At 28.7% G+C, this 72089-nt stretch overlaps 4 protein-coding genes across 7 annotated transcripts; 3 read left to right on the top strand and 1 right to left on the bottom strand.

The window, feature by feature from the left end:
- The first annotated feature begins 25103 nt into the window (after window positions 1–25103).
- On the top strand, window positions 25104–31638 carry LOC107453810 (calphotin). 2 transcript variants are annotated; one of them, XM_043042707.2, is made up of 3 exons: window positions 25104–25236; window positions 26426–26524; window positions 30324–31638. In XM_043042707.2, exons 1-3 carry the CDS (start codon window positions 25231–25233, stop codon window positions 31491–31493), a joined length of 1275 nt encoding a protein of 424 aa, XP_042898641.1. In that variant the 5' UTR covers window positions 25104–25230; the 3' UTR covers window positions 31494–31638. The 2 variants fall into 2 exon arrangements, with proteins under 2 accessions (XP_042898641.1, XP_042898642.1); XM_043042708.2 differs by lacking the exons at window positions 25104–25236; window positions 26426–26524 and adding exons at window positions 27053–27180; window positions 28114–28212.
- Window positions 31639–42203: 10565 nt separating this feature from the next.
- On the bottom strand, window positions 42204–50582 carry LOC107453979 (cuticle protein 14-like). Its single transcript, XM_016071007.4, has 3 exons — window positions 50436–50582; window positions 49242–49361; window positions 42204–42772 (listed from the first exon to the last, which is right to left on the bottom strand). The coding sequence occupies exons 1-3, from the start codon at window positions 50439–50441 to the stop codon at window positions 42320–42322; spliced, it is 579 nt and encodes a 192-aa protein (XP_015926493.1). The 5' UTR covers window positions 50442–50582; the 3' UTR covers window positions 42204–42319.
- A 7237-nt stretch (window positions 50583–57819) lies between these two features.
- LOC122269459 (cuticle protein 14-like) lies at window positions 57820–62505 on the top strand. Of its 2 annotated transcripts, XM_043042712.2 has the most exons (4): window positions 57820–57915; window positions 59732–59851; window positions 61162–61266; window positions 61994–62505. In XM_043042712.2, the coding sequence occupies exons 2-4, from the start codon at window positions 59846–59848 to the stop codon at window positions 62411–62413; spliced, it is 531 nt and encodes a 176-aa protein (XP_042898646.1). In that variant the 5' UTR covers window positions 57820–57915; window positions 59732–59845; the 3' UTR covers window positions 62414–62505. The 2 variants fall into 2 exon arrangements, with proteins under 2 accessions (XP_042898646.1, XP_071036045.1); XM_071179944.1 differs by lacking the exon at window positions 57820–57915 and having other exon boundaries at window positions 59712–59851.
- A 2389-nt stretch (window positions 62506–64894) lies between these two features.
- On the top strand, window positions 64895–70777 carry LOC107453802 (uncharacterized). Of its 2 annotated transcripts, XM_043042710.2 has the most exons (4): window positions 64895–65028; window positions 66861–66965; window positions 68848–69566; window positions 70389–70777. In XM_043042710.2, exons 1-4 carry the CDS (start codon window positions 65023–65025, stop codon window positions 70405–70407), a joined length of 849 nt encoding a protein of 282 aa, XP_042898644.1. In that variant the 5' UTR covers window positions 64895–65022; the 3' UTR covers window positions 70408–70777. The 2 variants fall into 2 exon arrangements, with proteins under 2 accessions (XP_042898644.1, XP_042898643.1); XM_043042709.2 differs by lacking the exon at window positions 70389–70777 and having other exon boundaries at window positions 68848–69819.
- Window positions 70778–72089: the final 1312 nt, after the last annotated feature.

The following is a 72089-nucleotide window of genomic DNA, read 5'->3' as shown; positions in this document are numbered from 1 at the left end:
ACCCAGATGAGGTGTGATTCGCTGGCTTTTCTTATTATTATATTAATTGCAATTTCTTTCTTTTGCATACTCATCGCCCCCTGATCACCCACCTGAGGATTATCGCCCCACTGAGGAGCCATATCGCCCTCAGGTTGGGAACCACTGGCTTAGAAGACTCAATGAACACGGTGCAGGGCAATCAATTACTAATAGTAATATACATTAATTACTAGCAGTAATATACATCAATTACTAATAGTAATATTTATCCAAAAGGATTAGGGTATGCTATGTGCTATGTAGACTGAAGTGGAAGAAAAAACGCGAATAAAATACAAATCAAGTGCAGAAATACTAGTTTCGGTTCTCTAGACAAGAATCTTCCTCATTGTGCAAACAACAACACGGATCCTCATTTTGGTGTTTTGATGCTGAGGAAGGTTCTTGTGGAAAGAACTGAAACTATAGTATGTTCATTTCTGTACTCAATTTGTGCGTTATTCAAGTTGTTTTTCATTTCGCATTCAATATTTATTTTTTGCTTTTATCAATCGTTTAAATAGTTCTTTTCCCCTTCCGAGTACCATATTGGACTGATCGTTCTCATTTGATTACTGAAATGAAGCATCGCTGGCTGGGGCCAGTGAGCGGTTGGTTGATCACTTTGATCAGCGTTCGAAAGAACTGAGGGTACGAGGTATCAGTTCTCATTGGTTAAACTGTTCTACCGTAAAGTGCTCGACTTCCAAAGCGAGTGAACCATTTCCTTTTCAGGGAATCAAAATTGTGATGGCATGTCCTCGGATCATCATCAGTAATGTGTTCCAGACAGTCGCCAGTTGGCCATTGTACTACTCAAGTGAGAAATGAATTGAATACTATTGCTATTACCTAGCCGTGGAGGCTCAGGAGATAGAGCGCTAGCCTCCCAATGAAGTGAAACGGGTTCAAATCCCGACAATGGCTGGTTGGTTCGAATTCTGTATCCGGCTTGCACCGCTGACCCAAAATATCTTCAGTCGTAGACGGATCATGGATTTGAGTCCTCTTGTCCTCAGGCTAACCATGGGCGGTTTTTGTAGTTTTTCTCTCCATGTAACACAAATGCGGGTTAGTTCCATCAAAAAGTCCATCATTAAGGCAAATTTCATCCAATATTTGATCCAGGAGCTCCCTTTTCCTCTGGATTGGGTTCAAAATTACAAGGATACGGAGTTGAACATTGTTAGTCGTTAACTGAAAATTCGGTCGGCTGTTCAACGACTGTTATAAATATTGCTATTACTACCTCCATCCAAATTAAATTCATGTTCATAGAAATGTCAAAATATGAAAAACATTGGAAATACGTAAAGCAGGGGTCATATTAGTTTTCACGAGATCATTTTACAAAGAAAATAGACAGGATGGTGTCAAAAGTCGATTTTTTTCCCTCCCTTTGCAACAGTGATTATCTTTTCTTCTTTTTTTTATTCTTAATAGTTTTATCGTAACTCAATTTGTATCGCAAAAATTTATTCAATTTTAAATGCTACACCATTCAAGAGGTAATAAATATTTTCCGGAAATGAATAAAACAGTATTTTCTTATTGATAAAGACGATTATTTTTTTTTTCCGTGAGAACATATACTACAAGAAACAATTTTCTTTTTTGCTTCCTATAATAATGCAGAATTTAAAGAAAGTTAGAATTGTATAAGTGATAAATCGATTTTTTCTTTTGCAACAGTGTTCATCGCTTTTTTTCTATTATTCTTAATCGTTTTTCAGTAACTTAATTTCTATTGCAAAAATATATTCAATTTCAAATGCTACACCATTGAGGAGGTAATAAATATTTCCCGGAAATGAATAAAGCAGTACTTTCTTTTTGACAGAGACGATTATTTTTTCGTGAGAATATATACTACAATAAGCAGTTTTCAGTTTTGTTTCTTCATGATAATGTAGAATTCAAACAAATTTAGAATAGTATAAGAAAGTGAATGCAGATGATGAGCAGTTATAGAAAGCATAAATCAAGACAGCGTGACGAAGGGTGGAAAAATATCAACCTTTTGCATCGTCTAGGAAAGTGCAATAAAATATCAGTTATAAAATTCGAGTTTTTTATAGTTTGAAAAATATTTTTATGGGTCTCTCAGGTATGCCTTTGTTTAGCACGACTTTTGGTAATAATAGTTATAATACAGAATGTATTCACAGTTTTACAGCCTTTAATATTATTAAAAAATGTTCTACGTTATCATCATTTCGGATAGCATTTCCTCTAAATGATTAAAAAATTATACAATTATACAGTCTGGTAAAAAAAGAGGTGGTAATTGATGATTAAATAATCCACAGAAAATAATTTATAATAATACACTACAAAAAAAGAACCAAACAAAAAGAAAAACTCTTAACTGGCAAAGATTATTGGTAGTAATAAAGTCAGAAAAAAAAGAATTAATAATTAGAATGTAATACACTAACAATATATATTGCAAAATGCAAAAACAATGTATAGTAAATTAGTCTATCAGATTATAATTGATGATATTATAATCAGACAAAAATCAATTATAATACAATATGAACAAAATTAATTAATAATTATTATAAAAAAAGATCATAATACAGTCTGACGTAGTAGAGTTGATAATAAATGAGTTTAAGAGAAAATAATGGATAGTAATCGGGTTTGACCAAAAATAGTTGACCGTTACACAGTGTGGTCAAAAGTAATTGGTAATAATGCAGTTTTACAATAAATTAATGATAATAATACAATCTTTCATTAAAAAAATATTTTTTTGCAACTACTTTTCCAGAAAGCAGTCATGTTGAAATATAGTTTTGCAAAGGTTGAACTGTGATGGGTAAGGCCCGGATTCTGATGACATTTGCATTTTTTTGCATTTTTGCATTTTAAAGCATTTTTTAAATTTCTTGTTAATTTTTTCTAATTTTCATTATTTTTTATAATTTTTTTTATTACACTGGCTTCCAAACGATGAAGAAAATCTCTAGGATATTAACAGGTGAAGCAACATCTTTTCAAATTGAAGAAGAATTGTCAGTGAGACTGTCTTTTTCAAGTACGCACCTATAACATCAGTANCTCATAATAATTTTAAAGAGTAAAACATTGTTTTAGTTCAATATTTTTACTTCTATTTAAGTCATGTCATAAGGCATTTTTAGCGCGATTTTCGCATTTTAAGGGCATTTTTTGCACTTTTAAGGGCATTTTTTGCACTTTTTAAGGGCATTAATTGAGATTTGTTAGGTTATCAAAATCCGGGCTCTAGTGATGGGTCTCCTATTTATAAAAATTAACTATAATAGTTATTCACAGAATGATATAAGAATAAGTGACTCGTTATTTTGAACACAACTAAGAAGACAATAAACATCAGAGTCAAATCTAAGGGTAATATATCTCTTTTTGAGTTATTTTTCGTCTAAAACTAAATCTTATATGTCTTATGGAGAGAGTAAAAATTGTTTGATTCCTTTATCCAGGCTAAAGTGCAAGATTTCTGTGATTACTACCCTTAAAACCTTAATGCCATCACTGGGTATTTTTATAACTAATTGATAACTGAAGTGCACAGTGTTATTTTTTATATCATATTTTAATCATCGTTGAACTGCTGACCCAATTTTGAGTTTATGATTATGAATGTTCAACTCAGTAGCCTTGTAATTTTGAACCCAATCCAGAAGAAAATATATTTCCTGGATCAAGCATTGGGAGTAATTGGTCTTCGCGGAGGACTTTTAAACGCAACTAACTCCATTTGCGTTACACGGAGAAGAAAATCTCGAATACCTTAAGCGATTAGACTGGCGGCAAGAGGACTCTAACCCATGATCCGTCAGCCATTGAGGATATGTAATGTCAGCACTGTGGTCGGTGCGCGCTGGGTGCGGAAATTTTATCGACCAGCCATCGGTGTGATTTGAAAGATTTGAACCCGGGTTACCTCATGGGTGGCGAGCTCTCCATTTCCTAATCTACAAAGGTTCTCTCAGTGGGTTATTTGTGACTTTGGAATGCCTGGCCACACTTTTCTAATTTCAATTTATGTTATTGCTTTTTACTTTTTTTTTGTTGGAATGATTTCATATTAATGCCATTAATTTTTAATAATTTTTATAATAATGAGTGTAGCCAATAGTAAGAAAGTTGTGATTGGGAATTGCTTAACTAATAACATTGCATAACATAAATGTTCTTCTGAAAAATGTTAATTTGAGAAATTCCCTGTATATATATATATATTTGAAAAATACTCTAGTAGTTAAAAAATATTGCAACTTTTGCTTAAACGGGTTTACTTTTGACAAATTTAACTAAATTAGCTTATTCATTAAAACTAGTTTCTTCATTAAAAAAATTGCCATCGGGAATATCGCTTTTTATCATGATCATAATAGTACAATATACGATAAATAATAGTTTAATAATATTTATAATAGTATAATATAAGATTTATAAAAGTGAGCTATTTTCCGAAAAAGTTTAGTTTCGTTTGCTTTGTATATTACACATAAATATTCTGGAGAAAAAAAATTTACCTTTAGCGTGAACGAACGTTCTTCGTGTGAAAAGTCGATTAGGTTGGAATCTTAGGAATGTAAAGATGACTTCACTCGCAATTATTTCTTTCTAGAACCATGAAAATTTTTCATCGTTTTGCACGGCTGACGAAGGTGACAATGTTTTTAAAATAGTCAAAATTTTGCTTCCAGTAAACAGTATTTACATTTTTATCTTTTGTTTGGTCGCTTCGCAATATACATTTTTAGTAAATTTATGCATGTTCAATCAATTGAATAAGTTCAAATTAAATAGACTCATTTACAGAGCCTTTCGCAAAAGTATTCATTAAGTATTAATTAATTAATCATTAATTAATTATTAATTAATCATACTAGGTCTACTTAGTATTGCCTCATCATAATAGGACAGTTGACGCGTGCAGGATTTAAAAACTCTCTGCCAGGCATTTCAATCTACTAAATGCATGCCCCTTTGAAGCTTATTCAAATTTAAACTTCGTTTTTAAGTGGATATTAAAAACAATTACTGATGCACCTGTTATTAATCAGTCAAAAAAGACACCAAGAACTTTATATCAACATAGTTTAAGTCTGGTTGAGGAATATTATCGATTATTAACGAAGAAGTACTACAAATCAAATAAGCATTGATAGAATTGCTTAGCATGGTTCATTGGCTGTTACGCACGAATAAGCATTGATGCAGTAAAAGCAAAGTGTTATTATTGCACTGTTTTTAAATAGGTCACTCGAATGCTAAAAGTTACGCGATTTCTCAACCATCCACACTGATCCTCTCTCCGTAACTGCTGTTTCGGTAAATTTTACTTTTTCTCCACACAAGTATATTCCAACGTTTACTGAAATGTACTGCTGTTGGAAAAGAAGCAAGATTTTCAAAAGCCATGGTAACAGAGAGGAGAAATCGTGTAACCCTGAGATGCCTATTGTATTTACAAAGAGTAAAGAAGCGTTTCTCAAACAGAAGTATTAATAATTATTGTCAAGTGTACGCCCATATTTACGTGACAAAACGGGGATCTCAGAATAAAAAAGACTTGTCTAATTGGAATTTTTAAATGGCACAGTCATGACAGTCAATGGTGTCATGACTATGCCATTCATGCCATTCAGTCAATCTTTGAGCCCTGGTGTCTAGGTACAATGAAGTGGACAAGATATTGGAACCCTATACTGCTTAGTAGAGGGTTCCTCGAGGAAATTATTTGCAAATTCTCCAAGAGTATATATTTCAAACAAGTTTTTTACTTTCTAATGGCTCGAGATGAGAAATAAATGTCAAATTTAAAATGCTAAGTACAAAGCTGTCATTTGTGCTGATTAAAATTAAGATTAACATATGACTCAGAACATACGGCGGAATCGCGAGATCGCGCAAAGTTTAGTATAGGGTTCCCCTTACTTATGATGATGATAATGACGGTGCAGAATGCAACTATCTTGAATATATCTTCAAAAGCAATCTTGATTGCTTTTGAAGATGCCCTTCTGTTAGAAAAATGATTGCTTTATCCTCAATTTTCTAATTCTGATAACGAAAAAAGAATTTGTCTGAAGTAATTGCTAGACATGCCTTCCCCACCAGCAATATGCAGGGAATAATCTTCTACAATAGGGTAATGGAGGGTAGAACTAAACTACTAACTTCATACTTTTCTCACGAGTGACAATAACGCTTCTTGCATCAGGATGCAGTTATGAGCATACATGAATTCCTGCATGTTGCCAAAGAGAGCATATTAAGTTGTAATCTGCTCCTAAAGGAGAAAATCAAATATCTTAGATCCATTTGCCAGAACCACCTGTTACTACTTTTATCCTGTTTCTCATGTGATTCTGTCTACAGCAACTATTATAGATTCTTTTACCACCATCATTACTGATACTATGATCCTTTTTGCTCGCTTTTCAAGTTGTCAGCGATTATAACAGATACTTCTATCTACACCATTACTACAACTTTGTTCCCGCTTCTCATAAGATGCTGTCTCAAGCAATTATTATATATACTTCTATCTCCACCATTACTGCAACTTTGCTCCCGCTTCTCATGAGATGCTGTCTCAGGCAATTATTATTTATACTTCTATCTCCACCATTACTACAACATTGCTCCAGTTTCTCATGAGATGCTGTCTCAAGCAATTATTATATATACTTCTATCTCTACCATTACTACAACTTTGCTCCCGTTTCTCATGAGATGCTGTCTCAAGCAATTATTATATATATTTCTATCTCCACCACTACTACAACATTGCTCCCGTTTCTCATGAGATGATGTCTCAAGCAATTATTAAAAGGACTTCTATACCAACCATTACTACAACTTTGTCATGAGATGCTATCGTCATTATTATAGATACTCCTATCTCCTCTATTACTACTGCTTTGCTCTGTTTCTCGTGAGATGCTGTTATGTTTCTCATGAGATGGCATTAAATTTGTTTTCATCTTTGCCTTATAGTTTCCTTATGGAGTCTGAGAGACAATGTTCAATCTTCCTTAAAAATGGAAAGTTTTAGGTACAAAAATTTGTATAGCATTTTGCTCATGCGATAATAGTCTATGTCTGTGCTATGTCAATTACTCTTTGAGTACAACAAGCAGAGGTTGTGATTCTTTAGTAACGTGAAGGAACATGAAACTTTCCCTACTACTTAAAGAAAATGTTTTCGAAGCTTCCTTACTTGTATAATACTAGTATAAGAAAAACTTTCGTCATTCATTTGTTTTTCATAAACATTGAAGAATCACACTTATATCTTCTTATTTACTTTATGTAAAACCGTATGAATTTGTTGCATAATTTTATTTTATAACCTTAACACATGTCTATACGGTGGAGTAAGTGTTAAATTGTTCGTTACAATAGAGACAGAAAAGTAAAAATTATCGTAAAAACCCTTGACATCAAAATTGTTTTTGCAAGCATATACAAGAGAGGTCATGTGCGAAAAATTTATAGGTAAATTTTATTTGTTTAACTTGAAGAAGTTATTTAAAAAAAGACTTGTTGTTATAACCACGCATTACTTTCTTAAAAACAAATTACACGTAAATATATACTTAAATATATTGAACTCATTACTGTATTCATTATTGATAAGAATGGAAAATAATTTATGTTTAAATTATTACCCAATAATGGATGCAAAGCAATAGATTATTTTACTGGAAAAACATATTAAAATACAATATCGAAAATTTTAAAAGCATTTAAGCTTCCTTATTTAAAAATGCATTACGCCTGACTGAAGAATAAAAAATTTTTATTCAAATTCCTTAAATTAAAAAGTTTTTAATAGCAAAATATGTTTGGCAAACAGTTTCTTGATGTTTCTATTGATTCTCAATATTTAATTTTACTAAAATATAAATCTGCGAGTAGAGTGCATAAAAAAAGAAAGAAAACGTATTGACAAAAAAAGTTGTCTTTTTAAAATTTGTCTGATTTCGCTTAACTTTTGTATTTTGCCATGGGAAATTACTTTCTTTAAAAGGAAGTAAAAAAATTTATACCTTTAAATTCAAATTATTTTCCACTATTATTAAATAAAATAATAAAAAGGAATAAATACTTACTTGAAGTTATTTTTTTGCATGGGCTTAGCTTCAGACAAACTAATTTTGTAATTGTGATCAAAAAGTTTTCAACTATCTAAAGAAATCCTCGAGACATGGCGAAGTACGCAAAAAATAAAAAAATAAATTATTAAGGGCCCAAACTTTGAACCAAACTCCTGACCAAACTATGGGGACCATATTTCCTAGATTGCGGCTACCTCCTATATCTTAGGATCAAAAATCCGAATCCATCAAGGGAAAAAAACGGCATATTTATTCAGAGAAAGTGCATTAGAGTTTTTGTATCTTACTTTGCAGCGTAAAATATCGTCTATGCAAATTAATTAGCTGATTTGAAATCACCCCTTCAAACCATTAAGATTGAGTCCTCGAACATGAAGATCCTATCATTAGATCAAAAGTTACTCAGAGTGGTCCGTATTTTCTAATGTAATTTGATTTTCTGTAATGATGCAGCTTTAAATTACAATTCTCAGCTCTGTGTCAATCTCTCGTTCATGTAAAGTCGCGCAAACCCATGAGACCACAGTAAATACTATTAAATAAATCAACTTTCTTGGGACTCGGTACCTATTGATTTACGGCCCGGTCCATGCATCGGGGGTTTAAAATCATTGGATTCAGCCCTATCAAAGACATCAAAAGCTATAGTACTTTTTTACACTCAAGTCTTATTTTATTGTTATTATAACATTAAATATGTGAATTTGAGTTAAACGAATAAAACACTACAGCGGCCATTTGATCTGCTAATATGAATTGTCGTTATAACTGATTTTTACTGCAGTATAAAATTTGATGTGTTTCGCATTTCCTAATGTTGTTGTCGAAGGCCTTTAAGGCAAGGGGAGTGATTTTTCCTACCTCCAGTGGCGCCATCTATGGTCAAGAACTCTACTTCGGCCACATCCATACGTCACACCTGTTAATAGGATCAGTTACCATTTCCTACACAGGGAGCCTTCGGCCTGTTGGATGCGAAGTCCCGTTCTCACGAATGAAAGTTCAGCGCCCTGCCAACCAGGATATCCCGGCCAACAACTTTCTAATCGCAAAGCTAATACCAATTTTCAAAATTGAAAATATTCTGTTTAAAAAATAAAAATATAATTATAAACGGATTAGATTTCAAACGGAATAAAAAATTGAAATTAGTAAAAACATTAAATGAAACTATTAATTCTAGAAATGAAAACTGATGCATATTTAGATGTTTACATCTTCTTCACTCATTTGTTCCATAAGTGTCGAAAGTCTGCCATATTTTAAACTTTGAAAATAGTCAGTTTAAATGGTAAAAGTATAATTATAATTCGGATTAAATTTCTGACTGAATAAAAAATTTAAATTAGTTAAAACATTAAATTGAAACTATTAATGCTAGCAATGAAATCTGCATATTTAGATGTTTACATCTTCTTCCCTCATCTGTTCTACAAGTGTCGAAAGTCTACCTACATCAACTTTTTGAATATCTAATGAGGTATTGTTTCTGAAGGTCTCAAAATACTCGCCGAATATTTTGAAGAAATATCCAGCATCCATTCATTCTTAGGATTTCAACAAGCCTTCAGAAGGAGAGGCGTGAAAATTCTATTATTTTAATAAATAATAGAAACACGAAACAAGCGCGCGACTCGAAACCTTGCCCTAAGGTAGGGTGGATTAATAGAGAGAAAGTGCGAACACACGTTTTGGTTCAACAAAAGCGGATGAAAACAGGATGGTTCAGACAAAGTTTTTTTTTTTTCTCTCTACAAAAGAACATGCTGGCCTTTACTTGCTTTCATTTTCTTTCTTTTTTCTCCATGATACAGTTATGCGATGAAGAGTTTTTTTTAAATAAGGTAACGCAGTTCGTGTAAGCTGTTACTAAGAAGGGGGGGGGGGCAGATGTTACAGGTCTGATTGAGACAGTTGTTTAGAGCACTTGATCCTAGCAATGATTGATGTTTGTATTTAAATTAGTTATTAAGTTGTTAGAAGTTATTAGTTATTAAGTTGTCGCTTTTAAAACTTGTAACTATAATTTCGCATTATTATGTTCTTTTTTCTTTGACAGATTTAAATTATAGGTCAAGATTGAAAAGGAATCTAAAATTCAAACAGTTTTTGTGGATAGTTAATCTACTATAATATAAATACAATTTTTTTTTTTTTTGGACATACAATGACCAAGGTCTGACTATGAAAGAGACTTCTTGAACCCTTTGATTTAGAATTTTTATTAAAGCTATTTTTCATGTACTTTTTTATATTTTATATTAATTGAAATAAAAAAAATAAAGATATTATAATTTGCATTTTAATAATTTATGGTTAAAAAATACAGCAGGAAGCACTGAGGTTTTTTTTCTGCGTTTGAGGAAAAATCTTCTAAACACGTCTCACTTCTAAACGATAAATTTTCAAACTTGCACTTGCAGTTATTTAGATCTAAGAGAAAGAGTTATTCATCAATGAAATTTACTTGAGTTACAAAATCAACTATTGATAAATTTTTGAATATGATTGAAAAAATAATAATTCAAACTATTTTTATTATTATTTTAGTACAATAAAATTCCGATAATCTAACAGTTTGTTTTACTAACTACTAGGCGGTTTTCTTATAATTAAAAAAATACGTATTTTTGTTTGTAATTAGAGCGTTAAAAGAGAAATACATAAAAGGAACCCTAGTGTTTGTCTGCGTCAAAAGTATTTTTTCTTCTTTTTTTAATAACCGTTGTTGAACAGTCTACCCATTTTTTGGATTTACGACTACTAATGCTCAACTCTGTTGACTTGTAATTTTGAACCCAATCCAGAAGACAGGGGAACTCCTGGATTAAGTATTGGGTGAAATTTGCCTTCGTGGAAGACTTTTTGATGGAACTAACCCGCATTTGCGTTGCATGGAGAGGAAAACCATGAAAACCTTCCACGGTTAGCCAGATGTCAAAGGGACTCTAACCCATGATCCGTCTACCACTGAGGATATTTTCACATCAGCACTGTTATCGGTGCGAGCCTGGTACGAAATTCGTATCGATCAGCAATCGATGGTATTCGAATCCGGCTCACCTCATTGGAAGGCGCATGCTATATCCCTCGAGCCACCATGGCTCTTGTCAAATGGTTTATCATTTTTGGAGAATCCAGGACTGCTCAATGCTAAATTGGACCTGTTCAATACTAAAGCTTTTATAATTTATTTTAAATATATAAGGGACTGTGCCCACTACTCGCTGTAGCTCAACAATCCTTGTATCTGGTGCACAGTTCTTTTTTGATCAGTTCCTGATATCTGTTTATAGCAATCAAAAAATGAAATATTGAAGTGCAAAATATGTTGACTTTACTATGAAAATGTGTGAAATGAACTTTTATATGGTCCTTTATAACGAATCCCCCTAACATTTTTTTACGAAATCTCTAGATCTGACTGATTTTTTTCATGCAAAATTTACAATTTTTCTTCAAAATATTCCTGGTTCTTTTGTAAATGTGGTGTTTCCAAAATGGTTCTTGTAGTAAACAGTGAAGAAGTCATGGAAATCTCTATATTGCTATTCATATATGTTAAATTAATTTCTAATTTGTTTCCATCGCAACCTGAAAATCAATTAATTTTTTTTTCAGAAATGGGAAATTTCTAATGGCATTTTCAAACAAATTTACAGCTTAACTTAAATATTTATAACACTTTTTAACATTAGCGCACTATAAAACTACTTGAAGAAACACTCTAGTAGAAAACATTAGCGCCCATATAAATTTATGCCTCATTTTTCCTTTCAATAAAATCCATTGTTGCTTTGATAAAGAAATTGAGATTTTGACTGCGTATTTAAGACCAATTTTATAGTTCATTTCCAAAGTAATAAAATATAAAATATGTAAAATATTGCTGTGCGCAATTGTACTTTTATGTGATGCAAATTCGAAACATTTATTTCAAAAGTGACTTATGAATCTTGAAATTATGTAAAACCTTAACCTAAAAATTTGATTACGACTGCCATTTTTAGAAAAATTTGCTGCTATGTTCTGAAGTTTATTGGCATCATTTCAAATAACTTCTTTTGTAGAAAATATTGATGGAAAAGAAATGCAGAATTCATGATGCAAATTTGCGGAAATAAATTCTAAAGTGTCTCTCACAAAAATAAAACTCTACCCCTTTTTTTCTCCTCCAAATCCAGATTTCAACTATCTTGTCTAGAAAAACTAGACACTCGGTTATAAGAGTGGGATTGCAAAAATATATCATTTTGCGAGTAGGTGAAAATATTTTTTTAAGCGTCCCACGGAACCAAAATATTTCCTCGCGTCCGCTTTCACCTAAACCATAAAGTTTTATGGTTATTTTCAGATATACTCTCAGCTGATATACCTCTCAGCTGTATACTTAACGGCCTCATTTTTTTTTAAAATGGCTCTCGTAGAAAGTATTGATGTTAAGAAAATGCTATATTTGCGATAAAATTTTGTTTCTAAATATAACAAAATCGTGTCACATTTTAACCAAAAACATAAAACCTTGAATAAATAATTCAGACAATTTCAAAGCACAAATACAAACTCAAATGCTCAATATAAAAGAATTACTCCTGCTGCAGATTACTCAGATGACAAAAAAATTAAGCATTATTAAGCAAATTTGTAAAATTGCTTTTTAAAATGATCTTTTAATCTGTTACAGCCAATCAATCTAAAAGCTTGGTAAGGGATATTGAGGGCAATATTTTTTTTAAAACCAACATTTTAAGTTTTCTCAAAGCACTCGCACCTGCTGCCTCCACATTTGATAGAAATCTTATCCTCTTATAAGTTTCATCTGAAACAATTCTGTTAATGAAATAAAAAAAGGAATTTGAACAGATTTGTGAAAAATATGCATTATATCGTAAAAAAATATCCTTAGGAATTTTGAAGCAAGAATTATTATAAATATTTTGAAAAATGGTTTCAGCATTCCAGTGGAATTAAACTAAATTTTTGAAAGGGTCATTTACCATGCAATTAGTGAACTGCAAAATATGATTTTTTATAGCGATCTAAAATAAAAAGATGATTATGCAGTGTTTTTTGGCTGAAGCTATTTTTATCGTATACGACAAAGTTGGAAACATATGCATTCCTTAATCTAGGAATGAAGAAAAAAAACTTATTTCGATTACAGATGTTAATAGCTACACAAAGTATGCAGGATTTTTTTACATGCTAATTTGTGCAAGAATTGTATTTTTTAATTTAAAACCCCAGATTAAAATCACTGGTTACTTGTCCCCCTCTATAATAAAGAAAAATCGTAAGTAATTTCCTCCGTTTTTTTGCTTATTCAACTTAACGATAACTTCTTTTTTTTCTGCGCAAAATCTATAAGACCTGGAAACTCTAAATTGCGATGTTGTGTAGAAAAATGTACTGGAAATGCTATGGAATAAAAAAAAATATTTGATAATTATTTCTAGAGTTATTAACGGTAGTAATAACTTCCCTGTTGGCCACTTTGCAGTCGACAGCAGCAGCTAAAGAATTGAAATTTGACGTGTTATTTCTATTTATGTATTACACAAGGTTTTTTCTAGAAATTAATTTCAATTTTTAATATTTCAACTTTAATTTTTATTATTGATTTTTCCAATTTTAGCATTATTGCAATTTTTAAGTCCAATTTTTGATGATTTTTCTCAATTTCTTAATCCATTGTTTGTAGACAATTTTATTTGTCTTCCTTGAAACCTCTGTTTTATAGTGGTACATTATAATTGATATTGAAAGTAACAAAACAAAATTAGGAGAAATAGAGAGGTTAGATGTTACCAACTATAACATCTCAACTCTTACATTGAAGTTTCAGTTAAAATCAAGGTAATTATTTATTTCGTTACTATTTTTACAATATTGTCCATCTTATGATTGTAAAGTTTAAATTGTGACGAAGCTCAAAAAACGTGCTTCAGTAATTTGAGGGGATAAAATTCTAAACATTATGTATTTTGTCAATGCTTTTGATAGATGCTTTTTTGATAAGTATCGATTAAAATAAAGCATTGATGAATGAGAAGCAAACTCGGGATTTTTTGAAGGGAACCTCACTGTGTTACGAAAGAAGCTAGGTGTGAAAATGAAGTAATATTACGTACTTCCATAAATCAATGTAATTTTAAACATGCAGTTTTAATTTGATTGCAATTGGCGAAGATTTATTGGCATTATGAATATGGCGACTTGCTAACGGTAGCTCCGAGAAATATATAATTTTGAAGCTTTCTGAACGTGAGTAAAACAAAAATTTAAAATGAAACCACTTAGGAATTTTCGTTGCTCATAAACATCCGGGTATATTATATTAAGGCCAGGGCTCAAAAAACTCAAAGATTTTACCCGTCCCCGAGGACGGCTTGTCCAACAATGTACCCGTCCTCCTTTGAAACTAACCCGTCGCTTCTAAATAAATAAAAATATAATTTTCTCCTATTTATTACAAACATTTATATAAATTGCACAATGAATTAGTATTTACTAGGATTACAAATACTTGGATTTCATTATACAGTAATATGCATTACATTATATAGTATATACTAGGTTACTCATAGTAACCTAGTGTTTCTTTTATTAAATAATTTATTTCTATTATGAAATAATTTAAATGACAAAGGTCAAGTTATCTGGAATGTCAATTTATCCTAGGGTACTGTGCGTTTATTAAATGAATCAAATATGACGTTTGCCAGTTCCACAATCAAGCCAATAATTTACTGAGGTTTCTGCACAGAAATCAGAAAGGGGTTTTCCATTAGGTAAATGTTCATAATTGCGTTTATAACGCTACTTGTTTAAGACCAGTACGTGATGTGTTTTTTTGTAAGTTCATTGCTGAAAAGCCCCTTTCAACAGCTGCGGTACTCCCAGACAGAGAAAACATCAATTCCACCATAAGCAGTATGTTGCTGTATATCTAGATTAGAGGGTCATTTTAGAAGTGAGGCGCTAGACTCTTGTAAGATAACAAAAATTGAAAATGTATCATCAACATTAACGGGAAAATGGCCGTCCGCGCGGACGTCAGATTCGAGAAATTCGTTGCCCGCAGGGAATTTTTGACAGCCGAGGACGGGCGGACGGGTGGTTTTTCGTACGGGAGCAGTTTAGTGGGGGTATGCGTTCTAATACGAAATATCTTGCAACAAACGAAAATTTCAAAAACATTTATTTAAAAGCAAAGTTAGCCATGAAAATTTACGATTACTTATTTTTCTATTGGCTATTTTTTGCAGAGTTAACAGTTAATAATTAGTGTTGTCAACAGCCAGTTGTGGTTTTTAACTTTTGTGCAATTTTTTTATAGTGAAAAATACATTCATTTCTTTATTATTGGTACACATCGTTACGAAAAATTTAGAAAAGGTACACATAAGTCATAAGTTTGGGAAACACTGTATTAAGGTAACAAGGTGATTTTTGAATGTGAAAAAAAAAGAGTTTGCTAATTCCTAAACTAGCTTTATCTTTAAAATCAACATAGATTTTTTTCTTCACAGTTTGTGTGATTGCTTTACTAAGACAGAGTAAAACTGTGCAAACACTCAAAACTATAACGCGTAGTTATTTTTTCTGCTTAAAAAGTTTTTGGAGCATTATCTTAAAATATTAAGACACCTATAATGCAAAGAACGAAAAATATTTTTTAAAAATCCTGGACTGGATTAACCATTAGCTTTTTACCTTAAAAATTATGCAAAGCAGATAAATTTCTTATAAGCAATTCTCTTTTTTCCAAGTCAATCAGTGTAAAATTGGTATAAGTGTTTAGGTAATCAACATAAGCATTCTTGACTTATAGCTGAAAGAAGGAAAATTACTTAAAAGTTATCTCATAATCATTGAATGTTATTCATAAATGAGAGATCAATTAAGTGAAAGCCTTCGATTGATTCAAGGTGAACTATTTCTAAATCACATAGACGAGACGATTATTCTAAGTTAATGAAGGCTTCGGGCTATTTTATTCATAGTATTGATTCCATTTATATGACGCACTTGGTGGATTTACATTGTTAAGTCACTTCGAACTTCTAGATTAATTTAAACTTGAACAGATTCATAATTCTTCTCGTATAAAAACGCTCTATATGAATGGTATCAATATCTAGATATAAATATTTAGAATACTATTCATGTGAAATATTTTAATCATAATTTCAAGGTTCTATGCGTTGCTATTTGATGACAGTTTGTAAAGATATGTCATTTTATGAATGTTCGACCTTGGCTCTGGTTAGTTAAAGGTGTGAAGTTATGAAAAATATTGAAAAAATACATTTATAATAATGCAAGCAAAAATATTATTCAAATGAATAGTGTGACAAATATTTTAATGAATAGTGTGACAAATATTTTATAACTTATGAAAAACTCAATGAATCACATTTGAACGTTTTGAAGCCTATGTTTAATTTTACAATTAAAAGAAAATTTAAAAACGTTAAGTATATTAAAAATTGAGATTAATAAACGAATTAATAATTAATATGGTAAATAATGAAAATAATTATTAATTTAATGAGGGAATGTTTAATAAGTTATCTTTCCTAAACCGAATCCTGAAACCAAATTTATACAACTAAGTAACTGATTTAGTTAGAAAAAATTATTGTTAAGATTTCAATGCATCATTTGTAATATTTTCCAAGTTCATGAATACTTACAAAACAATAATTTTTTCGTAATACCTTTATGTATGTGCGAGTATGATTGTAAGATATTGATATGTATAGTTGTTTTTTTATAATGTTTTCATACCCTTTTTGTCATATTGCCCACATATTTCGTCATATTTTGTCTTTTGCCCACAAATACATATTTTTTAAATTTATTTCTTCAACTGCTAATTAACCCTGAAATTATTTTAAAAGTCTTATATGGTCCACATTTTAATTCACACCTGCTTTTTAATGCAAAATTATCAAATTTAGAATTAAATCAAAATTCAAAACATTAGGATCAAAAATCGAAATTAGGACTATTAAGGACAAAATCTCATCAAATTTAGGAATTTAATTAAAAATAACTCCAAACATTCAAAGGTTCCAGGTATTTTAATATTCTTTATTCAAATTATTGACAATCTTTCAAGAAAAAGAGCTTCTTTTTTGGTTTCATACATTTGTATTAAGGTTTCAAATTGTTTTTCTAAGAAGTAAAAATAATGCTTTGTACCTAAAACAAATATTCTGCGGTGATATTCTGTATTTTCGCACAAAAAATTATGTTACTTTTCTTAAATCTCGTATTGTAGATAGGTCAATAATAAAAAAAATCCTGTCGGATAGATAAAAAATTAAATATTTAACACAAAATTCACTGAAATCATATAGCAAAAAATTTAGTAATAATAAAAAATAATTTTGGTCACTCAAAAAATAAGAGTTTCCTTCAGAAAAAAATATATATGAACAAAACTTTAGAAGTGGGTTTCGAAAGAAGTCCTTTTCAAACTTGAAAATGCCTTTAATTATAATTATAAAGGCATTAATCAAAATTGATTAAAAAGTAATTTGTAGCACAGTGACCGAATAGCAATTATGGTTGCGTGCACACCAACCGAAAATATAACAATATTCGACAACCTCTCAAGGACTTACTGTGATATGTTTCAGTAACCATCATCATAAAAAAAAATTGTGAAAGTATACCATCAATCTTTAATTAAGGTATCATTTTTAACTCATACCTCGACAATGACCTTCTCTAAAAAAATGGAATTTGAAAAACATCTGTAATCTGCAACAAAATTGACCCACGGATTCATAAAAGAAACTATCTTCATTGTTTATAATCTTGAGTTCATGGGAATGAACTAAGATACATGATATGAAAGGATTGGGAAGGCGTGGATTGCTCGAATTTCCGTGCCATCTTGCAACTTTATTGAATTATAAAGCAAAATATTGCATTCTTGCCAAAGGGGCCAACTTCAAGGTCTCAGAAAGTTCTTAATATTTTAGCGGTGCTGAAGTCAAAGACCATCCTTGGAGTTAATCATATTTTATTTCCAGCTATCAAAAGAATGGGGCTGCTTAAAAGTGAGTTCACAACATATTTATGAGCTATAAAAACACCGCAAGGAAGAAGAAAGAATATTTTGAATTTTCTTTTCTGTTTCGAAAATATAAAAAAATATAAAAAAATACTCCAAGCTTTCATCCTTTTTTAAAAAAATATTAATATTTAATTTATAACTCCATAATTATTTTCGATGTTAATTTTTCTATATATATACGACTCAAAACAATTAAAGGATATTGTAAGTCTTGTATAAAGTAATGGTATAAGAAATTTTGTTTTTGGATAAAATCGATGAACAGAATGGAAATATCACAACTGCAAAATTTTCTTCTTTTCAAAGTTCGCACTATGCAAATTTTGTGTTTGACTTTAGCGGCAGCGAATTTGATTTGGGTTTTAACTTCATGTAAGACTAAATTTAAAAGAATGATCGACATTCAGTAAGCACTTTGTTTCGATGAGTGCGATCTCTCGACGAGGTCATTTAACAAAAATGAAAAGTTTTGGAGAGTTGTTGGCGGAAAAAGCCGAACACAAGCCGAAGTTGCAAAAGCCATTGAAGTTTCACAAAGTGTGATTTCCAGGATCTGGAACCGTTTTTTGGAGACTAGAAATGCAGGCAGAAGATCAGGGCAAGGGCGTAGATGTGCAACAATGTCCAATAAAGAACGTTATTTAACGGAAAAGGCTCGGAGACACCGAAATATGAATGCAACTCTTCTTCAACAACACCTTCGTTCGGCTACTGGCACCACAGTTTCAACACAAACTGTCCGAAACCCCCTTCGCGCTGCAGGTCTGAATGCTCGCCGACCAATATTGTGTGTCACGTTAACAGCAAGGCACCATGAGAGCCGCAGGGAGAGGGCAACAGAGCATGTGGGCTAGAGGATAAATGAATGGAGTAATATTCTTTTCTCTGACGAGCCCCGTTTTCTTTTTGTTCATCCTGATAATAGGCGCATTTTCATCTGGAGATTGCTTGGCACTAGAAACAATCCTGCTTTCGTGCACGGAAGTGTAAGATTTGGCTGTGGGGGAGGGATTGTCTATGCTGGCATCTCCATTGATGGGCTCCATATAATTTGAAATAAAGCTCTGACCGGTCGCTGATATAGCGGTGAGATCGTGAGACCTATTGTAGTCCCCTACGCTGCAGAAATGGAGATGACTTCATGCTAATGGACGACAATTTCAGGCCACATCATGCTAACTTGGTAAATGATTTCCTTTTGGAGGAAGAAATCATAAGAAATAGATTAACCAGCGTGTTCTCCGGACATGAAACCAATCGAGCATGTTTGGTACATTCTAAGCAGCCCAATTGCTGGACGCCTACCCCCCCTCCACAAGTGCTCCAGGAACTGGAAACAGCCCTTCTGAAGGAATGGGACAGAATACCTCGACCATCATTAATAACCTCATTGACTCGATGCCTCAAAGGAGTTCAACGCTGTTGGCAATCCGGGAAAACCAAAACCCCTACTATAAATGATTTTCTTTTAAGAAAACGCTTTTTTTAAATTTGCTTTTCTCATATGCACTAATTTTTCTCTTTTTTTTTTTTTCCTTTTGCACCTAATGCTCAATAAAACGTTTTTTTTTCTGCCAAAGAAATGTCATTTTTATCTCATTTATCTACGTCTGTTGATAATGTATCAATCATTCGAACAATTCTACAGGTGAAAGGTATATATATATATATATATATATATATGTGTGTGTGTGTGTGTGTGTGGATGGGCGGGGGGGTGGTGNTATATATATATATATATATATATACTCAAGTTATAGTTCGAGATATGCGTGAGAAAGTAATACAGAACGTAATGGAGTATTGCGATGAGTTTTCTGTCTTATCTCATAACAGAGATGGAAATAATTTTAATATCTCTACTCCCTAATATGCTGAACTCATACATGTGATTAATATTTATTTTCACACAGTTTTTAAATTATTACCTAGAACAAAATTAAGTAATAACATACAGAACTTCGACAAAATTGGGGACATCTCTTGAAAACAGTTAATATTAAAATAAAAGTACTTCCTCGCGATCTAAACTGCGAGCTATGTCTAGTTATTATTTTTTTAATAGATATGAAATTATAATGAATATTTCATGTTATTTTGAAAATTACTTTGTCCTAAGATTTTCTCTTAAAATTTCTGAACATTTTTAAAATGAGCCTTGTAAAGTTTACCGTATTCTGAGAAATGCTTCAAAGTATAATATAAACAATTCCTTTAGTCGTTTAAAATTTTTGAAAAAGTAGCTGCAGGTTTTAAAAAGTAGCCTCTATAAAAAATGCTACAACTAGCTATTGGCTAGCAGTAGTGAAAATATTAGCAGATGAGAAAGTTCAGACTGTCAAAATACCAAATCATCATTAAAGTAATTTTTTTTCTTTACAATTTCTTCACCCACGTTATCTTCAGGTGTTTCACCTACTTTTTAGTGTTGACTTAATCAGACGATGTGAGAAATATTTTCTTGAAAAGTGACGAAATGAGTACAAGTGGCAAGAATTTTTTTTACCATTTTCAAACTTTCCCCCCAAAACACTTGAAGATGAAAAGCTAAAAAAACGGCGATAAGTCATCAAATGAAGCAAGAATTCCTTGATTTTGATAGTTCTCATTGTAAGTAGCCATTGTTGATACACTTTTTATAGCCACACCCTAAATCTTCCAATCACAGAAAAGAATGATTTAAAAACACGTGGTTATATTTCACGAGATTCGAAAAATCTAATGTTGCGTGAAATAACATAATTATGAAATGTCGGATTTATGAACTAGAACTTCAAGTCTCTGAAGATACGTGTTTTCTTTTTTAATTTTTTTTTAAACGAACTTTAAAAGCTTTTTTTCATGTAATCCTCAAGCCGGAATTTTATCAAAGATGACCCACCTGTCTTCTTATTTATTTTATGAATTATGTTTCATTCAATTTAATGTCATTCAGTTTAGCAAAAAGTTTTGCTAGATTAATTCTATAAACTTATTTAAGAAGGGGAATCTTTTTCTGTCAGAAATGGGACTTTTAATAAAGATATTTTTCAACAGCATAAAATGCTTAGTGTTGGGAAATGTTAGTTATATTCCACTTTTAGCCACATCACAGAAGAATTCTAGAACTTCAAGAACTCATTACTTTAAAAACATACCCAGTCAAGAATTTTTCAAATTAAAAATCAAAATATTAAACTATTCGAACCAGAACATATCATTTACTGCAGCCAATTTGAAATTTTTTTATTAACATTTCAAATACGTCATGTAAGTCTTGATGTCATATAAAAGATAGAAGTTGTTTACGTTTCATCATTCGAATTTAAAAGTGATATTGTAAAGTATTAGAATGACATCTATCAAGAAAGAAAGCTACCCTTAATAGAGGTAGATGGCAACGGTTTAATATTGTATGATAATTAATTTTTCAATTTTTCTTTATTTAATGAAGATATTTATCTTAAATCTCAATAATGCAAGGTTACCTTCATAATATCTTCATTATTTTACTTTTTCTTTCAAACCATAAATTGAAAAATATACGACACAATGAAGAAATAACTTCATAACTTTGAAGTAACTTTGAGCAAAAAAACTTAACTCCATAAGGGAAAAAAATTCATATCTATAAAATACTTTTATCATTCAAAAGATTTTATACTTTTGATGCGGGGTAGTTTCTTAAATTTAAAACGAAGATAAGTCACGGAAAATTTGGAAGTAAAACATTCCAGAAAACGAAGAGTTAAAAGTGATTCTGAACGAATTCGGAATCTTTAAGTTTATTTTTGCATGCAGTATTTTAAATAGAAATGAGTGCATCAAATATAATTCTATATTTATGAAGTTATTATTGCATGACTTAACAACAAATTCTTTGTTCGGGATAATCAGTATTTAAAATAGAAATGAATAAATTTAAAATAATTTTATAATTACGAAGTTATTATTGCATGATTTAACAACAAATTCTTAGTACGTTGTAATAAAACACAAATAATGCATAAATCTGTGCTAATTAACTCTACACTATCATGCATAAAACTGAAAGCTTCATAAACCGAAACAATTAGTAAAATAAATATAGTTAAATAAAGTAAAATAATTTTTTATTATAATTTGCTGCTTTTCCCGTGAGTTTTATGTTATAAGATGAGGAAAAGAAGTCCAATACATTAATAATAATAATAATAATAATTATGCTCAAAATTATTAGGCAACAAAAATAATGCTATTGCTCGTAAGCAACAAAAAATATTGTTTGGAAAGAGATTTCGACTATGCCAGCTTTCTTTTATCAAAAGGTACCTCAAATTTGAATCGATTTAGCACGTCTTAGATACAAGTTAATTGATGTTTAATAATCATAGTGGTAGTTACAACACAATACTTCCCCACCAGAATTTTATCCGGGATAAAATTCGATGAGCGGTTCTCTCGCTGCAATATTTGCGAGAGACCGGGCTAGCAGTATTAAGTTCACCGGATTTTGAGCGTTTGTCGAGAGAGCTATATCAAGTTCATGGTTGTGTGTGTGGACTATCCTGTGTTGCTATTAACAGTCGAGTATGTGCAGGATCCCCGTTATTTGCAAATGAGACTGAGAAGCAACAGCGCGAGAAACACGATGACGCAGTCACATATAGCTAATTATCTGTTCAATGTGAATCATCCGTCTTAGTAGGCGTGATCATATCACGACCGCAGGTCACCAACGTGGGGAGCTGAGTTATCGACTTTGCCAACCTTCATCTATCAAAAGGTACCTCAAGATTGAATTGAGTTAGCATGTCTTATATACTAGTAAATTCATGTTTAATAATAGTAGTGGTATAATATTAGAGATTTACCGCAACCAAAAAAATTTTAAGGAGTAATTTGTGCTTTTGTACATGAATTCATTTATTTTTTCATATTCATTTCATACCCATTTTAGATTTTTAAAAAAAAACACGCTTTAAAAACTAACTATAAACAAAATAAATACGTAGTTTTTGACAGTTTTCCAACTACTGACTCAGTTGTGCCACCTAACCCTTCTTTTAATTATGCTAGCTGAGGAAAATCACTCAGAGATCGCCCAAAAAAACTTTAAGAGAAACTCATATTTGATTAAACAGAGCAGTACGTTGCCTAACGTTACTGATGTTAATCTTTAAATGTTTGAAAAGAAAATAGAATCGTCTGCAGTTTAAATTATCGCAAAACATAATGCAGAACCACGAAAAAAGGTTCATTAAAGAATTCTCCTTAGAATAAACTATTGATAACCATTTCAGAAAGTTTTAAACTGATTTCATAAAACTATTATAATGAAAATAATTTCATATTCAGAATTATTGCATTGAATATAAAATAAACTTATTTTGCATATTTTATAAATATGAAATTTCTAATCGGTAGTTTGAATGCAGTCTGTAGTAAAAATCTGCTTCAGTAATAACGGACAAAGGACCATCGCACCTACTTTTTATTATTCTGAAATTGGACATATAAGAAGTGTTTATAAATAATATCAAGCATACAGGGGAGGGAAGGGACAGTTTGTGACAAAGGTGAAGGGTCCCAAACATTTTGTCATCAAATATTTTTATTTGAAATAAAAATATTTAAAATCAGCAAATGAAATATTTTTATGCAATTAGTTTACATATTTTTCATATTATTCATCAAAATGGATACACACTTAACCATTATTGTTGTTATTCTCACAAATATCATTAAAGCGCATCGTTAAATTTTGAAAATAAAATCTGAAATATAATTTAAAACGCTTGTTTTGTTTCTGAAATGTTTGCATATGCTTACGTAACATCGAGTGAAATGTAAAAAAATGTGACAATTGGGGGAAATGTGTTACTTTGTAAGCAAAGGACGGAGTCAAAAATATTAAAAAGAGATTTATTCATGATCGGCCCTAAATGAAAATTTATTTAAAAAAAAAAAGAAACTTAATAGAATTATAATAATTTCCGGGTTATATGTAGAATGATTATAAGCAAATTATAGCTACTACAATTTAAGTCTAACTCTATTTTCTAAGTGAAAAAAAAATGTTTATTAAGTTATATATTCTTGAGAAAATAAAATTAAAAAATGATATCTGAGTTTTTTGTAGTCAAATGATTTTATGTATATTTGAGAAACATTTCTTTAACACTAGATTTCCCAAGGAAGTCATTTTGACTGCTTTCTAATTTCAATTAGAAAAACAATGGTGACACAATTTCTTAGAATTTTGTGACTTTTTGTACAGCATGTAATTTTTTTATTGCTAATATTTACTAATAACTTGTTATATAACTGAAAATAATATCAAAAATATTAAAAATTAATTTTAAACAAATTTCTTTATACATTAGTTATTCTTTCACAACGCAGCTATTTTGACTGCTTTTGTGCATTTTAGTTATTTCAGTCTTTCTAGTGCTAAGAATGAATTTTTTTAGCTCTTGATTACGTTGGAAATTATTCTCTTCCGCCTACTGTAAGATAACTTTTTCCATCCTTCGTTTTACAACAAAATGTAACTTGTATTACTAGACAGTTTTCGCAATTGAGAAGATTTTGCATATTCTTCTGCTAGAGGGAAAACGTTCGAAGTTGTGCGTCGAATTATTGCATTACTCCACTGCCCTACCCCTGCCATGCCCACACCTTTTACCGTTATAAACATCGGCCTTTCCCATCTTTTGAATCAAGGTCGATCGCTGATTGGAACTGAAATTTAGATCAAGGTTCTCGAAAGGGAACTGACTCTTATTGTTAGGAGGTGGTAGGGGGGGAGTCAAGAGAAAGGGAATGTAAACAAGTAAATTAATTGTATAATAAAGGGGGGAGGAATTAAAAGATGCTGCTAAAAGATGGTAAAAGAAAGTTTGTTGCACGTGATTGGTTCTTGACCAATGGTCGCCTAATACGTAACAAACGTGAGCGAGTTAGTATAAATTGAGTGATTCTCTGGTGACAATTATCAGTTCTCACTGAGTTTATTTGATCAATACTAACATGAAGGTAAGATAGCTCTGATATTAATTGAAATTAACTACGAGTTTTAACTCAAAGTCTATAATATAGACCTTTTAAAAATTGATATGAATTCAAACTTTAATTCGAAATGTATAATATTAATCTTTAAAAAATTAATATAATTGAAACTACTTATTTCAAAAAGTGAAAATTGTGTTTGAATTTTAATATGATATTAAGTATTATTGTTATTGATGCTTATTATTTAACAGTACTAAGAATTTTGTTTTTATTTTATAACATTAAGTATTTAATTTAATTCTAAAGAAAAGATGAGTACAATATTTTACGCTTTTGATAGTGGAAAGCAAGCAATTGATTTCAGAACAAAAATATTATATAAGAATGTAATTTTGATTTTGTTATTTAACATTAGCAAGAATAAATGCCTTTAATGCAATCTAGTGGCAATACATATATATTTTTTCGACTGAGAAGATTGTAACACAATTTTTCTAGAACTTTAGTTTAGAAGAATATTATTTTACAACAATCAGAATTTCGATTTTATTTTTTAAAATTAACCAGAATAAATATTTTATAAAATTTCTTTAATACCATTTTAAATGCAAAAAATCAAATTTTTTTTCTTCACAAAATGGACTCAATGGCAACTCCTGAACGTACTGTAATTTTTTTTCCCGATGCCCTTTGGTCATGATTTTTATAAAATTAAGAATAAATTATGCTTTTGATAAATCTTATGCTGTAAAATTTAGCAATTTTAACATGATACCCTAGAGCATGGCATAAAAACCATTCATTCGGTTAACTTTACTATTCAGTTAAGTATTTTTTACTAAATGTGTGGGAATAAGAACTACAATTTTGAAAGCTAGAATTTCCGGTAAACCTTCATCATATCAACGAAAAATTACCAAATGAAAAGTTTAAATAATGTATATTTTGATTTTTTTACCAGAAATGTCATCATCATATAGTACGGTAATTTTACCATAATGGTTTTCTCCGTGTGTGAAAATTTTAAAATATTACTTTGATTTAATATTCAAGTTAAAAACAATGCTTCCTTTTATTAATAATATTCGGACATCATTAGCAATACCAAATAGGTTTTATATACTGAAATTTTAAGAAATTGTTTGTCTTTGTGATTGCATATTTGTATTTTGTGTTTTCTTTATTTTAATGTAAAATATTAATTAAATTTCAGGTCCTTATTTTATTGGCTGTGGTTGCTGCTGTTAGATGTACAGTCATTCCTGTGGCTGTTGGGGAAACTGGAGCAAGTGCACAGTTTAGAAGTGAAGATGTAAGTACATATATAAAATACATATCTTTCTTCTATAAAAAATTAGAACCTACTATTCTTCACAAATATGAATTAATATTACACAATATAAACAGCATTGAGATTGTTTCAACATAGTCTTTAAATTTTACTTACAATTCGAAAAATTAATTGTAATACATCAGAGATGATTGTGCTCCGGAAAATTCCGGATTTCTGGATTTTTCGCGAATCGCGATTCGGAAGTTTCCTGAAATCCAAGGAGCAGAAATTTCAAGAAATCATCGATCACATTTATGTATAAAAACTCTTGTATATTTTATTTAAAAATATTACAATTAAAATGTATACTTGGCATCTCCTTCATTTGTAAATATTTTTCTGGTAGAGTAATAAATGCGATTAGAGATAAAAGTAAACTTATAAATAATTATTCATTTAAATTATGTTGCATGTAATTCATTTAGAATTTCATGTTTCGAAAATATCAACGATTTAANGAGGAATTAAAAGATGCTGCTAAAAGATGGTAAAAGAAAGTTTGTTGCACGTGATTGGTTCTTGACCAATGGTCGCCTAATACGTAACAAACGTGAGCGAGTTAGTATAAATTGAGTGATTCGCTGGTGACAATTATCAGTTCTCACTGAGTTTATTTGATCAATACTAACATGAAGGTAAGATAGCTCTGATATTAATTGAAATTAACTACGAGTTTTAACTGAAAGTATATAATATAGACCTTTTAAAAATTGATATGAATTGAAACTTTTAATTCGAAATGTATAATATGGTTATTTTAAAAATGAATATATTTGAAACTATTTATTTCAAAAAGTAAAGTGAAAATTGTGTTTAAATTTTAATATGGCATTAATGTTTATTGTTGTTGATGCTTATTATTTAACAGTAATATGAATTTTGTTGTTATTTTACAACATTAAGCATTTAATTTAATTCTAAAGAAAAGATGAGTAAAATATTTTACGCTTTTGAATATTAGAAAGCAAGCAATTGATTTCAGAACGATAATATTATATAAGAATGTAATTTTGATTTTGTTATTTAACATGACCAAGAATAAATTATTGATATGAGGTGCTTTGGTAATGATTTTGTTAAAATTAAGTATAAATTATGGTTTTGATAAATCATATGTGGTTAAATTTAGCAATTTTAACATGATACCCTAGAGCATGGCATAAAAACCATTCATTCAGTTAACTTTACTATTCAGTGGTAATAAGAACTACAATTTCGAAAACTAGAATTTCCGGTAAACCTTCACCATATGAACGAAAAATTACCAAATGAAAGGTTTAAGTAATGCATATTTGGATTTTTTTACCCGAAATGTCATCATCATATAGTAATATAGTGCGGTAATTTTACCATAATGCTTTTCTCCGTGTGTGAAAATTTTAAAATATTATTTTGATTTAATATTCAAGTTAAAAACAATGTTTGCTTTATTAATAATATTCGAACATCATTAGCAATCCCAAATAGGTTTTATATGCTGCAATATTAAGAAATTGTTTGTCTTTGCGATTGCATATTTGTATTTTGCGTTTTCTTTATTTTAATGTAAAATATTAATTAAATTTCAGGTCCTTATTTTATTGGCTGTGGTTGCTGTTGTTCGATGTACAGTCATTCCTGTGGCTGTTGGGGAAACTGGAGCAAGTGCACAATTTAGAAGTGAAGATGTAAGTACATATATAAAATTCGTATATTTCTTTTATAAAAAATTAGAACCTACTATTCCTCACAAATATGAATTAAGATTACACAATATAAACAGCATTTAGATAGTTTCAACAGATTGTTTAACTTAGACTTCCAATTCAAAAAATTTATTGTAATGCATCAGAGATGATTGTGCTCCGCAAAATTCCGGATTTTTCGCGAACCGCGATCCGGAAGTTTTCTGAAATCCAAGGTACAGAAGTTTCAAGAAATCATTGATCACTTTTATGTATAAAAACTCTTGTATATTTTATTTAACTAAATATTTTATTTAAATATTACAACTAAAATTTATACTTGGCATCTCTTTCATTTGTAAATATTTTTTCTGGTAGAATAATAAATGCGATTGGAGATAAAAGTAAACTTATACATAATTATTCATTTAAATTATGTTGCATTTAGAATTTCATGTTTCGAAAATATCAACGATTTAAATTTAAGAAAACTTTCAATTTTTGAAGTACGTCATAAATGATTTTACTCAAGAAATTTTCAGGATTTTTGAGTTGGGCTCACAATCCCTCTTGAATACATTAAACTAAATAATAAGTTGAAAATACATAAATATATACTAAACTTTGAATTTTTTTATATTCAACATAATAGTTTGTTTGACTTAATGCATTATTTGAGTTTTCAGATTAAATAAAATCATTTTCAATGCATATTTGATTTTTACTTATTTTTTTTTAAATTAGTGCCTTCATAAAGTTAAAAATTTAGATTTAAAACTGTTTACTCATACAAAAAGAAAGCTCTTTTCAAAATATTTTAAAATATTTTTCACGTTACTGCAATAGTCTTTGGTACACCATATTCTTAATGTGGGCACTTTTGCTTTTGTTCCTGCAATAACATACATTATTATTTTCAGAATATATTTTATGTTAATAAGAAATTGATATATACAAAATTTTATTCACAATTACTGTTTAGATTTTTTTCTAAATTCCTTTTTATACTTTTAATATGCATAATTTGAGAGCTCTAATCAGGTCATCTCTTTTTTTAACGGAAACTTGAACTTTATCAGAAGTAATATTATTATTCAAATTAATATAATGATTAGATTTTAAAGTTTTTCAACGAATGTTTCATCATAATATTAATATGTTTAGTTAAAAATGTATTTGTTAAATAAAATTTAAAATCACTAATTCTTAAAAATTTAATTGACCTTACAACGAGATTTTTATAGAAAATTTGAGGGGATAAGATTAAATTTTGTAATGTATAAAAATTAATTTTTTTAACAATGTTCTTCCCAATGTTTTAAAAAAGTAATGATAGTAATAGTTTTATACTTTTCAGAAATTTAGTTTCCAATTTATTATTTTGAAATCTATGAAGATAATTACTATATGATGCTTAATAGTTTGTGTTATTTTTCTGCTAATGAGATGAGTTCTGAGCTATAAAAAAACGTTTATTTTTATTTTCTGGAAATAAATTTAAGTTCATTTTATAATCATTTACATCTGAATTAAGAGGGTTGTTTAGTACAAGGGGTGATTTTTAACTGACTTGTTCCCTCTTCCTTCTAACAATATTTTAAAAGTGTTCTAGAGAATTATTATACTTTTATCAAATAAATTTGCCTTTAATAACTAACCTATTATTTAAAATGTAATTTCGATACAATTTCTCAAAGTATTTCTATGTAATCAGCTTTTTCGTTTAATTTTGTTACTTTTTTCTTCTTAATCTATGTATTGTCTTCCTCCATGTGTAATTTAATTGCTAAATAACAATCAAAACTTATTTCATGGTGCGAAATTCTTAATTAAAAAAATCCTTGTGAACCTTTTTTTCAGTAGAAAAAAAACTATAGAAAAACTATAGTAAAACAAATACCCCTATCCGATAAAGTTAAGTGCTTTATTTTCTAAATAAATATTAATACTCAAATTTGATAAAAACAATTTATTTTACAAAAAATTAAAGCAATTTTTGCATGGTTCTTCAAGAATATTAGGAACCATTTTATTTACATCAATTCCAATTGCATCAATCAATTTTAATCTTGTATTTAAGTTCTTATTTATAATTCATTTGCAATTATTTTTAGAATTTGGGGAATTACAACTTCGGCTACAATGAAGACCACACTTCTGGAGGAACTTTCAGACGAGAAGCTGGTGATGCTCACGGAAATGTAGCCGGCTCTTACGGCTTGAGAGACGCTGATGGTAGAATCCGCATCGTTAACTACATTGCTAATGATGATGGATTCAAAGCTGACATCAAGACTAATGAACCTGGTGTTGAACCAAAAGATACTGCTGATGCAACCTTTAACAAAGCTGAATCTGTTGTTGTCCACTCTGCAGTAGCAATTCCAGCACCAGCACCAGTTGTGGCTATTCCAGCAGCCGAGCCGATTGCATTCAGAACCGAACAAGTCGCCGTTGCTGCTCCAGTATTTCCACCTGTAGCCGCTGTCCCTGTTGCCAAAACCATTGCAGCTCCTCTCACAAAATCTAGTACCACCACAATCACCACTGAAGCTAGGCCACTTTTCAATACCTTTCCCGCAGCAGCTGCTGTCCCTGTTGCCAAAACCCACACAACCACTGTTACTGAAACTAAACCAGCTGCTTACGCCTTCCCCGCACCAGCAGCTGTACCAGTAGCTAAGACAATCGCTGCACCAGTTGCTTTCGCTGAGCCAGCACCTTTAGCATATGCTTTCCCAGCACCAGCCGCAGTTCCAGTCGCTAAATCTTCCACAACAACTTTTACAACTGCTGAAGCTAAGCCAGTTTTCACTGCCTTCCCAGCTCCAGCTGCAGTTCCAGTTGCTAAAACCCACACCACAATAACCGAAACAAGACCAGCTACATATGCATTCCCTGCTCCAGCAGCAGTTCCTGTTGCTAAAAGCATAGCTGCTCCAATAGCAGTTGCTGCAGCAGCTCCCTTGCCATACGCATTCCCTGCTCCGGCAGCCGTTCCTGTTGCTAAATCTTCTACCCTGACCTATGCTGCTGCTCCAATCGCTGCCGCTCCTTTAGCATACGCTGCCCCAACTTCTAAATTTTCTTATTCCTCTCATGTAATTAATGCTGCTCCAGCATTGGCACCAAGTGCTATTGCATATGCCCCCAAATATGCTTTAAGTCCATATATCAGCACCGTCCAGAGACCACTTTTTTCTCCAGCAATTGCATCTTTTGCCGGACCAGTACCCTACTTTAGCAACATTGAATACCATGGTTACCCAGTTGTTAAAAAGTGAGAAGTCTTTCTAACCAGTGCCAATTTGATCCAAATACTTCTAGTGACTGTTCATCAAGATCGTTCCTGTTTTCATCTTGTATTGCGTACTTTTGACGTCTAATAAACTATGTTAATTTAACCTTTTGATAAAAGTGAGCATTTTATCATTGACTCTTTATTTATAGTATGCGAGTAACAATTATCAAACAATTAGTTTGATTGCTGTTTAATTTCAGCAACACAATTTTTCGTTATGAACATAATAAACATTATTAAAATTATTAACATAATATTTTTTTGTTATTAACATAATATATCGAAGCTAATAAGCAAAACTGCACCTTTTTCAAATTAATGTAAAAATTAATGTAATATTTTTTCTATGACTCTTTATTCATCATATGCGAGCAAAAATTATCATACAATTAGTTTAATAGTATTTAATTTCAGAAACATAAGGTGTTTTATCATTACTAACATAATGACTCAAAGCTAATATGTAAAACTGCACTTTCTTTTGAAATTAATATTAAAAACTCCATAAACAATCAATGTAACTGAGAAAATAAAATGTATTAAAATCAATTTTTATAAATTGATAGAAATTAAAGCACAATAATACATTTTAGTAATCATACAAAAACTGACCATTATAAAACTTCAAAATTGTTCTCTTCATAAAGTATGTCAAAGATAATCATAAAACTAGAAACATTAAAAAAAATAATTTTCAAATCCCACTGTTATATGTTTAAAAAAATTAACATTATTTTAGAGAATGTAATTTTATATGTCAAAAATACAAAATGTTAATGAAATCAATCAAATAGTTCCCGAGAAATCAAATTTTTAAGAAATCAAACATTTAAAACTCATTTTTTCAGGAACTATTACTGAAATTTAGTTGAAATTTTGTATTTTGTCACATAAAGTTATATTCTTTAAAATGATTTAAAAACTTGTGTGCCTTATAACTCAAAGTTTTTCTGGTTATTAATAAAAAAAATTATGAAAAATAATAAGTGTTTACTAAAAATTATTTTTTGCATTGAATAACTTTTGGATAAACAAAATTTATAATAGCGATCAAAATGTTTCAATTCCATTGAGAAGTCTTAGAGATATATCAAAATATGTAAAAAATTTAAATTAATAATTAAATGTCCAACTGAGGCTTTTTTTCCAGATTGCGAGTATTCCATATTGTGGAGATTTGTAAACTAAATCCATTGAATAACAGATAAGTTTATTCACAGACAATACGTTTTTGTGTCCGATTTCGTAACTTAAAATATGATCTACTCTAATTACATACTGTAGGTCACCTCCTCAAACCACTAAGATTAAATTCTGCTACGTGAAGATCGGATCATTAGATCAAAAGTTATTCAGGGTAATTCTTTTCTCCTGTTCATCTCTTTTTTATCACATTTAAAAAAAATGGAAGAAATTTCATTTTTTTTTTATCTTTGCATTAAATTTATAACAATTGCTTATTATAACCTCTTGATTTATATGCATCTCATTATATCATTGTCTCATAAAATGAAGTAAAAACCTAAAGAAAAAGACCAAAACATGAAAATAAGCATGGTTATACTATTGGTAAAAATGGAAGTAATACAGAATTTTAAAGAAATAGTTTTAATGAATGAGCGACGTATTTCTGGTCGATGACTGAAGAATCATTTAAACTAAAATATAACTCGAAACCATTATGTTAAATGCGAAAAATAAATAAAAGTAATTTTAAAAAATATTAATGTTTTTCTTTTTTAGTTTTTTTTAAGCTAAATAAAACAAAGTCATAAATTTAAAAACAAAAATTCCTAAAAGTACGTTGAGAAAAAAAGTATAGTCAAAACTACCAGAATATGGAAAAATTTACCGTGTTTCTGACTCTATGGTAACATCAAAAAGCTCGTTAATTTGTACAGAAGCTTTATTGTACTGATTTTCGTAAAATTAGAGGTGAAACATGGTTTTATAAGTGATAAGATGCAGTAAAATTTGATAATTTTATCATGATACCTTAAAAAAGGACATAAAAACCATTTATTCGGTTGAATTTGCTCATAAGTTTTGTATTTTTGACTAAATGTGTGGTAATAAGAGCTAAAATTTTGAAAAACCATAATTTGCAGTGAACCTTTAACATTTTAGCGGAAAAATTACCAAATGAATGGTTTAAATATCAAAACTGATTTCATTAACCAGAATTATAATCTTTTATTTTATCAGAAATACTATTTCCCTAAAGTATGGTAATTATACCAGAATTTTTTCCCCGTGTGATTAAGCCTTGTTAATAAAAACAAAATTAATTTATTTTGAGTTATATAATTACTTTTCAATACAAAATTTAAACCAGCTCTAAAACAATCTTACACTTAATGTTTTACTTAAATCTTATACTTGATTAAGAGCTTCATTTGCTTTTAACATATGAAGATGGTAATAAAAATCGACCTGTTTCAAGTGCTCAAAAACAGGCGTCCATAATTGAAACTCGCCAGACGTGAAGGAGGAAAACAAAAGTCATTTAAATCATAAAGCGAAAAATGGGAAATATAAGTGAAAAATAGAGGTGAAAAACAAGACTAGAAAAACCGTTGTGGAAAAGAGACGCAAATCAGCGCAAAATGCATTTCTCGAAGCTATGGAGAGTTGGTGAGGAACGTATGTTATTGACAAGGAAATCAGTGTTCATACGAATGAAACAATAGATTTCTGGGCATCAAGATGAGTTGCTGTAACAGAGGTAGAAATAATTTTGGCTCTGTCGAAATTGAACTTACACTGGAGATTCCAACAATATGCAGCAATTAATGATTTATTGCGCTCTTAATAATGGATATTCCTATTTTGTTTCATTTATCTAAATTTTAAAGCTCATCTAGATAGTCCGATGTAACCAAAGTCACACTGTTAAGATACGTTGTAAAAATTTCAGCTAGTTTCAAAATTGATAAAATCTTTAAATAACTTAAATTTTGCTAACAGGCATGAAAATTACTTTAAAACGTCTTGCTGATTTTCAATACCTTCTTCATATTTTGTAAGCCAACTAATTTATAATTTTGCATATCTTTTCTGCTTCAGTTTCTTAGGTTTATTTAATTTGGGTTCTTCCTTTTTTTTAATATTTAGGTAAATAACGTTTATTGAAAATTTTGATTCATTGTCAAAATTACTTTAGTGTTATTAATAAACTGAGCTAAATTAATAAAACTAGCTATTTTTAAAAGTTTTAGAACTGAAATTTTACTACTGCATTTTCGCTTTTATTGGTATCTAAATATTTTCAGCTGTAATTGCAAAAGCTTTGAAGGAAAAAAAAAACTAAAAAATTATTTCATTATCACTCAACCTTACGTACGTACAAGTTACATGTATGATAAATAAATAAAAAGAAAATAAATTGCATCTAATGAAAGATTATTAGACCAAAAAAAAACATTAATAGAGTTTAATTGTTCTTAAAACATTTAAACACTTCTGACATGAAATAGATTAAACGCGAGCAATAATTAGTACCATTCTGTAATAAATAAATGTTTGTTACGGCAATGAAATCAAACGTAACAAACGAAATAGGCTATAAAAATAACATCGGCTTTGAGACAGCCAAAATATTTTGTTTTCAAAGACGTCTGCGTGAATAACTTTCGACCTTCCATTGAATCCAAAGAAATCAAAAATCAATTAATATCTATTTTGGTTGTAGGATGGAGGATGATTGTTGTTATCCTTGTTAGGAGTGAGTCGCTTGCTTTTGTAAAAATGTCACACCCAAAGTTAAGATACGGAATATACTCTGCATGTAACTTATCTTTTTACAAGCAGTAGGTTTGACAAGCTATCCATTTATTTAAACGATCGCTAATTAAAGTCATAATAACTTGAAATTCCTATTATTATGGAGATGAAAGCTTCATATTACAGGCACGAATAACTTGGTAATATATTTCAATAAAAAGTTGATAATAGAAAAACGTAAACAAATTATAGTACGAAGCAAGTTATTATGTAAGTAAATGAAAAAGCTAAGACAAAAGGTATGCACAAAACTACTAGAATGCCGTAAAATATACCGTGTTTTCACGCTCCATGGAACACCAAAAAATTCTGAGTAGATAAGTTTATTTTACTATGACAATTCTGTAATGTTCTCTTGTTTTTAAGTTATCCTTATTTATTGTTCATTACAGTTTAAAAAATTATTTTTATGCCAGCTTATTTTACACTTAGAAAGAGTCATACCCTAGCAAACAATAAGGATTTTGTTCGATAAGTCGCAATGTCTTTTTTTGTTTTGATAGCCTCTGCTTGTGGTTAGATATACCCAGTCTGAGAACCCTTCTCTTGATATATGTCTATGCTGGGCCAATGAAAGCTGCAGCGAAACAAAGGAAGAAGATAACTACATACAAAATTAAATAAAGGTTTTACGGTTTTTGCACAGAAAACCTTAACATCAGAATTTGTAAATTTAAAAATATNATATATATATAATTTATTTTTTTTCTTTTGTAAAACATCAATAAAGAAAGATTTTATTTATCACTTATCACTATCCAGTAGCCCAGAACAATTGTTCCTTTATTTCATCAATCCCTAGAGTAAGACGTTGATCACATTACATGGAAATTGCACACGTAATTTTCTTAAATTATCATATAAAACAGAATTATGTGATACTTTTTCACTGAAATTTTATTAATTCCCATTTCCCCAAAGTGCTAATATGAGAATATAGTTTTATCAATACCTCCTAGAAGAAAGAGGGCCTCAGCACGGGTTACCATTAACAAGAAATTTGATCCTTTAGTAGTCCAAGCGGAATGACATCTTTCGCATTTCCCCCTCTGCGCAGTGCAGTAGCATGCACGAAGTGACATCTTTCTTATTTGCCTCCACGGTGCAGTTCATGTTAGTCTCGTCGGACGACTAAATTGATCCAAGCTGAGGCCTTCTTTTTCTAGAAGGTGTTGGTTTTATGCCACTATTCGAATAAAACCGGGGGATTTACTTTTCCTAAATCATATATAAAAAAAGTAGTACTATTATTTCTCAAAAATAATGTATAATAACAACTAAACAATGAATATCTTGATTCAATCAAGCGGTATCTAGGTCAAACAGTTTAGCTCCCACATGCCTTCGAATCTTAGAACTCTTCGAATATTCTAATCTTATTATCATACTCGGCATTATCTTATTACCCCACCTTCCCCTGTATATTTATAACAATAATTTAATTTGGCAGAAAATTCCATTTTTAAGAAATGGAAGTTATTAATATGCAAACCTTTCAAGTTTTAGTATTGTATCATGTAAAGCGCCTTAACATTATATATATATAAAAGAAATTATGCTTTGTTCGTAAAGAAATTCGTGAAGAATATTTTCTCTTTATATTCCTCCAATTGTTGTAAACTGGAAAAAACAAAAGATAGAATACACACGTTCCCAATTATTTAAATTTAGATACTTTCTTTAGTATCTAAGTCAAGGTTCTTTGCTTTCTCCAAATATAAACCTAATAATATGAATAAAATATGAAGATAAATTTTTCGTTAAAATATTTTTTTTTTGCTTTTATTTATATGAACTATTTTAAAGAATTTATTTATTTGTTTAAAAAATACTTAAAAGAAAAATTTTATCATCTTAAAAAAGGATTGGAATAAAAATATTGCTTTTAATATCCACTATATATTCAATAAAATAAATTTAGATTCCTGGCTACAATATTTTCAGATACATACATTTTAAATGCATGAGCATTAAAAGTTGTATGAAAAATTAATTAAAAATTCTCCCATCTTTTTTTTTTAAATATCTGATTTAACATTTTTTTAAGTTTTTTGAATTTGTTATTTTAATTTTTTCATCAAATATTTAAACTACATGAATTTACAATCATAATTTTACTTAATATTATATTACCCGGATTTTAATAAAAATTTAAGAAGACTATCTTTTTTAAATAACAATATAACTATCTTTTTTAAATAACAATATAATCTTTTTTAAATAGCAATATAAATAACAATATTTTTCTTGAAAAAGGTAAAATTGTTTTTAATATTTGACAATTATTTTTTTTCAAATTTTACAAAAAAAATATAATAATAATAATTTTTGTTTAAACCTATTTATTGCCTTTATTCATTTATTTTATTATATTTATTTTTGGGTATGAGAATTTTTTAAATGACTCCGATATTTATTTTCATACATTTTCGATTACTTCTAAAAATATAATAAAGATTTAAATGAGGTATGGAAGTTTTTGATCGCTGTTTTGATTGTAAAAGGACATTTTTCAGATTGCAATTACCACATATGTTTCAAAAATAAGAAATCAAATGTTCATTTAAAGAAAAACAACTTTTTTTTAGTGATATACTGCTTAATAACTGGTTTTTTAAATATAGTGATATAATATTAGCAGTAAAATAGTAATATAATGTTTTATAACTAGTGTTTTAAAATTGACATGTAGAAATTGCTAGCATAGCCGAGCTCAGCACATTTTCTAAGTAATGACAATTTCATTTTGCTGCTTGAAAATCCTACAATGAAATTAAAATTTATTCAGAGTGTTGTGTTTCTTTGATTTTATTGCGCATGGTACATTTGTGTCTGGTGTTGCTAAACGTAATTGCTTGTTCGACCTTTAATTCTGTTACTCAAAATTTATGATTTTTCAGCCTAAATCTAATTTCATCAATTATTAAAGACATCCACTGGATGATTGCTATTTGATGGCCTAATAACTAAACATCATTAAATCAATTTTTTCGATGTCACTAAACATAAAAATCATATATAATAGATTCCATTCTTATTGTATTTTCGCATCAATTGTCTTGACAATTGCTAAAGATTTACCAACTGTCTTACTTATTTTAATCAAAAACATGTGTTTACCCTACTTATCATTTCTCTTTTAGATATGATTCTAAACACTCCTAAAATTCTTATGTTTATTTATGGGGAACTTTTATTTTGGACAAAGAGAAAAATTACAAAACGTTTTATAGATTATCATATGCATTAAGCCTTCTGAAGTAAACTTTCAGTGATTGTTGTTTTTTAGTGCACAGCCTTTTATTCAGGAGATCATTTAAACGCTTTTCTTCATTTATACTTTATCAATGGAATCATGCACTAAGCACTCAACAGGAAATGTTGCTTATTTAATAACTTCCTATCAAAAAATAAATAGTATTTAATTAGTAATTAAAAAATTATTTTGAATTCCGAAATTCTGTTTTGCAAACATAAACGGAAGTGTTAAGAACTAACATAATTTTTAGATTTTGTTTGTTGATTCAGTTTCTACAATTTATAGTGGGAAAAAAGAGTTACGAATTTCTATTACAAAAAAGTTTTTTGGACGGATTTTTTTTTGTGATTTTCCAGCGTGATTCAAGATATTTGTTATTAGTAAGTGAAAAGGGGACAATATTTTATTTTAGAACAATATTTTAAAAATTCCACAGTTTTCAAATTTAACAGTTTTTTATAGATATGTATTGATTTCTTTAACTTGTAAAATAAATATTGATAATTTTTTGAATAAATAAAAAACATTATAAATCTTTTAATATCATAGACATTTTTGTTTATAGGTAGATACCCTTAAACAATGCTTGGGTCCTATTAAACTAATAAAAAATAGTTTCTAAATGATAGTTTTTCTTTACATTTATACTCGAAGAAATATTTAGTATGTCTGAAGGAAAAAATAAACAGTTAAATCACAAAAATTTTGCATCTTTAAAATTTTTAAAATTGTTTAACGCAACAATTGAAGAAGTTAGTTTACTCAGAATTTAGATTAAATCCTTAGATCCTATTCTTAGACTAAATTCAAATTTCACTTTTTGACAAAAAAAATACTTTTTTTGGTACCAAATGAACCTAACATAAAATCATTAATAGTAATTTAAACCATAACATGGAAAATATTCATTCATCGTGTCATCATTTTGCTTCTTGCTAATAAAATTTGTTAAATAATTGATCCGTTTTTTGTATTGTGATGAGCTTGTATTTTCCTTCTTTTGCATTTATGCTACCGTTTCAGAAATTTGTCATTCTTTTCAATGCAATTGCATAGCTTTATTTGCTATTATAATTATTCTTCGGCACAAAGCTTTCCATTCTGGTTCCCTAATCATATTTCAATTGCCTAACTAGTGCATATGTCAGATTTAGAGGAATTCAAAATAAATCATTCAATGAAATTGTCTTGCTATGCGCTGAAAATTTGGCAAAAGTTGTACATTAAAATAATAATCAATTTATTTTGATAGTCGGTATTAATATTTTAACCGATATAAAAATGTTGTAAATCTAACTCCATCTGATTGCCTTGCGTCGTAATTGTATTTTAAAGCTTTTATTCTGTACTTCTCATATTTTGTTCCATTACTTCGAGTGTCTACCTCCTTTTTTACATTAGTTAAAACCACACTGTCTTTTAAACTGCTATAAAAACATTTTAATAAATTGGATCAAAAATTATGTTTTAAATGAAGTTGATGCTATAGTTTCTACTTCTTATTCAATATATCTGTTCATTATATCTATACTATCCTGCATAAAAAATAGTTCTTTAATTTTCAGAATAAACAATAAATATATAAAGTATTTTTAAAAAAATATTAGTTAAAGCAACTGCATTTATTACTTTCATTACCAATATGAAGTTTAATTTAAAAACTGAAGATTATTTACATTTAGACACATATTCTGTTGTATTTAATTTGTATTTCTGGATTTTTAAAAGTGTCTCAGCTATTTTGCTCAAATGTGCCTAGTGAAGTTTTATAAAAACAATACCATTTTGTGTAAGCATTTTAACGGAATGAGTATAATAATTAAAAAATATAGCTTAAATTTAAATAGTCTTCAAGGAATTAAAGCTAAAACGATAAATTGGTTTTAGTATTACGCTTATAATCTTACTTTTATAATTTTAGAATGCAGAGTTTAGAAACCTGCTTACCTTGCTCAAATTGAGAAAACGATTTAACTTGTTGTTTCAGATGAGCAATTAAGTATTTTCTCTTTACTTAAACAAAGTTATTAACTTGAAGCATAATATTTAAGACGTTCAAAGATGCCGCCCTCTCCTCTATGTAATGTAAAATGAAAAAATCATGATTTTGGGGAGGGGGGGGGGAATGCTATAATTATTTCCAATATTTATAGTTTTCCGACTCATACAAATAAATTTGAAATTTCTTAAAATTTATTTGACAAACTTCACAAATTTTGGATAACTAAAACCCCAATTAAAACTTTCTTTGCTTTTCTTCGCTTTTTCGGGTATATGAAAGTAATAAAATTTTCACTATTTTGCGAGTCATCTTTTTTATAAATTTGTTTTTTCTTTCCCGAAAATTTCCTTCTAAATTGATTTGGTGACTTAATTTCCTGATAAAAAATATGGCTCTAATGCATGTTTTATTTTTGTGAGGATTTAAATGAAAGGAAAAAAAATTGTTGTTGTTCTAATATGCATAGTATTAATCAGAAATTATTCGTTACTGCAATTTACTATTCCTTTAAAGTTTATTTAGCAGTTTCATTTGAGATTTATTAAACTGCCCATTTAAAAAATTTTAATTCCTACAGTTTCATTTCTTTTGCTTTTAACATTTATTTTTTTTTATTTGAAGAATGTTGTTGTTTCAGCCTTTACCACAGTCAATGAAATGTAATCTTAGTAGATTTCAAGAGGGATTGAATAATACTAGCTACAGATTATGATCCCCAAGAAAGTACGAGAATTTAGAATTGATATCCTACATCCATAACCACTAATTATCCAGTTTCTAAACAGCATATGATTCAGTGAATCAATAACTAATTATTGATTCCATGAAGAAAATTAAAATTTCTGAAAAACTAGTCAAATTTATTTTCAATAACTTATCTGAGACAAAACTTGGAGAGAAAATCCAGAATAACTTATCAGTGTCTATCACTGTAGTGAATGGCTTGAGACAAGGTGATGCAATTGCATGATTTCTGTTTAATTTAGTTCTAGAAAAAATAATCAGAAATTCCGAAGTGAGGATAAGAGGAAATGTATTCACAAAATCTTTAAAAAAAAAATCACTTTGCAGATGACATTGACATTATAACGAGAAGACCAACAGTTATTAAGCAAGCATTCATTTATTTGAAATATTAGGTAACCAAAATGTAGTTACGCTTCAACCAACCAAAATCAAATGTATGGCATGCACTAAATTAAAATTTAGTCAACTTTTTCTTGGAAATGGAGATAAATTTGAAGTAATTAAACATTTTGCATATTCAGCCTGTCTTTCTAAGCCATACCAACAGGCACTCGAAACAGAGGTTGTCCAAGACTCAGAAGGATAAAATGTCTGAAAAAAGACTTTGCGCATCCTCAAAGTACCCGGATGGAAAACCAAGGCTAAAGATAGGGCGGCTTGCGATAGAATTCTAAGTAAGTAAAAGGCACACACAGGACTCATACCATTGTGGAAATAAAGACTGTTGTACCAAAAATAAAAACGAGCATAGAAAATTCTTACAATGCAGAGTAATTACTAATTTCCTAAGTTTAATTTTTTTAAAAAAACGTAACTATTTCTGAAAAATAAGTAATTTGTACGTGATATTCTCAGTCTATAACTTTGGCAACTAGAAAAACGTGAAATAAAAATGATCAAACTACAGTTTTGCAAATTGTTTTATTATTAAAAATAACCACATAACCACAAAAATTTGGCAACTAATAAAAATCGTTGGGAGTTCCAGTAGTTTGACAGCAAGATTCAAGAGCTCAGTTTAGGGATAAATGAAATAACCGGGACGTCTGTAGGGAGATCCTTTGGGTGATGCAGGAATGTATGAAGGAGTGAATCTTGTGAATGGAGTGCCTTTGTAGTAAGGACTGCCTTTGTAATAAGAACTGACGGGAGCAACGTAAGGACTTTGGAACACTACTGGATATTGTGCCACTGGAGCGATGGGATTGTGATAAACTGTAGAAGCGTACACAGCTGGTTTATTGATAGTAGTTGAAGCAGGATCTTTCGGTGCAACACCTGGTTCATTACTTTTTATATCAGCTCGAAATCCAGCTGAATCAGCGACGTAGTTTACGACTCGATATCGACCATCAGCATCCCGTAGACCGTAAGAGCCATATTTGTTGCCATAGACGTCACCAGTCTCTTTTCTGAATGATCCGCCAGAAGTATGTTCTTCATCGTATCCAAATTGATAGCCACCAGCTCCCTAAAATATGTGATTGAAATTGCTGTAGTACAGGATTAAAACAGAAATCGACGTTGAACCGGTACTTTGAACCATAATACAGTTAATTTTGTTTCAATACCGGTTGAACCTGATAGTTCAGCTCTTTAACGTGCTTTCAGATTCATTATCGCTTATTAGAACCGTCTCTTGGTGACTACTTTTTCGAGTTGTCACCAACAAGAGCTTCGGTTCTTTAAAATGTTTTTTTGCTAACTTTTAATATCATAATTTATTGTCAAAAAGTATTGATATTTAACAATATATCACGATATGAAATTTATCCAATTTAACTGGTTGATCTTATTTTTACTTTAGCCAAGATTATCGTAACCCAAATAAATTGTATCAACACTCATAATAAAATTGTGCTCAACAGTTATCGTTATTTATAATATTTACGATATTATTTTTTTGATATTTTCATATTCTAACTATAGGTATTGTAATAAATAATAATTGCGATATTGTCGTATTTGACGGAGTTATATGTATAATCGTTATCTGGTGACGTGTGCAAACAGATTCCATACTATATTTCAGATTATATATACATCTATATATATATATATATAAAATTTCCGGTTTTTTTAAAAAAATCATCCTTTTTTTTTTAAACTGTTTGTTATTTTTTTACTTATTATTCCCCCCCCCCTCCTTTTTTTTCCATTTGTCTAAATTTTTTTTTTGTTTTATTCTTCATTTTGAACTTATCTAATGAGTTCTGTTTACTTGCAGCTTGGTTGGTTGGTTGGTGTCGTATCCTCTATTGAATCATATTTCATGGTGTGCTTGAATAGTTTTTGTTATTTCTATGGCATTAAAAGAATACAAATCCTCTTCTGTGGGGTAGTTTAAGAGGTGCAGCTTAAGCGCAATAAATGAAACTTATTGTTTTTCTTAACTTTCTTCGTGTTTTCTTGTATTTATATATATATACATATATATATATTTGCNTTTGACGCAGATGAGACACCGGTGTCCCTTTATATTTTTTTCTGCTTCAATTGCAATCAGAAATATATTTTTGTATTTTTTATTTGTAGAAAAAAACAGTATAATAGTTTCTAAAAAAATCTGTCAGATTATCGGATTTATATTTTTACTAAAACATAAAATCCTCCCTAAAAGTAGTTTGAAAATTTTTTCCATTCATGTTGAAAAATTTATCAATAATTTTGAAAATAAAGTAATATATATTTATTTAAAAAAGCTACTCATGGAATACATTGTAGTATGCATTTAATTTAAAATAATTCTTCGCAGGAAAAAAGAAACGCTATTCATTTCTTACGGTGACATCAAAAGTGTGATGATTGTTAAAATTATTAACTGCATTGTTTCACACATTATGTAAAATTTGGAAACTTTTATTAGATTAAGCAATTTGAAATTATCCTACGTGAAATTTATGACAAACAACAATTATGAATTGTAAGACCAATAGATATTTTAGTGTTTTAATAAAATATTACTATGTCTGTACAATGGTTTAAAAAAGATAACTTTTTTACACAAACTAATATTATTATAAACTAATGTAATTTACATAATAATAATTATTACATAAACAATATAAATAAAGCAGAATGCTTTATACGCATGCATGTATGAAAGGGAGAGGGAGCGAATGTAGATATTTTTTACAAATTTGTCAAAAACCATTTTAATTTCATTTTTTATTTATGAAGTATTTTTAGCAATAATTTGGTCGTTTTCCTGTATTCTAGGGTGTGTCTGGAAATAAAAAGTTGTTTTCATAATATATATTTCGCAAAAAATTTGTTTTTATTCTCACATTGATTATGATTGTTCTCATGAGAAAATCGAAATGAATACGAACAGGTAAAATATTTATTAAAGATTTTTGAAATTAATATATTTCGAAATTGAATAATTACCCTACTAAATCATCCCTTTAAAAAGAAAAGGAATTCTACTTCCACTTTATTTTGAAAAGAACATAAGGAACACAATTTTTAGCTAATAATTAATAAAGCAACTGACTTTTATTTTAGAATATTGTTCGTTTTGTTCATAATTGTTAGTAAATTTAGTTACAAAATTTAACTTTTTATTTCTTTAAAATATAAAATTTAGCTTTGTAATTATTCATTTAAAGAAGTTTTAAAAATACCGTCTGATATAAAATTTAAACTTTAGAATCAAAGATTAATAGAAAAACTTTTAATGAATGAAATGAAACAAAATATGTTTAAGAAATATTTTTAATTTCTTAAGAAGAATCTTACGCTATAAGAAATCTCCGTAAGTTAGTTTGGAAGAAGTAGAATTTCTCCCTTGAGGGAAATTTTTCTGTCGGAAAATGGATTTTTATTTCCTCTATTTTAACTTATGGAAAATTATAAGACAGGAATTTTCTTATTTTTTCTGTAACAAATGAATAATTTTAAATACTTTCTGTTTCTTTGTAGCCATTAAAGTGTGTTAATTTATACTTAAAATAGTTCACTTAATTTTAAATTTTAAGATTTTAATTCTTTGGATATTTTAAATTTTTGCAAAGTTTAAAATTTTCGAAATTTAAGTTTTAAAAAAATATTTATTAACTTCAAATAAAAAACTTGGTCTTCATAGTGCAGTAAAATACTTAAATGAATAAAATGAAATGATCCTTTTTTCACTTAAAAAGATCCTTAAGCAACGGATGTTTTGAAATTAAAACGACTTAATTATTTTATTTACGTTTCTCACAAATATGGAAATTAAACAAACGTTAATTTATGACAGATTAGTAAAACTTCTTCAATTGATGTATTTCAGTAATTTTTAATACAATATTCTAAGAGATTAATTGGTGTATTTTAGTAATTTTAGTGATTCGTTAAATTATTTATCCGATATTCCTTTGCATTGTTATCAAAAATAGATTGATATAATTTGAAATAGTAATTGAAAATTTACCCAATTTTAATGTAATATCCACTATTCCTCGGTAATTCTTCTAGATCTCTTTACCCTTTGACGCAGATGAGACACCGGTGTCCCTTTATATTTTTTTCTACTTCAATTACAAGCAGAATTATTAATTTTGTATTTTTTATTTGTAGAAAAAAACAGTATAATAGTTTCTAAAAAAATCTGTCAGATTATCGGATTTATATTTTTACTAAAACATAAAATCCTCCCTAAAAGTAGTTTGAAAATTTTTTCCATTCATGTTGAAAAGTTTATCAATAATTTTGAAAATAAAGTAATTTTAATGGTTTAATTACTATTTTATATGATTTATATGAACTTTCAATTTTTAAATAATTGATTCATACAAAAACAAAATTACACAAAAATAGTAAATACACACAAAATTTTTAAATAAAAAATAATTGTTATACAATTTTTCCGCGAATTATTTTTAGTTTTAGTAACAGTTTTTTTTTATATATTGATTTTTGTGTGCCAAGCATTGATTTCATAAAATAAGCTTTTTATCTTCAAGTGCATTCCATTTTACCACTTCCAATTTTGATGAATATATATATGTATATAGATATAAGTAAGTAAAAAACGATACATCTGTTGCCTTTAAATGGCTTCTAAATCCTTACTGTAAGGTAAGCAAAAAGTAGAAAGAGAAAAACACTATACTCTACTTTGAATTTAAAAATCGCTGTTTCTCGTACTAGGACTCTATCTAGCTCTACAATCAATCTTAGGAGCTCAGTCTTAATTGTTCGGGGGGGGATCCTAATATACGTTAATTGGTTAGTGCAGAAGGTATTTCAAGTTACGAAATCACACACAAAAATATACTTCCTCTGAATAAACATAAATTTTTCACCGAAGGATTTGACTTTTTTACTCTCAAAATTTGAGAAGTCTGAGAAGTAGAGTCCCAATGATTAAGTCAAAACAGCAGTCGAAAGTTTGGAACACTAATTATTAATTTTGCATTTTTGTGAATTTTGCCATATCTTAAGACTAATTAAAGCAATTTGAAAAATTTTTAACACTAATTATTAATTTTGCATTTTTGTGAATTTTGCCATATCTTAAGACTAATTAAAGCAATTTGAAAAATTTTTGCATGTTATTACAAAATTCGTTAGTCCAAATGCATTCCTAACCAAAAAAAATTTTTTAATAAGTATTTATTATCCCTTACTTTTTTATTTAATAATAGTTGAAAAAATTTTTAAATGTGAGGAGTGCAAATTTTTATATAATTTTAAAAATTTTAATTTTTTAATACAAAATACAAAATTTGAACAAAATCGGACGAATTGTTCCTAAGAAATTGAAAGTAGTAAAAGAGTCGTAAATTAAAATTTTGAATTATTTCTCTCTCTTGCACATATTGTACGTTTCCCAAAAATTTAGCAATTTTCACAGTAAAAAATATTAAATTTTAAACAATTTTTGAGAAAAGAAATTTACACACGTCATGTCTATTTAAAGTTAAAGTTTAATCAACTTACGTATTCTGAAAAAAAAAAACTATGGACAAAACTATCAGAATATGAAAAAATTTAAAGCATCTTTGGATCTATGGGAAAACCAAAACGATAAATAATTTTTACTTAAGTAATTTCGTAATGATTTTGGCAATTTTAACAACGAAATATGGTTTCATAATACTTGATAAAGTTTGGTAAATGTGATAAAATTTGGCAATTTCGTCATAATACCATAGTATGGCATGAAAACTGTTTTTTTTTTTTTTTGCTTAAATTTATTCTACGGTTTTGTATTTTTACTAAATGCACGATAATAAGAACTATGACTTCGAAAACTAGAATTTTCGGAAAAAGCGTTATCATAGGTACGGAAAAATTACCATATGAGATGTTTAATTAGCGTATATTTTGATTTTGGTAACCAGAACATGGTTTTCAATACAGAATTATGGTTCTTTTTGCCAAGAATGTCTTTACCATACAGTATGGTAATTTTACCAGAATTTTAGGCATGAAGGCATCGAATTAGTAACCCTGAAAGTAATTAGATTCCGGTTCAAATCAAAAAAAGTTTAATTAAAAAAACAATCATTCAATTGTATGATGCAATATATGTTGCAATATGATGCAACGTATGATGCAATATGTTTTTATATAAAAAAATTAGTAGCTAAACAATCTTTTTTTTTGCACTCTAGGATTATATAAAATTTCCTACTAACCGGCTATTTGAAAATTGAGTACATAAAAACCTTAAAAATTATTTAGTCACTTTTTTCAGACCAAGTTAATTTTTAAAAAAATCTGCCACTTTGTTTAATACCCGGAGAAAAAATTCCGGTATAATTACTATACTGTATGGCAATGGCATTCCTGGTAAAAAAAGCAATTCTGGTTATAAAAAAATGTATATATACTATATATACAGTATTTAAACCGTTCACTTGGTTCTACCTTTCATATGGTTACTGTTTACCGGAAATTCTGGATTTCCATTCTGGTTTAATTTATTTAAATAAATAGATTTCATTACAGACACTAAGTTAGCATGATGAAATTACGAAATTTTACCTCATTTACAAAACTGTATCGGATACTGCAATATCATATTTTATTGCCAAGATTACCAAAATCGTTACAACACCGCTTCAATAAAAATAACAACTAATGATCTTTTGGTGTTCTCATAGAACCAGAAACACGCTAATTTGTTTCCATATCCCTGTAATTTTACCCATACATTTTCTCATAACGTAGAAGCTATTTTGTAATACTTTTGAACTAACTGAAGCCTTTTCAAGAAATCTAAAAGTTGAAAAAAAAGATGTAAGGGTAATATTTAATTTTAATTTAGATATCATGTAAACATTTTGGCAGATTATCTGTGGGGATTTAATTATCGACTATGTCAACCTTCATCTATCAAAAAGAACCCCTAGATAAAATTGAGTTCCCAAATCTATACTACTGAATTGGTATTTAATATTATTAATGTTAGTTACGCCACATTACTCCCCTTCCTGAATTTTTATCTGAGATAGAATTCGATGAATGAATACCACGAGTTGAATAATGCTGTTTATTTATTTATTTAGAAATTTTTTATTTATATCATTTCGCTCATTAGTTTTGTTTATTGGTCGGGAGAATTGTATTTACTTCACTGGATTTTTGAGCGCTATTTTATGAGAAAATCAACTATTCAGTGTGGATCATCCATCTATGTTTGTGAGGATTTAATTATCAACTATGTTAACCTTCATCTATCAAGAGGTACCCCAAAAAAGAATCGAGTTAACAAGTCTTATATACTACTGAATTGGCATTTAATATTATTAATGTTAGTTACGCCACACATCCAAAAAAAGATTGTTTAAATATCCACTTGAAAGATAAGCGTAATTTATTAAATAAATTAATAATTATTTAATTAAATAATATAGCGAATAAATTAATTAAATTAGCTAAATAATTAATATTAATATTGTACTTACAAATTAAATAATTACAAATTAAATAATTAATATTGTACTTACATCTCGGTCATTATACTGTTGACTTGTACCAGTATTATACAATAAAGGATAGTTAGGATTTACGTAGTTGTATAATGGCGTTGAACTGCAGAGAGCTATCAACGTACAAAGAACTAGAACCTATAAATGAAAGAATAACAAATGGTTTATATATGATATTTTTTAAAACAGGAATATGTTGTTTTTATTAAACAGTTAATTTGATTTATAATTAATGCTGCGCAATTACAAACATATTGTTGATTAAATGCATCAATACTTCATTTTATACATTATTCTCATCTTACACATTATACTCAGTTTGAATAGCTTTATATCAACTTAAAAATTTAAGCACTAAAACTATTTATCAAATAGTTAACACTTTGCAAAACCATGAGAATATTTTGAAGTTTATGTGGATATTTTGTAAGTAAAGTTAATAGTTTGCAACATATGTGTTTACTTTGCAACACATGTGAATGTTTTTTTTAATCAATATTGGTATATAGCAATATTTTTTTTTATTTTCTCTAATTTTATATTTAATGAATAAAATATTAAGTTACAAATGCTAATAGGGAAATTGTACTCTATAATTACGAAATATAAAGGTTTTTAATTGCTAACGTAAATTCAGTAATATGCAAAATAAATCCTAAATATTTAACTATCCATCGTAATAGTGAGAAAAATTTATAAAAGGAAAAAAAATTACGATTGGTGGAAAAAGATAACTATCGTGTAATTTGTTTCAGAAAACTTCTTGGAATTCTTCAATAAAGACGAAAAAAGGCCCATTTTGTATGAAGAATTATTGAAAACGTGATTATTAAAAATAAAAAGCGAAGTAGTTTTTAATAATGAATTTCTTTAAATTAAAACATTAAATTCGCATTCCTTTTTTTAAAAAAAAAAAACTAACTCTCATGCAATAATTAACGCAAGGAATTTCATTTTCAGGAACATTTAAAAACACATAATCGTACTCGAATTCATTATGTAGCATTTTTATGGATTGAGTATTATTCTTTAAAATTTGTTTTATAATTTTCATTTAATCTCATATTTTTGAAGCATATTTCACTTTAAATCAAAAATCACAATAAATATTCTATCTGTAAAGTTACTCATAGATTTTTTTTCAAATAATGAGTTTTTGAGATCATTTAAATTTTATTCAAAAATATGTCATTAAGTAGAAGTGATACAAACCTTCATGGCGAGATCTTCAAAATTTGTCAGATTTTAAAAGACATTTAAATAAAAACCCTCTATATATACTCTTCGTATAGCTATTAATTAAAAAAGGGCGAGTTACATCAGAATGCATAATAATTGTCATCATAAAAGTGGGCAGAATACCATCTCATCTATTGCGCGCACAGACCCATCTGTGGCTAGGCGGACCAAAGACCCATGTAGGATGTAAGGTCAATCTCGATCCCTTTCGGTTCGTAAAATCAACTACACAATAGGGCACTAACCGTAAGAAAAGATAAGAAAATGAACTTGATGAGTTGAGGTTGTGAACATGATATTGTTGATAAGGACATCACCCAGGTAATGTTTTCAAGGATGGTTGAATATAGAAATAAAAACAAAGAGCAAAACGTTGCATCATGGGATTTATGACCACGAAAGAAATGGTCATTACAAGATGCTATTATACGTTATGTAAACTGGTTAAATGTTGGATACTGACATTAAGTTTTACGAGTGAATTCGTTTGTATTATTTCAAAAGCTATAATTTGTCTGTACAATAAGTAGTTTGTCGTGTTCATTATGGAAGTTTTAATAACAATTTTGAGATGAACATAGAAGATTTCTTTAGAAAAAATACCTAAAGAAGATTCCAATGGAATGGAATTCTTAAGATTTCAAACTAGATTATTTATAATGTCTTGATTAGTGCAAACCGTTTATTCAAAATTACACTCCTAGATTATTAGATAGTTTAGAAAGTTATTGAACCAAATTTGCTACAAACTGTTAATATGATGCTCAAGTGAAACATAGCTTTGTACAACTTGAACATAGCAATTTAACTCCAGTTGTATCTTTCCGTATTATAGTGCATTGTTAGATTATAAAGATCTATAATTTGGCTGTACATTAAATAGTTTGCAGTGTTCATAACAGAATTTTAATAATAGTTTTGAAATAAATACAGAATATATCTTTATACCTGAAGAAATTTTCAATGAATTGAGATTCTTTAGATTTAAAACTAAATTGTTTATAATTACTTGATTACCACTATATATGTATTTAAAATTACATTTCTATTCCTAGAATATTGGTGAGTTTAAAGCATTTCTTTACCACAATTTCCTTAGAAACCTTTCAGTTCGGCAACCTTAATAGGATGCTCAATTAAAACATATTATTGTACTTCTTAAACTTGATTACATGATAATATGGTTCTAAAAAAAATAAAAATAGGGATCCGAAATTCGGATTAAAATAATTTAACTGCGTTTGTTTGTTTGACCTAAAGAAAAATGAAAGTAATAAAGGCAAATATTGCTGCTAGTTTACAGTAGTTAACAGGAAAGAGAAAACTATATATATATTTCTGTAGATACTAAAGACATTATGAATAATCTTGACATTGGAGGATACTATAGCCACTGCTTTTATATTAAGTGTAAGACACAAGAAGCAGGAATATGCTATGCTGCCTTAGATGTAAATGATATTAGGGAGATTTCGCAATTTTACGCTTCCGTACGTAAGATTTGAAGCATCTTCGCATGCTCTCTTTAGTTTTAGACGCTAGGGACCATTAGGTAATGTTGGCGTAATTAATGCTACAAAGACTAAGTTACAAGCACGCTGTTTATAGCTGCTAAATGTAGTTTTCTGTTTATGTCGACCTTCAAACTTAAAACATGCAAATAAAATGTGAATTTGAAGATATGCATTGAAGAAATTTAGAAATGAATACTATTACTAACTTATCTATGTAGTTTAAAGCGAACTACTGTAAGTTATGGTTATTTGTGGACATCACGCAGAAACTAAATTTCTTTAATTTTTGGCTGCAAATCTAAATAATAAGCTTCGTTCTTTATCTTTGAATCTACCAAAATCTACCAAATTTTCCTGACCACAAAATCGCAATTTTACGTAGAGTAAAGCATCTTGAGACGCAAGCCACAGCTTTGTGGAGATCGTCTAGATCCATTGTAATTGTTTGTTTCAATTTTATGGTCAAAGTTAAAATGGAATTGCACTACGTTTGAGTTTTTAACTTATGGATTTTTGCAAAATCTCTTATTTTCTTTTAAGTAAATTTGATAGTCTTTTTACGAGCGCATGCGCATTTCACTAGAGCTGACGCACGAGCACTGAAAGTACGCATGCAATTAATTAAAATCTTATGTACGGAAGTGTACGGAAGCTAGCTTAAATTTGCAAAATATCCCTATTATATACTCTATCTATTCAAATCAAGTGATTTTATTAACATAGATATTATATGGGAGAGTAAAATCTATCTGGGCGACTGAGGTTGTCCGACTCTTGTTTATCAAAAAAAAATTATAAAATTTAGTTTTGAAACGATTTTAATGATTCTGATTTTTAGGAGAAGTTACTGCAGCCTATGCAAAGCTATGTAAAGCATTTTAAATCTCTAACCACCTTTTCCATAAAATATACATTTTATTCTCATCCTACTGTTAATTCAGAAACAACCCTTTTTATTTTCATTTTGTTTTTATTCGACATAATTAATCGAGTTTTGTTCAAGACAATATAGAAAGATCAAGAGAAATAGAGAAATTTTTTGCCATTTTAAAAATTATTGTTCATTTAATTTCGTGAAAATGATATTAACCATTGCTATAAAAAATTTTAAAAAAAATAGATCTCTATATATTTTAGACTTAATAAGAAATTACCTCTATACATTTTGAAGAACAAGATAATATAAAATTTCAAGCACCAAATATTCAAAACTGAATGAACTGCAGGCAAAGTATGAGAACAAAAAATTAGTTTAACGCATTTTATACACAGTTGCATACAAGTTTTAGAAATGTACATTTTATACAAGTTTTAGAAATGTAAATTCAGATTTATAGAAAGTTTTCACAAATAATTGTTGTAATTTGCTTTAAAAAAATCGTTTGCACTATATAGTACATTTAATAAATATTTAAATCAACGATCCAACTTCACTTTCATACAATAATTTTAAAGGAAAGACTATAGGACGTTTTTACCAAAGGTTATTTATTGCAAATAGGTTTTTTTGGTCATTTTTAAATGGTCAGTGACTGATATTAAGACTGTAAAATGTATCTCTGAGACCACGCACAGTCTTATGCTAGCCACACCTTTATCAATCTGCCTTTCAGCAATACTGATCACTGACTCTGATAAGAACATTCAAATAAAAGTCAATAAACTGTCCAAAAGCTGATTAATGATAATTAGAAACAAATTGGGAAACAAATTTCTTACGTAGGCCTTATGATTTATATGCTGAAATAAAGTAATGAGATTTTTCTTTCAGATTAACTTCAGTTGCAAGGCTAGTAAACCTCAAACTTTTCTTAAATTCTATACACAAAAAATTATAAAAAAGCAAAATTTTGGAAAGTGAAAATTTTTTGAATATTTATTTCTATTAATCTACTAGTTCGAATTTTATTTCATTTTATAACCATCGTTGAAAAGCAGACCCAATTTTGAATTATGGTGAATGAAAAATGTTCAATTCCGTAGACTTTGAGCCCATTCCAGAAGACAAGGGAACTCCTGGATCAAGTATTGGGATAACGTTGCCTTCATGGAGGACTTTTTGATGGAACTTACCCGCATTTGTGTTGCATGGAGAGGAAAACGACGAAAACCCACCATGGTTAGACTGACGTCAAGGGACTCTAAGCCACGATTCGTCTACCACTGAGGATATTTTGCACCAGCATTGTGGTCAGTGCGAGCCGGATGCTGAATTTGTTTAAATCAGTCATCGCTGGGCTTCGAACCCAGTCCACTTCATTGGAAGGCGAACGCTCTATCCCCTGAGCCACCACGGCTTAAACTATTTAATTAATGAATTTAATACTTAAAAGTTTTATAAAAAGTCAACTAAGTTGAGTATTAAATAAGTTAATCTTAATTAAAAATTTCATTTGCACAAATTATTTCATTCGCACATGCATTACTTTATGTACCCCTTGACACATTAAAGGAACCTAAATGGTGCATTAGATGAAGCAAAAAACTGTAACTGCAAGTCCAAGTTTCTATCTACAATTGCGGCTTAAAGTAAATACAGGTCCAAATTGATGTCTTCTTTGTCTGAGAAGTACGATGACCAATTCGTATTGCTGACCACATTGCTATTATCTTACCATTGGTCACGAATAATGGTGGCAGTTTGAGATGGGTTGTGTAAATTTATCCTCCAAGACCAATCTGACCTATGGCCAGCTGTTCCGGGAATGATTCAATGGTTTTGAAATATTAAATAAGAATCTGATGTAGCTGGCAACTTTAAACGTTACAGAAAGAAATTATTCCTCTGCAATCGAACTAAAAGGAAGGATTCTTAATTTGTAAAGGAGATATTTTTAGATTTTGATATTATCATCATAAAATTAATAAAGAGTTATATTCATTGCTTTTGATTTTGTTTATAAGTGAAGGTTGAAAAGTTTTCTTTTATGTAAAAGTTTAATTTGGTGTCTTAAAATACAAAATTTTGGAATTTTTAAAAAAAAAAACTTTTAATGAGTTGTTATATAGTTAGTTCCTTGTTTACTTTTGTTAATTGTTAGATTTTGTGCGTCGTGATTCTGTTTAAATTGAATATCGTGTAATCATGTTTAATTAGTGTGATTAAACTCGAAATTATATAAAAGTTGCAGCAAATGTGAAAAATGATGCACTTCAACCGGGTCCAAAAATTCCAGCAGTATGGGTTCTATTTATATTTTGAAAACTTTATATCAAGTTTTCAAACTTGTACAACGATTTAGTTATTTTTACATTAAGAAAAACATTCTGGTACAATTTCCGTACTTTATGGTAATAACAATTCTGAAGAAAAAAAAACATAATTCTGGTAATGAAAACCTAAGTGTACTATATTTAATCCGTTCATTTGATAATTTTTTCTTTTTTATAGTAAATGTTTGTCTGAAATTCTGATTCTCAAAAGTATAGTTCACACATTTAGTAAAAAAAAAAAGATTGAAAAGTAAATTTAACAAATTTCATGTCATGCTCTATAGTATCATGACAAAATTATCAAATATCACATCATTTTGTGACTTTTACCGCATTTTATAAAACCATATTTTATTGACAACTTAACCATAATCATTATAAAAGAGCTTCAGTAAAAACTGCCAAGTTTTTTGTTGTTCTCAATCAGCCAGAAACACGGTAAATTTTACCGTATTCTGGTAGTTTTGAGCCTACTTTCTTTCTTAGTGAAAATGAAGCAAACATGTTGCTGTAGAGAAAGAATTGAATACATTTTCAATTCAATTTATACACTATTTAGTATTGATATATGCTGTAAAAATCACTGCAAATCACTGTAAAATGTACCGGCACTCAGGGTAAAATGTACCTAAAATGTACCGGCACTCAAATATTTTCCCCTGAAATGTTATGGAACAAGAAATCTGATAAACCGTAATTTCGGCAGTAATAATTACTGTAAAATCTTTGAATCATTCTAATTAAATGAAAAATTACGGTATAATATTTTGCGGTAAAAAAGAATTTTATGGATGATTAACCCAAAGTGCCGGTACTTCATAAAGTAATTTTATACAGAATATAAAGCAATATAAAACTTTTGCATAAAACTTTATCGAATAATTGTGACTCGAATAAGTATGTTTCAATGCTTTAAAAGGCTATTAATGACAAACATAACCAAATCTTTAAAAACAAAACAACTACTTGATTTATATAAAGAAATATATTTAATGTGATGACTTTTATAAATATTAGAGCTATAAACATGATAATGTGAAAACAATACTTGGGTAAAACCACCCAAGGGAAATCCACAACATTTAGAATGCTTTTCACAATAAATGTCATATTAGTTTCTATTATTTTATTCCTCTTCTTCTACCATTCTGTTATATGAGAAAATCATAACCATAAAATTTATGACTAAGTCTAAGACTTATATGCTTTCTGCGGAATCACTTAGAAATGGGATTCCTTCTTAAAATCCTTAGAGAAAGCATGTTTCCTCGAAAGGTAACAATATATTTATTCCTTTTTTTATTCAGTTTATTCTATTTAACGCTTTTAATGGAAGTTTTAACTATGATATACTGTTTTTATACTATTATATTAGTTAAAGATATTTCAAAATAAATCAAACTGCTTAAATATGTTAAATGAATATCCGAAAGAAATGTATTCTCGTTTTTCTTAGAATATTCAGGATTTTTTACTTTTACTCATCAGAAAAATTCCATGCGGATATGAATGATACATTGTAATAAAAATTTCATTAAGTTTTGTTTTTATAAAATATTTTCATATTTTCCTTATACATTATTTTCATGAATACCTAACACATAACTCAAACGGAATTTATTTATGTTTATATATGTATACATATCATAATATTTTTAACATTGTTATAATTTAAAAAAGAAAGACTAAACTTTCTCAAGAGATTTTAGTCGTATAAATTCAATTATATTCTATATTTAATAATCTAAATTTCTTATTTCTAAGTATTCAGACATACTTGATAAAGTAAAAATAAATATGATCACATATATATTTATGCAATTTGAACTATAAAGGTTAAAAAATGTAGCAACAAAACTTTTTTGAAAGAAACATTCCTTGTTTGTGTGATAAAATTGTAACAATTAATAGGTTAAAATAAAAGTAAGCAAAGTACGCCAGTTACAAAAATCTTTTTCGAAGTATTTTTTGTACTTTTAAGAGAGATAAATGACTTTTAATAATTAAGAATAATACCTTCATGATGAAAAAACATATAAGTGTCACCAATGAAAAAAAGTTGATATATTTGGTAAAAAAATTTTCTACCTTTTTTTTTGAAAAAAAAGAGAAGGGTTTTAAGCTCATAATGCTCAAACATAATTTTCTGATTTACTCGACGAATATTTAATGCACACACATATGCAATGCTTTTCCTAATGAAATATGTAAGAAAAAAAATTATAACTTGATAATGAAAAATTATATTCAATAAGGTAATTTTGTCTATTCCAACACATTATTTTGTCAATTTTCACCACTTGCAAATTGCATATGTATTCTATTATTCATATTTTTATTCGTCGTTTTAATATTTGTGTTTGTCGTGATTCACAAAAGAGTGTTTTTACTCAGTTTAAAAACCNCAAAACAACTACTTGATTTATATAAAGAAATATATTTAATGTGATGACTTTTATAAATATTAGAGCTATAAACATGATAATGTGAAAACAATACTTGGGTAAAACCACCCAAGGGAAATCCACAACATTTAGAATGCTTTTCACAATAAATGTCATATTAGTTTCTATTATTTTATTCCTCTTCTTCTACCATTCTGTTATATGAGAAAATCATAACCATAAAATTTATGACTAAGTCTAAGACTTATATGCTTTCTGCGGAATCACTTAGAAATGGGATTCCTTCTTAAAATCCTTAGAGAAAGCATGTTTCCTCGAAAGGTAACAATATATTTATTCCTTTTTTTATTCAGTTTATTCTATTTAACGCTTTTAATGGAAGTTTTAACTATGATATACTGTTTTTATACTATTATATTAGTTAAAGATATTTCAAAATAAATCAAACTGCTTAAATATGTTAAATGAATATCCGATAGAAATGTATTCCCGTGTTTTTTAGAATATTCAGGAGTTTTGACTTTTATTCATCAGAAAAATTCCGTGCGGATATGAATGATACATAGTAATAAAAAAGTTTGGTTTTATAAAATATTTTTATATTTTTCTTATACATTATTCTTATGTGAATACCTAATTCATAACTCTAACGGAATTTAGTTTTATTTATTATATGTATCATAATATTTTTAACATCGTTATAATTTAAAAAAAAAGACTAATTTTTCTCAAGAGATTTTAGTCACATTAATTCAATTATATTCTATATTTACATATTTAAATTTATTATTTCCAAGTATTCAGACATATCTGATAAAATAAAAATAAATATGATCACATTTATAATTATGCAATTTGAACTAAAATGGCTAAAAAATGCAGCAACAAAAATTTTTTGAGGAAAAAAATCCTAGTTTGTGTGATAAAGTCCTAGTCCTAGTTTGTGTAACAATTAATAGGTTAAAATGACAGTAAGCAAAGCACGCCAACTACAAAAATCTTTTTCGAAGTTTTTTTTTTGTACTTTCAAAAGAGATAAATGACTTATAACAATTAAGAATAATACCTTCATGATAAAAAAAAAACATTTAAGTGCTACTAACAAAAATAATAATATTTTTAGTTAAAAAAAGTTTTTTTTAAATACGAAAGAAGGGTTAAGCTCACATCGTTAGATTAATCGAGTTTTTTAAACGAAAATTTTTGATTTTGTCGACGAATATTTTATGCACACACATATGGAATGCTTTTCCTAATGAAGTAGATAAGAAGAAAAAATTATAACTTGATTGCGAAATATTATATTCTATAAGGCAATTTTGTCTATTACTACACATTATTTTATCAATTTTTACCGCTTGCAAATTGCAGATGTATTCTATTATTCACATTTTTATTCATGATTTTTGTGTTTGTCGTGATTCACAAAAGAGCGTTTTTACTCAGTTTAAAAACCTGGCTAGCTTTTAAAATTTCACAATCATTTTTGAAGTTTTTTAAACTTTAAATTAAAGCCTATCATTAGCAAGCATTTCTTAAACAAATATCATTAAAAAGAATCATATGTATTTGTTCAAGTAGAACACATAATAAACTTAAAGTTCTAAGATTAGTCTTTAACCTATTGCTCTTATTCAAAAACATAAATGGAATATTATCGTGTTTTAAAATTTGTATCTTCATTAAAAAATTCAGATTTTTTAATATAATATATCATGATAATTCAATGCATGTATAAACAATATCCGTGCCATATTTAGCTAAAAATAAGAAATTAAAATGATTTTTCCTCCAGTACAATTCAAACAGTTCTGCTGCCTTCCATAACAATTGATTGATAACTCGAGAGCTAAGGTTACCTAGTCAATCTCACATAACTCGTAAACGTCCTTTAATAAACAGGTTTTCTCGCGTAACGTTACATTTTATTACATAGTGAAGACAATGAAAAGAAACATTCGATTATCTCATTATGCGTTTCAAGGGATTTCAAAGCTCGAGACAAATACCTATTTTTAATTGACCTTTGGGCAATTCCGATGACTCCACCCTAAAAAAGAATGTTTTCTGTTTGTATGTTGTTTTATAGTGAGTGAATCGTTGATACAATTTAAACTTTTTTATTTTTTATTTTCAGCAATGACTGGGAGTCCTTGCAAACGTTTGACGGCGAAATGCTTTTGAAGTATAAATATGAGTAAAATTCACAGTAAAATCATCAGTTTTCTAAGAGAACGCATCCACAGTAATCATGCAGGTAAATGCATTCTCACTTACTCAATTAATATATTTTTTTATTTTTATCCAATAGTTTAACACTGTTTATTTAATGCTTCATAATTATTGAGTATGAAGATATAACTGTTTATTTTCTGATTTCAACAACTATTTTTTCTTTAAATGTTGAAACTATAAAAATTTATTTCTTCGAATAGTATAGTTATTTAAAAAAGTATTAAGATAAAAGTTTTCCGATTTATGAATGAAAAGATAAATTATAAATTGCATCAGTAATTACGTTTAGTTTCTTTATATAGATTTTTACTCTCCTGTAAATTTTATACACGAGATTGATTTTATTTCTATTAATTCAATGAATTGAATAAAAACCGCTTGGCTTATAACAACATTTTATTTTTTATCAATTAACTGCATAATTTAACGTAAACATTTAATACATTTAAACTCATTTAACTTTTTTTAACAATAAATATTACTTTTACTGATAATACAAATGAATAATTCCATTCTTTTAATTGCAAAACATAAACCTGATTATTATAAAATATTTCTTAACACATTCTTATTTAAGTTCTTTTTAAAACTATAATCAAACAACTGGCTTCTATTGAATTTGCGGGAAAAAATTTTATTTTTTTAGCAGCAAAATTTTAGCGTACTAACCTAAAACTAAGTTATATTTTAGTTCAAGCGTAAGGAACTAAATTTAAGGGGGGCAAAGGGTTCTTACCTACAACCCTCATACTACTGGCAATGTTATTACTCATACATTAGCAATGTTATTAGTTCGAAATAAATATTAAACTAATGAATGAAATATTATTTCAAAAAGTTAAAAATATGATATCAATTTCAGATTAAATATAAAGAATTACTTTTATCTTTTAAAATGAAGTATTATTTTTACCTTTTAGCAGCTATTTTATCAAATTATTTGCAAGTTATTGTAACAAGTTTTCTATCTAGCAATAAATAAAACAATGAAGTTGATTAATAAATTTATAGAAAAACGCATTTAGTGTATCATAAATTCAATAAAACGTTTGATAAATGACGTTGATAAATAAAATTTATAAACAATTGATAATTAACATTGATAAATAATGGATAATTAACACCGATAAAAAATTTAAAAATTTAAATCAGATATTTATATGTATATATAAAAAATGTTTTTGAAGTACTATTCCGAAAAACTTATCTTTTTTCATATGTAACAAATCATCATATTTCATCATACAACTTAATACACAAATATAATAAAATCATGATTTTGATAATTACTTCATTGTTTTGCTTAATGTAACCAATCCATTCCTTTTAAAGGTCATCATCTTCTTTGCTCTTTTTGCTGCCAGCCAAGCTGCAGTACTCCTTGGTGCCCCAGCTCTGGTTAGCACAGGTGGAAGCACACAATATAGAGCTCAAGATGTAAGTTGATTTTTAAAGTAATTTCATTTTATAACCTATTTTCTTATTTAGTTCAAAAGTTTATATGCTTTTCATTCTTTATAATTTGCTCTAGTTGATAAGCTTTCAATATTTAAAAAAATTAATGAACTACTTAGGTCATTGATAGGCCTTATGGTATTATTAATGACAATAATATTAAACTTAAATTAGAAATTTAACATTTTGTTCAAATATTTTTCGACTAATACATAATTTCAATGATAATAATGAAAAATTGAACCCAAGATTGTATTAATTAAACAATAAATTTAATTTCTCTACCTATTTCTTTTTTAATCTATCAACAAAATTTGCCAAATTCTTGCTTTGTCTTACTGTAAGCACAAATGCATGGTAAAAATTATAATCTGAATGGACAGTTTTGATCCGCTTATAATTAGGGTGAAAAACAGAGAAAAATTGTTTTGTGAAAAGCAACTTTAAAAGTGAAATATACGTAGAAAATATGTAAAAAAACAGGAATTTTTTACAGCGTTTGGGTAAAAATTAAAAACAAAATTATACCTGTATTTATATTCAAGAAGTTTCTTTTCATGCAAAAGGCGTGTTGTTGTTTTTTTGTAGAATATACAGTTATTTTTTATTGTGCAAACAAAAATTCGTAAAAATTTTCGACAAACTTTTTTTTAAGTAATTAAGATTATGCTCTAAGATAAAATATTAATGTCAAATATTTTTTCGACAGAACATCGGAAACTACAATTTCGGATACAATGAAGGTCACCTTAGTGGTGGGACTTTCAGAAAGGAAGCTGGAGATGTTTTTGGCAACAAAGTTGGCTCTTATGGATTGAGAGATGCTGATGGTAGAGTCCGAGTTGTGAATTACGTGGCTGATGCTGCTGGCTTCAGAGCTGACATTAAAACCAATGAACCTGGAGTCGACCCAGTTCAAGATCCTGCTTCAACCACTGTCAACAAGGCTCTTATCGCTGCTCCAGTCATAAGCTCATATGCTGCTCCAGCATTGGCTCCATACGCAGCTCATAGCTTGGCTCATTATGCTGCTGCTCCTGCCCCCTTCGCATACGCTGCTCCAGCTCATCTTGGTCATTATGGACTTTACAACCCTGCAGTCAATGGATTTTATGGATACCATTTGTAGACAATTCGCTTCTATTTATTTTGACTGGATCTCAATTTAATGTTTTGCGTTGTTGTACGTAGTTAAATAATATAATAAATTATTAATTATTATTTTTTGTTTTATTTTTTTCATTTACATGTCATGAGTTTAAGATTGACAACTTCAATTCACCGTTTATAGATGAGTTCATTGGTCAAAATTTTATTGTTAATGGGCAAAAGTTATTTAATCATTCTAAAAATAACTCCGATTTTTCGTAAAACATTATTTACCAAAAAATAAATACGTTTATAGAACTATAAAGTTATTTTTTTATATCATTTAAAACAGCAAAACTGCAAGATTAACAAAATATTAAATGACAAAGATTATTTTTTTGATGGAAAAAAAATAAGCTACCAAATTTATAAAAAATTAATCTAACGCCAAAATTGAAGAATACATACTCAGTGGAAAAAAAATCACAATCAATGGCAAAAAGCATATCAAATAGCAAAATTCTAAAAAATGCATTCAATGACAAAAATATAAGAAATACACCCAAAAACAATAGTATTAAAAATCATTCAATGACATAAGTGTAATAAAAACATACAATGACAAAACTACAAGAAATAAAATTTTTGATTTTAGTAATTGAAAAGATAATTTTTTAAATTGTTTCAGCATGGCTTAAAATTGATCTAGCATCATTCTTAAAAATGGTTATAAAAATATTATAAAGGTGAATATTATTTTTCAGATTTAATTTTGTACTTTTCAATGACTTTCAATCATTGGTAAAATTACTTAAACTAAAATAATTTGACTTACATATTTAAGTTCTGTTTAGTATCAATTAGAATAAAGCAATTTATTTAAGGTAATCAATTTCAAATAATGAAAAGGGAAACGTTTCTTAAATGATTATTTCTGATCAAACTTAACAAATTTTATCTTTTTTTCTTAATTTTGATATGGTTCATTTCAAATACTTTACTACTGTTAAAATTTGTCAAATAAATAAAATTTAAAAAATTTAAATTTAAAAAAATATGCTTAGGTAAAAAATTTGTCATTTTAGTTATGTTCTTGATAGAGCAAATAATTGACTTTAAATATTGCCTTATTAATGACTATTTTCTCACCCATGACAATATTTTACTATTTTTATATCCATCCATGATACGGAAAAAAACACAGCTGCATTTTAAATTTTTCTTCATAAATATTATTATGTAAAACATTAGAAAAAATGTATTATGTTTTAAAAATTGTAAACTATTCACCTTATAATTTTTAACAGCTGAAATCTATCTATGCATTTTATTAAAAATCTGAAACATGCTTTTTTTACTTGTGAGCATAATCTTCATTTTAATTCTTTTTTAATTTAAAAATAAATTTCTTAGTTTTTTATTTGTCTAAATACTTCTTAAATGGAAATACATCATTGATGAGTGTTTAAATTTGAAAAAAAAAACATAAAGGCACAAATGAATGAAACAAATATAAACGTATTATAATGATTTAGTAAATTTTAAACAACAATTACTTTATAATTTGGCAAAAATAAAGGATACAGAAATAGAGCAATTTCTAAGAGAAAGAAATAGAAGGAATTAGAATTATGTAGATTGATTCATTGTTAATTCGATTGGTATTTTTATAACTTTATTATGAGGCCAATACTATCAGAACTCAGCATTTAAAAACAATACAAAAATTACCCTTCCTAAGTTGCAATGGCTTGATTTTAGAAATATTTCCTCTTTAAAAATCATTTTGAAAAATTGTATTATTGATATCATTTTTATTTATCGTATTATTATTCGTAGTATTATTTACAACATACTTATTAATGGATGGTAATATTTTTATAATTTAAATTATACTTATTCAATTATTCAGCTAATGCTTTAGCTTCCCTAATTCTTTCCTACGTTTAATAATTAATAATTATTGATTGAACAGCAAATTGAGATTCTTACAACTTCACAATTTGCATAAGGAAACACTTTCTTTTTAATAATTAACATTTAATAATTTGTAAATAAATCGAAGATTCAAATCTTTACAATTCTCATATCGGATAAAATCTCTTCTTTTTTTTCTTTTATGGAGAGAGAAATTCTACATGGTAAAATCGTCCAATGTAAACAACGGCACAAACAAAGAATTAAAAGTCCGAAAGAACTTTCTTTTCTGGACAAGGGATTGCAACACTATCCCAGAATGCCATATTACAATGGGTGATAAACTGCATCGCTTGTGCGCGTCGTTGGCCCGATTGCTCGTAGGGACAAAATCGTAAATAAGAAGTTAAAAGCCCCTTTTCCAGAACAGAGTACAATAGAAAGTGTGGTAGGTTAATTCGAAAAATGTAGAGTGCCATTTGACATGGAAGGTCGAATTTTAATGCTTCCGACCTTCCATTTAACGATGTGACACCAAAATGCTTGAATACTTGACAGAAAATATGCAAGATCGCTAAAAAAATCTTTTTTCATATTTTAGGAGAGGGGGTAGTGACGTCACGTCACATTCCTGATTGTGATTAAGGTTGTCGTATAAAAGGGGTCTCCAACTTTCAGAACCATCAGATTTCGAACTTACAAGATTTCTTAAACATCCTTCAGTAGCACAACATGAAGGTGAGTCATCTTCTTTGGATATTTTACTTCACTTCACTTCATTTGGATATTTGTGTTTTATTGTGTGCCGCATATCCCAAAATGATTATATCCTTAAGGGAATAACATCATCGGGGCCTTTTATTTTTATTTTATCACCATAGATGAGTAGTCAATCCACGTAGTGCATTCCAGGCAATAATTTGTTCGATTTCGTACCCTTGATATTCGGATGCAGCTCAGAAGAGGGTTACTCTCAAGTCGCTTTTGTAAAAGATATTCAGTGAAACAACTCCTTCCTTCAGAAAAAAGCTTAAACCTTTCATGGTCGGCCTGGAGTTAATGTGACTCTTAACTCAATATTTGTACACAACTAGATACAGTTGTGAGTAATATGAACTAATAAATTAACGTTTTCACAGAGAATCTGTTTACAGATGTAGGATAGAGGATGCATATATGTACAGAGCATATTTCAGAACAATTTTTATGCCTAAATATCTGCATTTCATATGGTTTCTGAACTTAACGACGCATATTTAAACTCAACAATAGCAAATGTCTTGGAATTGCATTTATTAATGAAACCTAAAAAATTTTCGTAAAACTCTGTAATCTCATTGATGCAGTAGGGCTTGTTTTGTTTACATCTTAAAACAAATTATTCAGAGATATTTTATAGTGTTAAGTTCAAACTATTTTAAAAATAAAAAATCTTGAGTTCAATTTTTTCGATTTTGTAAAACTTTAAAACCCGTTTATCATCAAATATCGGCTCATTACTTAATTATACGAACGCAAGAATATAAAATAGCATAAAATTTTACTTTGCAATCAATTTTGAATGGCAAAAAGGAAAATTACATTATGTTTCACATTTTTAAGAGTTCTATATTAATATTTTAGTAATCAAAATTTATTTTTCGCTATCGTTATTCTTGTTTGGAGGTTCATAGAATTTGAGATTATTTTTTATTGTCCACCGAGGCAAAGTTTTTTTTACCAATAGCGAGTAATTTTTTTTGTAAAACAATTTACAACCTTTCCAGTAATAAATCTTATTAATTACTATTAGAAGCTTTAATAATTACTATATAAAGTTTTTCTTTATTACCTTACTACTGTTATTTATGTTATTTATTTATTAGCATATTTACATTAGGCGTGTTATGTGTCTGAAATATTAAAAAGAAATGAATAAATATTAAAATTAAACTTATGCTTATAGTTTTTAAAAGTTGTTTCATTTTAAATCACGAGTTTATTTGGAGCTATTACCATAAATTGTATAGAAATAAGAAAAGAGAATTTTAAGATTTCTGTAAAAATATCGCTTGCATAATATAAATATATTAGCAATATATTTAGACTTGAACTGTATCTAAACATTTGTTTTTAAGGCGTTAATTAACTACATTTATAACAAAACTACTATTATTTTCATTTTAGATCTTAGTGATATTAACCATATTATCCATACCATAAATTGTATAGAAATAAGAAAAGAGAATTTTAAGATTCCTGTAAAAATATCGTTTGCATAACATAAATATATTAAAAATGTATTTAGACTTGAACTGTATCTAAATAATTGTTTTTAAGACGTTAATTAACTACATTTATAACAAAACTACTATTATTTTCGTTTTACATCTTAGTGATATCAACCATATTATCTATACCATAAATTGTATGGAAATAAGAAAAGAGAATTTTAAGATTCCTGTAAAAATATCGTTTGCATAATATAAATATATTAAAAATATGTTTAGACTCGAACTGTTTCTAAATATTTGTTTTTAAGTCGTTAATTAACTACATTTATAACAAAACTACTATTATTTTTATTTTAGATCTTAGTGATATTAGCTGCGATCTCATGTTGCCGAGCAGCTGTTCTCATTGCTGCAAGAAATCCTGATGACGTTGGAGCAGCAGTAACATTTAATAATCAAGATGTAAGTTTAACTTTAATTTTTTGCACTTCAGCAGATATTAATTTTGAATCCTGTTGGATGCTTTAAGTTAAAATTTTAAGTTATTTTGATAATTATACTTCTGTAATATTCATAGAAATGGTAAGTAAATTATCATGGAAATAATAATGACAATCAATTCTAAAATGAGTTTTGAAAACAGAAACAGATTTAATAAATTTCTAAAAGTGAAAAATATAACCAACAATATTGTAAAGAATGTATCTTTAAATAGTTAAATTTTATACATAGCTGATAAAGTGATGTGTTAACCATAAATAGCATAAACATATCTATTATGAGTAACAGGAATAGTTTTATTATAAATAACAAGAGGATGTTTATTATGAATAACAGATAAAGGAAATTCTCTAAATTTCGTAAAATACCAAAATTTTGTGATTTATGTTTTATTGATAATTTATTTTTTCCTTTCTATCATCAAAATAAATTAATTACAAATTCCGTTAACAATTTGTTACATTTATAATTAGTAATCCGTTATGCTTAAGATCATAGACTTCAATAAATCATTCGTTTTATTTTATACAAGTTATAAATTCTGTGTTTTAAATATTTTGATTTTCTATGTGTTATTCTTATATTATTTTTTAAAAACGTTAGATTTTAAGCATTTTGGGATTTCAATTTTAATTTTCGTAATTAATATCAAAATAAGCTGCTATTTATAACATGGTTTTGGTTTATTTACAAGCCTTACGTTTTTAATTTCGTAATGTTACGCTCCAAAAATAAATGTACAATTAAAAATATTAGATTATATATACTTAGATTTTTGGGAGTTGCACTGAAAATATTTAGTTAATTATTTCAAAATCTTGTATTAAAATAGATTATTCTTTCAGAATTGTTTCATCATTTCATTTAAATAATAAAATATATTATTAGATACGTAGTTATATTCAATATTTCTCAACAAAGCACTTTTTATTTATAAAACAAGTAAGAAAGATTTTAATAATACTAAATTAATAATACTAAAAAATAGTAATTAAATGAATGTGACAAAAATTGAATATATAAAATATTTTCTCGAATTTCCGTGTTTGGCGTTCACTTCGTCTATTTTTTTTTTTTCAAAAGCATATTTCAATGCTTTTTATGTAAATGATTTTAGTTCAAGTACTGAAATCCTCCTCGCTTTCACATACAATCAGCAACATTTATAAATTCTTTATTGGTTTTAAGAAATAATTAGGAAACTAAATAAATAGTCAAATCTTTTGAAACATTTGCGCATTACTTCTAAAAATAATCAGTAAATAGCGTGATTTCAATGTACAACATTAGCAAGTAATTTGTATTTCCTGACAATTTTTGTATAAATGTTACAGTGGAGGACCGAAATCAAGAGAATGAATGTCGACTTTCACAGGTGAATGTCAACAATCGCATAGTCGCTTTGGTGAATGTCCGAAATATTTGTCATATCCGATTTGATATTAATTTATAAGTCGATATTATTATATTTATTCGATATTTTAATATCTGCTGAGGATCGATTGGGAGAAACATCATTGTTAGGAGTACCTAAATATATACCGGGCAGCGGCATTGAACCTTAAAAAAACATTGATGTAGGGCATACCGGACAAATGTATACTTGACTGTGGCGCTTAACTAGACCTAGCATACATTTCGGACATTTATCAAAGCGCCAATGTGACTCAATGTCATTCACCGGTGGAAGTCAACAACCACCAATTTCGGTCATTCACAGTAACATAAATATGCTTAGATCCACGCAAATATATCGTTTTTAAAATGAATTTATGTCACGGTCACAGCTCTATATATTTGTAAAATTCTGATTCTAAAATTTGTTTTTTGTTTATTTTTTAAGGGTCTTGGCCAATATGAATTTGGTTATAGTGAAGGTCACCCATCAGGGGCTTCCTTCAGACGAGAATCAGGAGACGCCTATGGTAATAAAGTGGGATCTTTCGGTCTAAGAGACGCAGATGGAAGGTTAAGAGTAGTGCGATACATTGCAGATGCAAATGGATTTCGAGCTGATGTCACATCAAACGAACCAGGAGTTGCACCAGCTGATCCTGCATCAGCAACAATCAACAAACCTGCTATAGTTCCAGCTCCTGTTGTTCCAGTTGCACCAGTAGTAGCAGCACCAGCACCCTTTGTACCTGCTCCACCGCCAGTAATTGCAGCTCCCCCTCCGCCACCACCACCTCCATATTATGCAGCACCAGTCGTAGCTGCTCCACCTCCACCACCTCCTCCACCAGCAGTATATGGACCACCAGCTTTCCGACCATTACCACCACCACCTCCTCCTCCACAGTACAACTTTGTAGTGCCAGATCCTGCTCCAGTTGCTTATCCACCTCCACCTCCGGCAGTAAGCTATTACAATTTCCCTCCTCCACCTCCACCACCTCCAAAGCCTGTTGCAGCAGCACCAGTATTCTCTCTTCCACCACCGCCAGCACCAGTTTTTGCACCTCCAGCACCTATTGCCAAAGGATTCCCACCTGTCGCTCCAGCACCTCTTCCACCTCCTCCACCTCCAGCATACTACAACAACCTCGTGCAAGGCAAAGGGTACGTTGGGGATATTAGAGGTTATCCTAGTTTTGCCCCTAATTATCCAATGCCACCACAATTCGGTTATTTGGGTGGAAAGCCTTCACTAGGTTACGGTTTATAACACTAATTAAATATTAGAACAATATTACTTAATTGAAGCTTAACAAGAATTATAAATATGTCATATCGCATTATATTTGGTAATATGGTATCTTGGAAATGAATGCAAACTTCATAATTTACTTTTGATTCGATCAAAGGCAGGAGAACGGTATTTTTATTTCATAATTATTCGTCTGGTTAATAATCATTTTCACTTTTTTTTTAAAAATTCATAGATATATAAAATTTTCAGTAATTGGAGTGCATCTTCATTACCTAAATCGCTGCCTATTTTTGTTCATAAAAGAATTGACGATTAATCAATAACAAAATCAATCATCGAAATATTTTAATTAATAATAAACGAAAAATAACTATAATTTAAATTTCTTTATGTTTGTTATTAACAAAGAATCCTATTGTTTTAAACAGAAATTATCACAAAAAAATAAGTTTTACAGATACACAAAGTGTTTAACTACCAATGCTTATAATTACCGTAGTGATGTTTTTTTTAAAAAAAATATCATTATGTTTTAGGTATCTAATTATAAATAACCTGGAAAGTTTTAAAAGAAAAAAAATTACTAGTCACCGATAAAGAATTTTGAAATGACATTATTCTATCTCTAACAATGCAGGGAAATATAATTTACCAGAAAAATAAATATTAATCACTTTAATAAAAATACAGCTTTTAGTTTTTTTTTGAAAATAATTTATACTACTTTACAGGGTGTTCGGGCCTTCTTAAGAGGAAATAAAACACTCTCATCTAAGGACTAGAAGATAACTATCACCGCCTGATTTATGGCCATTGTTAGTACCTCTATGCAGTCAACTGACTGAAAACTATTCAAAGAAGTGTTTCTAAACATTCGACATTTTAAGAATAAAAAATACGGACGCTTTGAGTTTTTATATCAATATATTTACAACCATCGGAGCACATTTTACGATTATTCCAAGTGAACATATTATTTATTTGCCATGCTAGTGACACAAGTTTTTTCTTGTTGGCTTATTGTGATAGCTGAAAAGTATGTATTGTATTATGTTTTTTTGTACATTTTTATTTATATAATGTATATTTCAAATAAATAAAGATTTTTTACATCTTGTTATTCACGAGTCTAAAAGTTTTTAATCAATTGCGAGTTAGTTGCTTTCAGTTGTCGGAAGTGGCAAGTATCGAAACTACTGAAGTGGTAACTTTTTTTCCGTAATTTATATTGTAGTGTGACACTTTTTAAAAGAAATAGTGTAGTGAGTAGTGCGAGTTAGTTGCTTTCAGTGGTCGGAAGTAGCAAGTAGCAAAACTACTGAAGTCGTTACTTTTTTCTGTAATTTGTAGTGTAGTGTGCTATTTTTTAAAAGAAGTAGTGTAGTGAGTAGTGCGACATAAAAACAGTAATTTGTTGGGACTCCTGGCAACTACTTTTAACCTTAGTTGTATTAATAACCTTTTAATGTTAAAAAGCAAACTACTTTTAACCTTAGTTGTATTAATAACCTTTTAACGCTAAAAAGCAAAGTTCAAACGCAAAAAAAAATTCGATTCTCAGACTTTTTAAAATTCGATTTCACAGGAACTATGAAATACGTCTTTGTGTCTAATTTCATAACTTAAAATGTCGTCTGCATTAATTAATTAGCATAGTCATCTCCTCAAACCATTAGGATTGAGTCCTAGAATGTGAAGATCCGATCATTAGATCAAAAGTTATGGTGGTCCGTTTTTCGTTTATCGCACTGAATTTTTTTCTTGGGGGATATAAAAAAGCATTGATCTTTTAAATTATAAATATTTCATAATAATCCAACACTTCTTAAATAACTGTTGTGAAAAGCATAGAGTTTAAAGATTAAAAGAACAAATTCGAAAAAAGTGTTTTAGAATAAAAAATTATTTCATGTAAACATGAATTAAAACTTCTTAATATCTACTCATATTTCACCAAGCCTATTGGAAATTGGCCAAATTATTTTGAATATTGGTAAAAATTAAGTTCTTCAGTTAGTTTGACTTCTAAAAAGAGTAGTGACTACATTTTGAAAGTAGTTTGCTGTCGCTACATTTAAAAAAGTAGTTGTAGTTAACAACAATTGTAATAAAGTAGTTGTATTTGTAGTTAGCTGCAAAGAAAAATTAGTTTTTCCAACTACTGATAGCGTCTATTGTAAAATTGTTAATATGCTAAAAAAGATTCTATTTTATTTGAGGGATCTCAGCTGCAAGTAGCTGAAGGTTGGACTGAACTGTTTGTGCTATTTATTTTTTTAGGGCCTCAAAACTTCGAATAACAGATGAATAAAGGAAAAAATCAGTTTACGAACAGGACTTACAAAATGAAAGTTAACTATCTTTGCTATTTTATTAGGAAATTGCATATCTCACATTTTATGCGTCCAACTATGAGCACTGAGTTTGTATAT

Source organism: Parasteatoda tepidariorum, chromosome 4 (genome assembly GCF_043381705.1).
Source record: "Parasteatoda tepidariorum isolate YZ-2023 chromosome 4, CAS_Ptep_4.0, whole genome shotgun sequence".
Lineage (NCBI taxonomy): Eukaryota > Metazoa > Arthropoda > Arachnida > Araneae > Theridiidae > Parasteatoda > Parasteatoda tepidariorum.
The sequence above is the reverse complement of the archived record's forward strand: the minus strand, read 5'-3'. Positions and strand labels throughout refer to the sequence as shown.

Excerpts from the sequence above, each read along its gene's own strand:
- LOC107453810 (XM_043042707.2), top strand. Across the intron at positions 26,525-30,323 it reads CACAGTTTAGAAGTGAAGAT|AATTTGGGGAATTACAACTT; the intron begins GTAAGTACATAT and ends AATTATTTTTAG.
- LOC107453979 (XM_016071007.4), bottom strand. Across the intron at positions 42,773-49,241 it reads AACAGTATAATGACCGAGAT|GGAGCTGGTGGCTATCAATT; the intron begins GTAAGTACAATA and ends CACATATTTTAG.
- LOC122269459 (XM_043042712.2), top strand. Across the intron at positions 61,267-61,993 it reads CACAATATAGAGCTCAAGAT|AACATCGGAAACTACAATTT; the intron begins GTAAGTTGATTT and ends TTTTTTCGACAG.
- LOC107453802 (XM_043042709.2), top strand. Across the intron at positions 66,966-68,847 it reads TAACATTTAATAATCAAGAT|GGTCTTGGCCAATATGAATT; the intron begins GTAAGTTTAACT and ends TTATTTTTTAAG.